At 48.5% G+C, this 70,682-nt stretch overlaps 9 protein-coding genes across 9 annotated transcripts; 7 read left to right on the top strand and 2 right to left on the bottom strand.

Moving 5' to 3' along the window:
* Nucleotides 1-3,883: 3,883 nt before the first annotated feature.
* On the top strand, nucleotides 3,884-4,742 carry PtA15_4A367 (uncharacterized protein; the record flags this gene model as incomplete). Its single annotated transcript, XM_053168243.1, has 4 exons — nucleotides 3,884-4,076; nucleotides 4,150-4,340; nucleotides 4,417-4,525; nucleotides 4,594-4,742. 4 exons carry the CDS (start codon nucleotides 3,884-3,886, stop codon nucleotides 4,740-4,742), a joined length of 642 nt encoding a protein of 213 aa, XP_053019472.1.
* A 7,620-nt stretch (nucleotides 4,743-12,362) lies between these two features.
* On the top strand, nucleotides 12,363-13,071 carry PtA15_4A366 (uncharacterized protein; the record flags this gene model as incomplete). The annotated part of the gene is made up of 3 exons (XM_053168242.1): nucleotides 12,363-12,509; nucleotides 12,576-12,891; nucleotides 12,950-13,071. 3 exons carry the CDS (start codon nucleotides 12,363-12,365, stop codon nucleotides 13,069-13,071), a joined length of 585 nt encoding a protein of 194 aa, XP_053019471.1.
* Nucleotides 13,072-13,242: 171 nt separating this feature from the next.
* Nucleotides 13,243-15,278, top strand: PtA15_4A365 (uncharacterized protein; the record flags this gene model as incomplete). Its single annotated transcript, XM_053168241.1, has 6 exons — nucleotides 13,243-13,479; nucleotides 13,564-13,823; nucleotides 13,980-14,363; nucleotides 14,460-14,469; nucleotides 14,543-14,808; nucleotides 14,885-15,278. 6 exons carry the CDS (start codon nucleotides 13,243-13,245, stop codon nucleotides 15,276-15,278), a joined length of 1,551 nt encoding a protein of 516 aa, XP_053019470.1.
* A 2,058-nt stretch (nucleotides 15,279-17,336) lies between these two features.
* PtA15_4A364 (uncharacterized protein) lies at nucleotides 17,337-17,809 on the bottom strand (the record flags this gene model as incomplete). The annotated part of the gene is made up of 3 exons (XM_053168240.1): nucleotides 17,337-17,552; nucleotides 17,618-17,711; nucleotides 17,775-17,809. The coding sequence occupies 3 exons, from the start codon at nucleotides 17,807-17,809 to the stop codon at nucleotides 17,337-17,339; spliced, it is 345 nt and encodes a 114-aa protein (XP_053019469.1).
* Nucleotides 17,810-33,644: 15,835 nt separating this feature from the next.
* Nucleotides 33,645-35,984, top strand: PtA15_4A363 (uncharacterized protein; the record flags this gene model as incomplete). Its single annotated transcript, XM_053168239.1, has 6 exons — nucleotides 33,645-34,127; nucleotides 34,190-34,283; nucleotides 34,980-35,123; nucleotides 35,215-35,262; nucleotides 35,329-35,729; nucleotides 35,790-35,984. 6 exons carry the CDS (start codon nucleotides 33,645-33,647, stop codon nucleotides 35,982-35,984), a joined length of 1,365 nt encoding a protein of 454 aa, XP_053019468.1.
* An 8,706-nt stretch (nucleotides 35,985-44,690) lies between these two features.
* On the top strand, nucleotides 44,691-46,036 carry PtA15_4A362 (uncharacterized protein; the record flags this gene model as incomplete). Its single annotated transcript, XM_053168238.1, has 3 exons — nucleotides 44,691-45,049; nucleotides 45,090-45,201; nucleotides 45,266-46,036. The coding sequence occupies 3 exons, from the start codon at nucleotides 44,691-44,693 to the stop codon at nucleotides 46,034-46,036; spliced, it is 1,242 nt and encodes a 413-aa protein (XP_053019467.1).
* A 7,174-nt stretch (nucleotides 46,037-53,210) lies between these two features.
* On the top strand, nucleotides 53,211-54,051 carry PtA15_4A361 (uncharacterized protein; the record flags this gene model as incomplete). Its single annotated transcript, XM_053168237.1, has 2 exons — nucleotides 53,211-53,286; nucleotides 53,363-54,051. 2 exons carry the CDS (start codon nucleotides 53,211-53,213, stop codon nucleotides 54,049-54,051), a joined length of 765 nt encoding a protein of 254 aa, XP_053019466.1.
* Nucleotides 54,052-58,773: 4,722 nt separating this feature from the next.
* On the top strand, nucleotides 58,774-61,088 carry PtA15_4A360 (uncharacterized protein; the record flags this gene model as incomplete). Its single annotated transcript, XM_053168236.1, has 8 exons — nucleotides 58,774-59,012; nucleotides 59,127-59,574; nucleotides 59,687-59,951; nucleotides 60,049-60,163; nucleotides 60,282-60,657; nucleotides 60,782-60,860; nucleotides 60,941-60,978; nucleotides 61,044-61,088. The coding sequence occupies 8 exons, from the start codon at nucleotides 58,774-58,776 to the stop codon at nucleotides 61,086-61,088; spliced, it is 1,605 nt and encodes a 534-aa protein (XP_053019465.1).
* A 2,005-nt stretch (nucleotides 61,089-63,093) lies between these two features.
* Nucleotides 63,094-65,146, bottom strand: PtA15_4A359 (uncharacterized protein; the record flags this gene model as incomplete). The annotated part of the gene is made up of 10 exons (XM_053168234.1): nucleotides 63,094-63,320; nucleotides 63,397-63,565; nucleotides 63,655-63,730; nucleotides 63,814-63,899; nucleotides 63,960-64,123; nucleotides 64,253-64,400; nucleotides 64,469-64,510; nucleotides 64,591-64,677; nucleotides 64,761-64,837; nucleotides 64,903-65,146. The coding sequence occupies 10 exons, from the start codon at nucleotides 65,144-65,146 to the stop codon at nucleotides 63,094-63,096; spliced, it is 1,320 nt and encodes a 439-aa protein (XP_053019464.1).
* Between the last annotated feature and the right edge of the window lie 5,536 nt (nucleotides 65,147-70,682).

The raw sequence follows: 70,682 nt of genomic DNA, 5'->3' as shown, positions 1-70,682 counted from the left end.
AAAGCATATCCGACTGGCTTTCAGACGCCCGGCGGGTACGACCAACAAAGTACCCGGGCCCAAAGCCCGATCAGTCAACCATCAAAAGCGGGTCGAGTCCCCGATCACTACTCGTACACCAAGGCGCGCAGCTTCAATAGCGCGCACCCTAAGGCGCTAGAGCAACAGCTGCGGCCGCCATTGCAGCACAAGCAGCACCACTGCGCAACTGCGGACTGCGCGCAGCACTTTGACTCCCAGAACTGACAAAAAGTTATTGTCAAGAAAAACTCCCAAAATGACAAAAATCAATTTTTTGGCCAATTTTCACCCTGTGCAGCCTCTCAAGCCATGTGGCCCAGAAGATGTTGAAATGGCCAATTCTCCAAGGATCCTGCAAATCACCACGTGAATTCACCATGTCACAGGTTCAAAAGTTGACAGAAATCACTTTCACGTCAAAATTGTCTGGGGACAGACAATAAGTTGGGGGAGGATGTGGTAGACGGAAAAGTGGAAAAATAAAACGTTTTTTCTATGCCACATAATTGCTCATACTAGGCCTCAAGATACCATTGAATGGACCCCAGAAATGGATTCTACGACCAATTTCACCCCTAGTCACCAGTGGAAGCACCCCTGGACCCCCTCTAGTGTGGAAGTTACATCTCATGGACACCTATCACACGGCCAGCCCCAGTAACCCAGCTGTCACCTGCCCCAACCCAAGTTGCACATTAGTATACATATACACATCACAGGATACAAACATACATCTCCCCATGAGGCTACACTCATTGCATATTAACTACATACACTCCTTTATATACATAGTATGACATCATTTACACTGTTTCTGCAGCCTCAGACTTTGTGTATACACTAATTCCCCCTGTGCAACAGCTCATGCAGTCTACCGTCACCTCATGCATGCGTTAGAATGTTCTTTTGTATATTCTGAAATCATGTATGCACCCCTGGCATGTTTAGAATGTTCTGTTGTATATTCTGACACCATTCATGCGCCCCTGAGGGGTTATGACATCATTTGTATCTACTCCCACCAGCTAAAATCCCTCACCCTGCTGTCTAGATTAGCTGAAACCCTAACCCACAAGCCCCTTTGGGGCTCCACTTTTGTCTATAAAAGGAGCTCTTTCCACCCCCAGTGGTCTGCTCCCCGGTTCCTGACCCAGAACTCACAAGTCACCCAACACTCATCCACACTCAAATCCTAAAACCCTTATAACAATAAATAAACCCTTATAACAACAATTCAACCCTTAGAACAAAGTAATTAAAACACTTACACGTTGCCAGTCAAACAGATTTCATCTGGAACAGACCAGACCTATCACTTAATAAAACTTGCCAAGCTGAGCTTGGTGGGTCTGGTTGACTGATAACAGAAGGGCAGAGCTTGCAACTCCATCATACTGTGAGCCTGAGTCTCTATAGTGACAACAGGACACAAGAAATGGGGGGGCAATAGTTGGATTTCTTGGGATAAAGAAACTACAACTATAAGAGAAAAAGAGAAAGAGAGAGAGAAACCAAGCAGGATAAGGAAAAAGAGAAGTACTAGGTTATTCTAGTGGGAATGCACGTCCACTGGCAATGCTACTCTTCTGAAAGTGCTGCTAATCTGTGCTAGAAGTGCTACAGCTTCCTCTCAGGAGGGTATCTGGATTAGATAAGTTTAATCCAGCCACAATTTTTTAGCTTCCTTCTGGATAGTCAAGGTTCTTAAAGGGAAACCTGAGGGACAGCCCTGTAACCTAGATTTGAGGCAAAGGCCAAGTGATAATAAGGGACAGCCCTGTGATCAAGATAGAGGCAAAGGCCTGTAGATTTGGAGGGACAGCCCTGTGATCAAGAAGGAGGCAAAACCAGAAGAAAGAGCAGATCAAGCAAGACACAGAGTTGTACCTTTGAGATAAACAAGGTTCAGTGAAAGAGGTTACTTACTGTCAATATCCTAGGCGCCTGTGACGGTAGGTATACTGGGAGTATAGTAGGCTCTTTGGTGGTGATCCTGGAGTTATCTGGGTGGTGGTTCTGGTGTGCTCAAGTCTGTAGATCCGCCTCAGGCAAGGGGGATCCTGACTACAAAAATTTTCACAGTTTGCTTATGTAATTTTTATATGTACATGTGGTTTGGCGCGCCTGGTAGCGCTGACACGTCACAACTGCGCAAGCGCGCCACAACTCAATAACTCAGGGAAGGAGTATAGTTACAATGAATTAATAAGTTGTAACTAGGGTTAAAATTGCATGAGGAAACAGAATATGAAGTCAAAACAAGGTTATCTCTTAAGATGAAAAAGATATAAAGTAATTTATATGTAACAAAGGTAGAACAGGCAGCTTTTAGGTCAGCTGTGATGACTCTAAGGCTGACACATACCCTTCACCATTCAGCAAAAGGGTTTCATTACCACTTTTGAGTCTTACACCGCATGCATGTGAGGCTTACTCCCAGGATTAGCAAGGAGTAAAGTTACTCCTCCTTAGTCCAAATCGTACTCCAAGGAGGAGTTTAGTCCGACTAAATCGGACCCAATGTGGTTGCCAAGGAGGATTAGCTACGCTAATCCCTCCTTAATCCGCGACCAATGTGGATGCTCTAATAGGTTGGTTCGACCCAAGACCCAAGCCAACCCAACCCAAAAAAGTATGACATTGGGTTGGGTTTGGGCAGCATATTTTAAAATCTACCCTGACCCAACCCAACCCGCGCTACACGTTGGGTTGGGTTTGGGCGCTATTTTTCAACCCAAACCCAACCCTTTTACACCCTGACCTGTAACAGAGTGTGCTATGGCACCCTCCTATATCAGAGTGTGCTTTGGCACACTCCTATAACAGAGTGTCAACAGTGGGCCGCTACGCTACGCCAAAAAATGAGCTAACAGCGGATTACGCGGCCCTTTCCGCAGCATTGAACCACTTAAACTGGTGAGAATATTCCAGGAGCCTCCCTGATCAAAATGGTCCAGCAGGACCATTGCATCAGGGAGTCAGGACATCCTGATTACCAGATGCAGAGCCAAAATTCCATTTTGAGGACAGTTCAGCTAACATGGCCTGTTTTGCAGCATTCAACTGCTTGCCTTGCGTGGATTGAACTATAAGCCTCCCTGAGTGATCAGTCAATTAGGGCTGCACAATTCAGGGAGTTTGGAAAATCCTGTTGCCACTGCGCCGCTGTAATTGGCAGTTAGCTGATTTCTAGCACAGCGTAGCGGCCCACTGCTGAGAGTGTGCTTTGGCACACTCCTATAATGGAGTGTGCTTTGGTACACAGAGACCCTGCAGGGCTGCCTCACTGGGAGGCTTTGTTAAGCTTGCAAGCAGTCAAGCTTCCGCTTTGGTTGATGACAAAGTAACAAAAACATCATACTAATTCAATATTAACAATGTGTTTTCCATAAGGACCTATCACCCATGAGGACCACACCCACAGTATGGACCCATCTGGCCAAACCATTCCCTGACTATACCGTCTCCCTCAACCAGAAATTTGTGGTGATTGAACCTAACTCATTCCTTGAATCTGCTTGCAAACAAGTTGGAACTGATTGACGTAATAGAAACATATTTTCAGGCCAATTTTGCATCAAGTTTTTGTTTTCTTGCCCCTCAACTTCCAAGGGAGGAATTTCTTGCAATTGGCTTTGCGCCCGATGTCGTACTAGAGTGAAACAGAAAACTTCTTCTAAAGAGGAACACCAGAGAATGCAGATGTGGTTTAACTTTCAGGGAAAAACACTGCTTGGCTGGCCTCTTTCAATGGAAGGGGTGTTGGGAGTACAATCCCTCCTGGCCTGTCACAGACCTGTCACTGTCCATGTCCGTGATTTCACTCGGAAACTTTCGCAGCTCGGTGCTCCCCGACCCCCGTATGCCGTCCAGCCGATCCCTGCCAATCAGCCGAGAAGACATCATCAACTCGTTCAGATCACTCAATATGCTCCTTCCATCCGTAACCCGTCAATCGGCCACGATTGCCAAAAGAAAACTCGTCCCTGTGTCCTTCAGAAGTAACACGAGATTCCTCAGTGTGTCTCGTGTCGCACGGGGCGATGACCATCATGGTAAGTCATTAACCTCCACGCTTCATTGAGATTTAGATACCAATTCCACTCACCCGATTCCCGTCGCTTCCAGTTACTCGTCCGCCAATAATCCAAGGACCGGGTGCTAAGGCCGGAACTGTCCCAACCGACCTGGAGCAATCTACTGGGATCGAACGATACGAAATCCTTTCCCGCATGGAAGGTCATGATCCTTTCGATCGCAAACCTCTTGCCGTCAATCACATGGGTACCCTCGACAACCCAGTCAAGGTTTTTTCACTCGTACGTCCCCAACAATCATATCTCTTCAAGTTTGATTTGTTGAAATGATCGATCCAATCACCCGGCTGAATCCTAGCAACGAAGTCGTATCGTCGGCTGTACTGGTTTCCCAGTGGACTCGCATGACACCTTGTACATGAAGGTGTCATCTTCCCGACCCCGAAGATGTTCAGAGTGCGGCTGCGGTGAGTTGTTTTCCGTATACATGCTCCCAATGCGAGTCACGCTTAATGATTAATTTCGGTCCCTTTAGCCTACATTGTCGACTTCCAAGGCGACCCGCATGAACACGGCAATGAAGAACCCAAATTATCGGTTCTTCATGAACATCCTGGAGAAAAGCCCCGACTGAAGTGGGGCTGGGGTGACATGACCACCCATGCCGGTGGAAATCAACGCTGAGAAGTTGCGCCACTTGAATGTATTTTGTACCTAATGGCCAAAAGCCCCCTATAAGAAAGTTGTCGCGCCCGCATGTTTTCCAGCATTTGCCTTGCATCTCCCAGGCCTCCTTGATGATGCTATAATTCAGCGCTAGTTATTGTAAGCCAACTGTCGAGCTTAACTAAGGCCCTGTTTGGCAGCGGTATATGACGCGCGTAATAATCTATGCAAAGTGTATGCAAATGCTCAATTATTACACTGCGAAAATTATTGCACCTTCATTACGCTGGTGTTTGTCTACCAGCGTAATGATCTAACCCACCATTCACAAGCAACACTCTACAATGGACGACGACAATGAGCACGACATTATTGAAGACTCAGAAGAAGCAATCCTCATCACAATCCTCGTGATTATCCTGGCCAAGATGAATCGATTACGTCGAAAGGCCTTACTGTATAACGATCTTCCGTTTTCCAGCGCCAATTATACAGCTGCAATTTTGGGAGGGAATCCATGTCGATGTGTCTCAGTCTTTCGAATCCCTGCGTCGACTTTCCTATTCATAAGCAAACGGTTATTGGAGCTTGAGGTCAAGCCAATCTCAAACCGGTTGATGATTGAGGAGCAACTAGCCATATTTTTATACATCGTTGGGCATAATAATACCAATTGGCAAGCACAGGACCGCTTTCAACACTCTGGTGAAACAATTTCTAGGTAAGTGACATTTCCCCTGAGTTGCTTATTTTCATAATCATTGGTTGAGCTTCTTTGGATGGTAGGGTTTTTAGGCATATCTTGGAGTTGTTTGTGATGCTTTCCAAAAATTTTGTTACCAGTCCTCCGGTGAACCGGACTCACGGTCACATCAAATCAAATCCAAAGTTCTCGCCTTTTTTTGATCAATGCTTGGGCGCTCTAGATGGAGTGCACATTCCAGCTTCCGTACCAGCATTGCAAGCTGCTGCTCATTGAAACCAAAAGGGATTTCTTTCCCAGAATGTACTAGGAGTATGCGACTTCAGCATGAAGATCACATATTTGCGAGTGGGATGGGAAGGAACCGCTCATGACTCACGTGTACTGGACGATGCTCAATCAAACGACTTCACAATACCATCTGGTAGTTTCTACCTTGCCGATGCGGGGTATGGCCTGGATTGGGGAGTTTTGGTACCATACCGAGGGACACGATACCATCTACGAGAGCAAGGAATGGCAAATCAAAGGTATGTATGCCAATATGTCCTCCTTTATATGTGCCTTGACACATAGCTGATGATTGTGTGTGTAGGCCGGCAAACCGTGAAGAGCTGTTTAATCTACGCCATTCAAGCCTTCAAAACATCATTGAGCGATGTTTTGGGGTCTTGAAGCAGCGATTCAAGATCCTCACCACCGCCAGCGAGTATTGACTGGAGCAGCAATACGACATCGTGATGGCATGTGCTTGCATACATAACATCAACATCCTCCAAAATGGCGAGCTGGATGAGGTCTTCGAGGTATCAGATTTGGCAATGAGGAATCAACAATCTGAAACTCTGATTCCTGACGAGGAACTTAGTGCAATCCGAGACCGAGAAGAATGTGAAAATTGGAGGGATTCCATAGCTCAAGCGCTCTGGGAACAATATGTAGCTACACTTGAGACACGATTTGGCTGATGGGGGCCACCATTCCTTTTTCCCTGTTTGATAACAAGCAAATTGTATCCACTGTTTTCTTATTGCTCCCCTTGCTACTTTCCTTGAGCCTTCCAACTGCTGGTTTGCCCGATTGGCCTATACTCAATTGTGATTGATTTGCCACAGTACCAGAGGCAAATCTTTCCGGTTGAACTATGGTGTCATGAAGGCTTCTAAGCATTTCAGGGCTCAATGGAAACAACTGGGGTGGCAGATAAAAGAGAAAGCTGAAAGGTAACACGATAAAGCTAGCAAATAAAAATAATAAAGTTTCAGAGTGCTTCAATCATGTTGTCGAGCCATTTCGAGCGGAGCTCCTTTGATTGAATACTGATGAAAATCTGGGCGCTTTGTTTGTCCCGAAATATTTTGAATGCTTGTAACAACTCTTCCTGGCTGGCCTCCTGTTCATGCTCCTCCTGATACAGATCGATTGCCCGTTGAAGATTGGTCTTGGTCGGTGCCTGGTGTGCTTGAGAGTTAGAGGCTCTTCGCTCTTCAAGACGATCGGCTTGTTGTTGGGATGATTCCATATAGGAAACAAGACCCTCAATTGCCACAGCTACTGGGTCTTTCTTTCTATGAGAGCAAGTAAGGTATGCCGACGGACTTGCTAAGTGTTGATTGGTGGGTTCGCCAAGATTTGGTTGATTGGTGGGTTCGCCGAGATTTGGTGAGGGATTAGGCGAGTCATCGGTGGTCAGGGTTGTATTGGCGGTCAGAGATGGATCGGGGGAAGGAAGGATGCCTGCTGCTCGGGCCTGCAGTTGAGCAACACAATCACCGATTGAGCAAGAAGCGTCTCCCGTCGCCGCCAAAGAGCCGAAGATGATTTCCAGCTTGCGATATTCAGGAAAGGGGGTGCCTTGAAACTTCCGTGCGTGTGGGTGCGACTTTTAAAAATGGTCAACCTCATTTCTTGGTCATTGGGACCAGCAAAAAAAAAAAATACAGACACACCTCCAAAAACCTCTCCCAGACATCATCTGAGGCTATCACTTCACAGTTTGTTTCATCCCAACCGAAGCCGCTTGCATCTTTACACGCCAAGAATGTGTCATAGTCCTTTTTGAAGGACTGGCTGAGCTTGGATTTTACCTTTTTGTAATCCAGCAAGTTTCCAATCTCGGGGAAATTCTTCCTCAGCTCTTGTGCAACAAACCGATGAGATGTACTTTGAAAACCGGAGTCCAATTGCTTCCCTTTGTGGACCTCCTCGACATAAAGATCGAGAATCATGAGCTCCATTGGACCCGTCCAGAGGAGCTTCTTGCGGGTCACACCAGCAGAAGTCGTGGTCGCATATGTATTGCTGTCTAGATCCACGGATTCGGTTGCACGTGATCAGATGGGTCCGGTTGATCGTTGTCCTCGACCTCTTCCTTGGGACTTTGCTCGCCCACGGGTATTGGTTCCTGGCTGACTGGACGTCCTTGAAGTTTGGGGTAGTGTTTGTTGAGTGAGAAGATTTGGGCCGAGAAAGGATTCTTCCTCCATCGTTGAAGTGCAGCGTGTTGAGGGCAGCGTATAGTGAGGGCAGCGTGTATTGAGGGCAGCGTAATGATTGGCTGGGTGATTCACATATATATCGATATATTACGATTGTGCCAAACACCAAGCGTTGTAATGGCATATGTCGCAATTATTTATTGCGTAATAATTACGCTGCCAAACAGGGCCTAAGCCACTCGTGGTGAGCGGGTCTGGGTGGCAGCCCAGTCTCACCAGATGGGCGGCAGCCCAGTCTCACCAGAGAGGCTTATACACTAAAACACAAAGCTCGCGTGAGCCGAGTGTGATATTGAGGTCACTTTTGATACTTCCTTTCCTCCCTTCCATGTTACTCATCATAATTTTTTTTTCTCTTGTTTTTTTCAATGTTTACCATGCTTGTGATTTTTCAGTATTTTTTTTATTGTTGTTTTCCCCCTCCTTGATTTTTGAAAACGGAAAACAAGAAATTCAAGTAAATCCTTCCATTTAATTAAGCGGAAGGATTGTAATTAACAACATCACATGATAATGATGACTAAGAATAATTAACAAAACACTTCTTGGTAGTTTCATTACCAAGGTCCCTAAATATCTTTGTAGGGTGATTGCGCTCAATCCTTGTCATATGGGCCTCGAGTACCAAAGTTGAAAATCTTGAATTTCAATAAAAAAATTTCCATGGATGCAAACAAGATTTTGCAGTAAAAAAAATATAGAAAAATCAAGGTTATGTAGATCTATTAGGTGCTAGAACCTAGAAAGAAACTTGGAGGTATTGAAGGTGTGGCAATGGAAACAAGGCCGCTCCCAGCCAAACCGTGGAATTTTCTCACGCAAGAAAGGGGTTTTAATAGGGGGTTTCAAAGTAGACCCGCGCGTGCATGCAGGTCACTTTGCATAACCCAGTTTTGCGGGGAGACTGCAAGCCGACATTCAACATTTGAGTTGAACGCTGGCTTGCCTTGCCTTGCAAGTGGCATGCGCGGGTCTACTTTGAATCCCGCTAATATATAAGTCCCTCCCTCCGGTCGGGGTCGCTTCGCGGCCAGCCAAACGCTGCACGGCCCGCAACGGAGTAGGGACTTAGTTAAGTTTGGCCAACTGTATTGTGGCTGATCTCTAAAAACCAGCATTGGATGAGCTTTGTCAAAGAATAGCATCACAGTTTTTGTATTTTGTAAAGTGCGCGCCAGGGAGTGTGCCTGGCTTTCCAGATAAGTTAACAAACAAAGACTTTGCTTGTGAAGACTGCTTAGTGAGAAAGAGTAAGCGCAACCAAAGCTCACAACTCTCTGAAGATTCAAAACTGCAACCAATGGACATCATTGTTTTGGACGTGCTGGGACCATTTATTGAGGGCTTCAATGGAGTGAAGTATCTGGTTGTCTTCCGCAATCTTGCCAGCACCTACTCCAAAGGTTTTTTGCTGAAGGCTAAAAGTGAAGTGTGCTTAAATTTTAAAAGGTACATTGAACTGATGAAGCAACTTACTGGGAAGAAAATCAAACAATTTTGAACGGACGGGGGCGGTGAATTCACGTCAAAAGCTTTTCTAGCATGGCTGCAAGAAAAATGAATTGAACACCAACATTCAATGCCTTACAAACCCCAACAGAACAGGGCGGCTGAGAGGCTCCACCAGACGGTTGGTGAGATGGCTGGCACGGCACTGGTGGCCTCGGGGTTGCCCACCAAATTTTGGGGATTTGCTTACCTGTGGGGTTACTTTACTCACAATTGGTTAATCAACTCACTAACTGGCAATAAAACACCCATTGAGATTATGTTTGACAAGAAAACACTCTTGGATTGACTCCGGGCTTTTGGCAAGGTGGCTTTTGTGCACAAACCGGAAGTTTACCAAGCGGGGAAGACCAATCAATGTGCCTGGCGCTGCAATCTTGTGGGCTATGTTCAAGGGGGCAAAGGGTGGATTTTCTGGGTGCCAACTAACAACACCTTCTTTGAGTCATCCATTGCAACTTTTCCTTATTCCAATCAGCTCCAGAACCAATCAAACCTAAACTGACACTATCATCCTCTCTAAATAAGATTCTCAACAATGGCAGTGATAACACTCAAGTTCCCCAGCGCAACAAAAAATTGGCATCAATCCCTGAATTTGCACCTTTTTGGCGCCCATTAGACAAACTCCTCAACACTGAAGATGTTGCTCCCATGATCTTCAATTCAGCTTTGGTCCTTGGTTTGGATGTCGCTGAGAATACTCTAGCCAGCCAATCACCGGAAAACACGGGACTGTCTGCGGTGACAAGGAGCCAGCTCCTCCCCAGGACTTACTCGCGAGCAATAGCTACAAGGAAGGATGGTGATAGATGGGCAGCGGCGGTCAAGACCGAACTTGCTAACATCTGGGATATGTCCGTGTGGCACTTTAAACATGTGCCAGCGGGCCAAAAAGAAACCAAAACAAGATGGCTCTTTGACATAAAGCGGAACCAGGATGGATCTGTCAAGAGGTAAAAGGCTTGTCACATAGTCCAAGGCTTCAGACAGATTTTTGGCCAGGAATACCATGATACTTGGGCACCAACAGCAACTTTTGCGTCCCTACGCATGCTGCTTGTCTTGGCAACCTCTAACAATTGGGCAATTGAGTTCTTTGACATCACAGCGGCCTATCTCCATGGCAAAATTGATGAAGATGTGTGGGTCAAAGTCCTGGATGGGATGGTGGTACCTGAGGAACATAAAGGCAAGTCCCTTAAACTTGATAAAGGACTCTACGGCACTAAGCAAGGGGTTTGCTGTTGGTGGAAGCATTTTGTGCAGGTCATTGAAGGCATTGGCTTTCATGTCAGCTTCTATGATATCTCCTTTTATCACATGCAACGCGGCGGCAAGACCTTACTGGGATGGATCCATGTGGATGACGGTGTTGTCACGGCCTCCTCCTCTGCAATCATGCAAGAATTCCAGTTGGCACTCGAGTCCAAGCTCAGAACAACATGGGAAGGTTCCTTACACACTGTCGTGGGGGTCAAGGTTGAGCATCCCATCCCATCAAGAATCATACATTCTCAACCATTTCTCACGCGCAAAATCTTGGAAACATTCACCACTGACACAACACTCTCCCAAACGGTCCCACTAAAAGACAATAACTCCATCACTTCCACCCAATCTGGCAAAGATGTCATCAACCCCAACAGCTATCTTTCCATTGTTGGATTGCTAAAATACCTAGCAGTAGCAACACGTCCAGACTTGGCGTTTGCTGTAGGTTTTCTGGCACGGTTTGCAAAATTGCCCACCAAGCGGCACTGGGTGGCGGTTCAACACTCTCTTGGCTACATAAAAGCGTCTGGGTGTCAAAATCTGGCAATTGAGCCGGGCGCCACTGACAAGGACATGCTCACGTGGGTTGATGCCAACTGGGGTGGCGAGTTTGTGCGATTGACAGATGGATCAGTCACTACACTCTTTGGGGTACCCATACTCTGGGCAAGCAAGCGCCAACCATCAGTAGCAACATCAACATGCCATGCGGAGTTCATCTGGGCTTTTCAACATTTGGTTTGGCTCAAAGAGCTTTTCTTTGACATGACCAACAAGATCATCACCCCAAAGCTCATGTGCGACAACGTTGCAGTGGTCAAGATCTCGAAGGACAACACCGCAAACAAGCGTACCAGGCACTTGGAACGCAAGGTCTTCTATGTCAATGAACAGCTCCATTGCAAGAGACTTGTCATTGAATGGGTCCTGACTGATGCTCAGTTGGCCAATATCATGACAAAGGCGCTGGGCCCAATGCCCTTAGCCAGCTTCAAAATGTCATCTCCTGGATGAGTGACATACATGATGGCAAGTACCAGGGGGGACAGCATGCGCTCGCTGCGAGACACATGCACCCCCTGCGATTGTCCATCCTACCCATATCATCATTTCTTCTTGATTAAGATAACAACACTTGTTTCCTTTTTTCTTTGCACTCAACAGCAACGGTTAAATTTTGGCAACAATCTGGACCTTCTTATCCTGCTATGTTTTGGTTTTCTCAACCATTTTATCTCTATTTGTCTAGGGTTTTTTTTTTCACATTCTTTATTTCTTGCTCAAGTTTTTGGCCATTTGTCGGAGTCTTCTTGAGGGGGTGGCTGTTATGGTATCATACTTGATTATTAGAGTATGTTTATATACTGTTCTTATAAGTTTCTCTCGAAGACTCATCCCCTGGGTGCCGGTGAACCCAGTTTTCCTCACTCTTTCTTGTTTTCCCTTCACATAACATCAGCAGGACCCGCGGCCCGAAATTTCACTTTGATGCTGTCCATCTCCCAAAAAGTGTCAGTTATCGCGAGCGAGATCGGCGGATGGTGCTCATGGGGCAGGAATCACAGGATTCGCGGCCCGTGGCTGTCACAGGGAGAGTATACACACCCCGGGGGGCAGTCCCCCCCCCCCCACCCCAGACTCCAGAGTCAGACGATGAGCCTCGCCAAGTTCCGCCCGACGGTCCTCGCCGTCAAGACCGCCTCCGCCGCCGCACTCTCCGCCCCCGCCATCCTCGCCATCCTCGCCCACTTCCAGCACAAGCTCCCCCGGGAGCACATCGTCTATGCCTCCTTCCCCAGGGTGGGCCCACACACACTCTCTCTCTTCTGAAGCTCGACGGTGCTGACTGAGCGGGGCTTGATGCAGGACGCCCAGACGGACTGGTTCAAGGGCTTCGGATTCCTGCACTTCCAGCCGGGCGCGATGAGCGATGCCGCCCGCCAGGCCGCCTTCGACTACCCCAGGAAGCTCCAGCCCCCGCCAGCCCCCGGGGGTGCCCGGAGCCGGCTGGAGGCCGATGCGCTCGGCCGGTTCGGCGCACTCCGACACTGCCCCCTCCAGGAGATCCCCACCCCAGACACCCCTCAACTCACGCTCGCCAGCTTCCTCGGCCGGATCCCCCACCAGCCGCCGCCCAGCTCGATCAGATGCGTCGTCGAGCTCGCGCAATCCAACCATCTCAGTTGAGTGCCTCGGCTCGTCGCATCCGGCCGCCCGGGCTGACGCTGGTCTTTCCGCAGACGCGAGCGGCATCCAGGCCCGCGCGATGAGGGGCCCGGGACACCACCGGCCCACGCTGAGCCCTGAACAGTTTGAGACATTCCGGAAGGCCTTCCAAGCCTTTGGGGGCTTCATGAGATAGACTATGTACAGATGAGAAATTGCAACCATCCGTTTAGAGAGCGAACTGTGTGTGTCTGAGAGGTCTGTGTGTGTGTGTGGCGGATAGCTGGGCCGGATCGCAGTGTCATGTGTATGTATGAGAGCCACTCCGCCCTCCTGCCCACTGCCCACTGCACCCACACCACCAGCCATGAACCCTCACCCCCCCCAGCCACCACACTCCCTGCCCCAACTCCTGCCAACGACCACCACGACCACCACCACAACCCACCGAACAACCTACTACCAGCCACACTCAAACAGCTCATCAGCAGAACAGCTCAGCCACCAGCCAGAACAACACCCACTCCCACAGCGACAGCCCCCAGAACAACACCAGCACAAACTGCCAGCTGCACAGCCACTCGAACTGCGCTCCTACTCAGGCGTACTCGAAATACGCATACCAGCAGAACAGCAGCAACAGCAGCAGCAGCAGCAACAACAGCAACAGCCAAACCAAAACAGCCAGAAACAGCCACTCCCAACAACCCAGGAAGCCAACCCACTCGTCATCCAACAGCACCAACAACGACGGCCCAAGAAAAAACAGCCCAGGGTCTACCAGGCCCACCCCGGAAACCTTGTCTTCTGCTGTCGCGGCAGACTAGTCAGCTCGCGCCCGGCCCACTCCATCCCCCTCAGCCGCCGCCGCACGGCCAGTCGCCCAGCCGAGCCCCAGGAAGATACAGAAGGCGACGAGCGGAGCGATGGCCGCCCGGGGCCTCGGCTGTACCTGCCCCTCCAGACCCTCGCCTCGCTGGCCCTCCTCCTCGGCCTGCCCGTCCTCTTCCTCGTCTCCACCGTCCCCGCCCTCATCCGCCACTCGCCCGCCCCCGGGACCGCGCTCGTCGCCCTGTTCGCCTACCTCTGGATGCTCGCGCTCAGCGCGATGGCCAGGACAGTCGCCTCCGACCCCGGCATCCTGCCCCGCGGCCTCGACCCGAACCCGGAGATGGTCTGGAAACCGGCCTCCATCCCCCCCGCCGAGCCTCCCCCCCCGCCTCCTATCGACGACCAGCGGAGGGAGAAGCCGTTCGAGTACGACCAGGTCGGCCAGTGGGAGCTCCTCCCCCGCTGGATCAAGCTCGAAAACACCCCCCGCGCCTCCCGCCTCTCCAACACCACCTCCCAGCAGCCCGTCCCGCTCGACTTCGTCTCCGACGAGGACGTCGGTTGGATCCAGTCCAAGTGGTGCACCACCTGCGAATCCTATCGGCCCCCTAGGTCGTCCCATTGTCGGATGTGCGACTGCTGCATCGACGGTGTTCAGTCCCCCCTCTTTCTCTTTCTCTCTCTTTTATCTTTTAACTGACCCTTTCTCTCTCTCTCTCTCTCTCTCTACATCCAGATCGACCACCATTGCAGCTACCTCAACGTAAGCCCCTTTTGCTGCAAAGGAGAGAACGCGGGAAGAAAGCTGAGCAGATTGTGTGTGTGTGGGGACATAGAATTGCATCGGCTCGCGCAACTACCGCTCCTTCTTCACCTTTCTGATGGCGAGCGTGCTGAGTCTGATGCTGATGATCGGCTGTGCGATATGGCGGCTGTTCTTCATCCGGGACCCGCCGCAGCAGCCGGTGGCGAGTGAGGCAGGCGAGGGTGCGAGCGACGGGGCCACCAGCCAGGCCGTGCTCGCCACCCTGGGCCAGAACCCCCTGGCCATCGTTGTCCTCGTGCTCTCCTTCATCCTGCTCCTCCCGATCGCCTCTCTCCTGTACGTCTCTCCATTTCCTCCCACCTAACCGAACCCACCACTAATGCCGTGTGTGTGGGTATGTGTGTGTGTAAAGGGGGTACCACATGTTCCTGACCTTCCACGGCTTGACGACGGTGGAATACATCAAGAGCCAGACGACCAAGCGGGTATTGAAGGAGAACAAGAAGCTAGTCAGCCAGCTGTACCGGCCGGGCGAAGCGCACGGCGGCCGGCGGGCCGGAGGGGGATGCAAGCGGGCCTGGACGACGGCCATGCGCAGCCTGTTCCTCATCACCCCCGACCCACACGCCCTGCCCGGCTCCACCACACACGCCTCCATCCTCCCCGGCCCCGCCGCCTCCAACCGCGCCTCGAACGCCCCTAATCATTCCCCCCCGCCCCAGATCAGACGCCCGAATAACTTCATCATCGCCCGCCTCTGTCGCCCCGACACCGACACCTATGTCCAGTGGTCCGACCCGCTCTGATCTCCCCCCTGCCCCGCTTCTGCACTCCCGGCCGACTGGCCCGAGGCCCGCTGTCTCTCTCTCTCTCTCTCGCTCAGTCTGTCGCACACACCCGCCCCGCCTCCGCCTCCGCTCTGTCCTCCCCTCCGTCGCCGCGCCTCCTCCCTCCCCCCCGCCCCGCCCCGCACCCGCCATCGCCTCTGTTTCTATAGCCCCGCCCCCGGATACACTCTGTCTCGCCTCCGCCACCACCGATGTCTCTCGCTTATTGGGGGTCGCGTCTCGCTGCTCACGCGCCGCTTTCTCGCCCGCTGCCCGTCCTCAAGTTCCCCAAGCATCTGGTCTACGTCCGTGTACTTACTCCTCTCTCTCTTACACATAACCGTCTCTCTACTATCCTTTTTACATTATACATATATATATTGACATTGATTCGTATACATAGAGCCTTCTTCCGTTTGTTTATCCGTCGTAGTCTTCGTCCGCCCTGATATCTCTGTGCCCCTTGTGTACCGCCGCCCCTCCTGCCCTAATCCCCGCACATAATACCCCCTCGTCGCCTCCCATCTGCTTCCCCCCTTGTTGTCGGTGTACTGGTTCTAGAAGTAGTCGTAGTCCGTAGCAGCAGGCGTGCCCGCTCACCGCCTATTTAATATCCTTCCTTTTTTTTCTTTACACACACACACACAAAACTGATGTATACATTAATTAACCTGTAATTGCCTTTTTTTATTATGGAATTTGGTGGGGTTTGGACACCCGGAGGACACAGTTAGATGTGCGACCTGGCGATCTGTGCTTTGAGTGCATACATAGGCGTGGCCGTAAGGTGTCCTCTCTGCTTGGTGACACTGGCAGGCGCGCAGCGCGAGGAAAGAGGACAGACTCTCTCTCTGGGCCGTCTCCTGGGGTTTCCAGACGGTCCCTCCTGGACGGTTTCCCCCCTCTGACCAGATCGACTTGGTCAAGTGAGTCAAACAGGGGCCCGGTGGAAATCCTCCAGCGCGCACCGGCTGGCTATCCCACTGTATAGGGTCGTGTCCTTGCCCTGTCGCCCTGTCCAGGCAGAAGACGTGTTTTGGGCCCTAGTGGTCTGGCAGGGCGTGCAGCTAGAAGCGTTGGCACTCGGGGTGTCACAACTGCTCGCATTGATCGGCCAGAGATCGTTCTCTCATCCTCAGAGTCGTCCGTCTAGACTCAGAAGAGACAGGATTCAAGTCGGGCCACGCTGTGAACAGTCGGCGAGAGCGGCAACACCTCAGGCAGGCCTGATGTGGCAGCTTAGCAGCCTTTGGCCTATGGATTGACTTGGATAGGACACTCGAGTGGGGCTCCTCAGCGCATCGTGCCTCTCCTGGCCCGCGTCATGGCTGATGAGGTGGATCCCAATTCAGTCTTGTAGAGCAATCACAGACAGTCATTCAGGCTGCAATTGAAAATATCTTGATCAGAGAATCACAACCAAACGAGCATAAAATCCGATGTCGCTTGAGTCAGAATACAATTTCACCTGCCATCATCCATCTTCCTCACAAATGATAAACGCTTTCATGCACTCCCATACCCGCAAAAATGTTGTTAACCAGGTTACAGACTTTTGCAGCCATGGCTCTCTGCTGCAAAGTTGGCTACAGTCCCCTGCCGCATTACAGTCCTCTGCCGCACTACAGTCCCCTGCCTCATTAAAATACCATCACAGTCAACACTTCTTACCAGCTGGTGTTTGCCGAACCCCAGTCTCCACAAATCACTCTGGGTGACTACTGGGAATTCTCTGATGTCAGAATCTGGGGCTTATATGCATCTGGCTGAAATGGTTTAGAAGATGATACGAAGAAGCTGATTAATTGTGTGTGTTACTATGCGAGGTGTCAGTTCAAGAAAAACACGGATGAATCGACAGAATTAGGACAGATTTTATGGAGAGAAAGACTTGTTGAGCAAGCATGAGGAGAATAATCAGGTTGGGGGTTCAATTGTTTGCGGATGGTTCTGAGAAAGGTCAAGTTGGCGTTGTCAGATAGTCGGAAACACACCAGCAATCTTAATGGGAAAGAGAAGGTGGTTGGTGATACCTTGTTATGAGATCTTCTCAGCGCCCATCACAGCAATATCCGTTACGGCAACAATTGCATGGGCGTTCAGTGGGAGTTCCGCCGCCAGGTGGCGATGGGGCTCCTTCGCCAGGAACACCACACCTGATTCTTCTTGGTGCTGGTTCTTCTTGACCTGCGGGAATAGGTGCTGGGGAGCCGAGGGTGACTTGCAAGAGGATTGATAGTCCAGCAAGGATCGCTAGAACGCGTGGCATTCTTGAGAATCTGACTGCGTAGGGAGTAGGTCAGGGCGAGCGTTCGCACCGCGGCAATGGTTGGTAGTAACGACGAACCTAGAGAACAACGAGGGACCGATGGATGCAATGATTGTGGAGTTGGTGCCTTGTGAAGTTGCGAGCTTGTTGCACTCAAGGTCAGCATCAAAGAGCTTCAGGCAGTAAAGCGAGCACCATGCGTGTACCGCCCGCCTCCGCGCGGATTCCGGAAGCCGTCCATGGAGCGCAGAACATTCCATTCATGGCGGAATCTGTAAGATAACTCTGAGCCTCGGATGTATGGACGGGATAAAGTGGCTCCGTCATGAGTTCCATAGAAAATGCCGTGATTGTACAGCCGATACCGACTCGGAGTCCCGGGGCGTGGCTGGCGTGGCCGATACGTGAGGATTACCGACCCGGTCTCGCTCCCAAAACCCTTTCCCCCTCAAGTCGCCGAAGCTTTCACGGTCTTGGCGTCCAAGAGAGACACAGCCCCACATTACATACACCAGGTCTGAGCAACTGCTTCTATCTCGGGGTGGTTGCGCGCGCCCTCCGGCCGGCTTCTCGCTCCGCCACCCGGCTCGCCTTGAGCTTCGAGCCCTCTTCGTCAAAGGTTGAGCGCTCTCACAACTCCTCCCTAAAAATGGATAATATCTGGGTGTTTTCTTCCTCAAGACTAAAAAGTAGCATACTTTATGGAACAGGCAGATAGTGGTCGGGACAGAGTATGAGTTAGGTTATAAGAGTGTCTAATTACTTTTTCTTTTGATTCTTCTTGCCTTGATTGGACGTGGATACTATTCAGACCAATCTCATTTTTATTAGGCTCCGTTTGGCCGGCCACAAAAATGTGGGAGCGTAATAAAAAACTTTGCAGATTATCTTCGGGGGGACAGGGGATATTACGCTATCCCCTGTCCCTGTTTGGCAGCCCACCGGGCGTCATAAACTTGACCGCCTGGAATTGACGCTGCATTATTCCCCCCGCCAAAAAGGAAATTTTGGCCTGACCCTAAGGCCCCGTTTGGCAGGGCCCAGCGTCATATGTGGTACACCACGGCTGCAACCGAACGTTTCAAAGCGGTTGCGAAGTGGTATTTGAAACGTTCACAATACAATTGGAAGGATACGTCGGGGCGAAGCCCCCACGGAAACCAGTTTGAGAAGTTCGGCCGAACGTTCAAAATAATGTTGGCATTCCGCTGTGGGAACGGAATGAAAACTAAATAGGTTGTGAGGTGGTTCTCAAAACTTATTCCGTTAACAGAAATGTTTTTGAGAACCACCAAAACGTTTGCAAAAACCGCCATACGTTATGGAAAACGTTTGCGAATACCGCTGAGGAGCAGTGCCAACCGACTCTCCAGCGGCCGTCGGAGCAGCAAAAGATGTACTCAGGCACGGATCGAACTGACGATCAACTCGATCCCACTGCCCTCCGGTGGCTGCTTACAGCACAAGCCACCAGCCAATATCTGAGGAGAGCTGTTGATGCTATATATCCTCTGTACCATTGGATTTTGGAGCTTTTTTTTTCCCAAAGTCAATTTTGACTTTTTTTTTTTTTTTTTTTTGGAGGATTGGGTTTTCTCAACCTTTCAGGTGGAAAAACAACCCTCCAGATTGGTTTTGCAAACTGACTCTGGCTTGCAAAAAGTTATGATAAATGTTTTGAAAAACGTTATCAGGACGTGAAAACGTTCACGGTTGTTGATTTCTTCCTTGAAACCTTCTTGGTTGTCATTTTCGTTTTTCAAACCGCTTGAAGTGGTAATTCAAACTATCTCGGTTGCACATAACGTTTGCCTGAACTAATTTGATTGAAAAAAAACCACATCTTAACTTTCACCCCAAGATAACGTTGTAACAAACAAAAAGTAACTCATAACGTTTGCAAAAACCATCCTCAAACCTTGAACGTTTGCGCAAACCAATTCAAAACCACAAACGTTATTGGGAACTGAATCTAAACCTGAAACGTTTCTGGGAACCGGTTGCCAACCAGAAACGTTTCACAAGACCGTACTCTAACCTGAAACGTTTATGGAAGCCATATCTTAACCGGAAACGTTCCCAGGAACCGTTTTCAAACCTGAAACGTTTGGGAACGGTAGCAAGAAACTTTTCTTGCAGCCGTGGTGTAATAAACCTCAGCGTAATAATCCAAATAAGCTTTATTAAACCTTATTTGTATTATTACTGGGCTTATATACGATTAGGACTGGAAATTGGAAGCAAGGCCCGACTGCCTAGTGCAGGAGCGCGGCTAATTCTGCTGACGGATAGCCAAGCGGCTATTGAAAGATTAAACTCTCCTAGGACCCCCAAGCCGGGCCAGTACTTATTGTCTCAAATCCAGGAAGTGGCTGACACCATCCCCTGTTCCACACAGATTTTGATCCGGTGGTGCCGGGGACATGTGGGAATTGCGGGTAACAAACTGGCAGACAAAAAAGCAGCAGAGGCGTGATGCCCACTTCTGCTGGACAGATCAATCAAAGGCAGCATCGTGACGGAGAAGGCAAGGCTAATCAGGAAGGAGAGGGTCTGGAAAGGATCGCCAAGGGCGCCCTTCCCTGTCCAGGCCGCCTTTCATCAATTGAGATCAGGTCACGTCCCCTTGAACTCTTTCCAATTCAAGTGCAGAAGGGCGCCATACCCTATCTGCTTATCTTGCGGAGTCCCCAAGACAGTTGATCATTATCTTGTGGCTTGCTCTAGGTACTGCAAGGCCAGGATGACGGCCAGGCGAATGCTTCTTGAGGAGAGGATCACTGAAATTACGGTCAGATCCCTTCTCCACAACGCCAGGGCCTCCAGGGCTACGGAAGCTTTCATCAAAACATCGGCAAGGCTCCCCTCTTTCCGGCGGGCCGACGACACCAAAGGTTCCCTCCAATAACCACCTACTTCTCCCGTATTTGACCTCTTTTCCGGATCCAATTCCCTCCCTCTCCCCTTCTCTCTCTTCTCCCTTTCTCTCCTTTTCCCACCCCCTAGCTCCCTTTTTCTCAGTACTGAATCCTCGCCAGAATTACTGTTATTCCTCCTCCCCTCTATTTACAATTGTATTGCTTTGCACGGAACCTTTTGTCTGGTAGATGAATATGCATAGTGCGCAATGTCAAATCAATACTGCACTAAAAAAAATAATAATAATAATAATACTGGGCTTATGCAATTATAGAGGGCCGTTTGGGATGGCCACCGTCATATAGCGACAGCAGTCCTGTCTGTTTGGTGCGCCACTCAAAAACAAGTCTGGCCTGCGCTTCTCTCCTCCTCAAATCCGATGCCACAATGCCCCCACCGGGCTCCGCAACCCTCAACAACAACCGCCTCTTGCCTCGCTTACAAGACAAACACCAGCAGAAAGTCATCAAGCTGATCATCTTGATGGTGATTGTAGCCTTGCTTTGTTTGGGGCAGGAAGCGGAGGCGGGATTGAAGCCTCGGTCAATTGGGGGGGAGGGTTCAAGGATGGAGGTCTCTTGCGTCGGGGTGCCATTGAGTCGCACGGATTCAAGGCCAAAGGGAGCCATTATGACCACAAATTTTGGGGTCAGGGTGAAATATCCCAAATGGCGGGGGGAATAATTGAGCGTGAACTCCTGTCGTCAACTTTATGACGCTTGGTGGGCTGCCAAACAGGGACAGGGGATAGCGTAATATCCCCTGTCCCCCCAAAAATAATCTGCAAAGTTTTTTATTACGCTCCCACATTTTTGTGGACAGCCAAACGGAGCCTAAAATTTTGCCACAATAATTACCTCCCTTGCCTTTGAACGTCGACTCCATGGCACCCAGACGCAAACAACCTCCCTCTTCAATACCTCCTCCACAGTCAAGCTACCTCTCTGTCAGCCACTGAGACAATTGTCCATGTGTCTACAATGATAATTACAAGTCATGTAACCCAATGGCTAAAGGCTACCTTAAGATTGACCTTGATCTTGTGTAAGATCCTGTGTTCAAGTCCTCCTGTTGTCTTATAATATTACTTTTGTTGCAATCATCACTTTATATGCACTAAACTGTATGATTTCACACTTATTGTGTATTTACCTTGATTGAGAATAATAATGTACTAATGGAGTATATCTCTCTATGGATTTAACATACATAGAGAGATTACATAATTATTCATGTAATTCCTCCTCTGAATTACGTGGACCTCTTCCCCCTCCTTGGAGTTAAGGATCCCTCTGGGGCCTTGACTCGAAGGAGGGTCAGGTCCCTGGGTCCCTGTAACATAAAAGGGGGGGATCTTTCCTCTGGAGAGATCTTCCCCCCAAGATTATTACCATACAAACCCGTGCACCTTACTAGAATTATAGTGAGTGGGGTTTTCCAATAGTATACTAACCTTTTCCTTTACAGCTTCAATCTCCTTCGTGTATTTTCCTAGGTACAGGTGGGTGTCATAACACCTGTATCCTAGAAGAACAAGAAGCTCATTCCTTGTTTTGAGCAACGGCACTTGGCTTGATTTATCGCCACGTCCCCTTACTTAAGTAAGGGTGCTAGTCCCTCCGCCTTCGGCGTTGAGTTGGACTTTTTTCCACTGGCCATCAGGCTATAGTGTGACCCTTAAGACCTCTGGCCGCTATTTAGCTGCTACAGATAGTCAAAAACCCTATCAGCCCCGTGTCACACAAGAGACCGGCGCTGACACTCTCAATCCCTCCTCCCCTTCCAGACCCAAATGACCTGAAACCACAGTACCAACAAGTGCCAGCTGCTCCCCCGGACTCAACTCCAACCACCTTCCAGCATCAAGAAACTTCACGTATTTGCGTCCAGTCAGTGGTGAGTTGTTGTACAAACTTTTGATTGATCATGACCATTTGTAGAGCAACACTGTGAGTACCATGAGAAGGACCAGCTGGATCAGTTTCTGCTGGTTTTTGTCTTGGATGTGAGAGGCGAGTAAGATTTGGTTGAGGGTGGCTGAAGGCATTGGTTGGGGCATGGTTTCATTGAGCTGAGGTGCGGGTGTGGTGTGGTAGACGGAAAAGTGAAAAATCAAAAGTTTTTTCTTGTCTAAAGGTTTACTGATACTAGGCCTCAAGATACCACCAAACGGAAATCAAGAATGGATTGTAAGGCCAATTCTACCCCTAGTCCCTACTGGAAGCATCACTGGAACCCCTCTGGATTGGAAGTTACACCCTCATGGACACCTATCACACGGCCAGCCCCAGTTATCAACCTGTCACAGCCCTTAAGACCCCTGTTCCTAATATAAATTTACCCAGTCCCATCCAAACACATACTCTCTTTCAACCCACTTATCTCCACTGCATATGCAGGGGTTGCACCCCATTTCCCCTGTATTTGACATGGCCCCCCTTCATTTATGTACCTCTTGCAGCTGCATGCAGTCTTCTGACCCCATTTCTGCACTCTTGCATTAGTCTGACATCCTTCATGCACCCCTGTATTTGAAATTTTGGTACTGTGTTTATGCACTCCTTGCATTAGTATGACATCATCTTTCATTTCTCACCCCACTTTTTGCCTGTATTTAGTATCCTCTGACACCACTTGTACACAGCCTACCAGCTAAAATCCCTCATCCAAGGTCCCCCTTGTAGCTAAAATCCCTCACATTTGTCTATATAAGGAGCTCTCTCCCCCAGTTGTTTTCCCCTCAGATCAGTACTCACCAGTTATTTACACACCACCTTCACACTTACCATCACATCCATACATCACCACAACCCTCATATTTGCAAATAACCACTGAAATCACTCTCAACTCTCACATACCTGTCATCAAACAACTTCATCTGGAACTAGACCAGACCTATCACTTGATTAAAACTTGCCAAGCTTAGCTTGGTGGGTCTTGTTATCTGATAGTATAGAAGGGCAGAGTTTGTGTTGAGTTTTTGTCCTCAGTCCTTTAAATTCTTGCCTTCTGCCTCATTCCACTTTCTCACTCCCAGTCATCTCCTTGGTTTCTCTTTCACAGTTAGTCGGTGGAAATGTCCGCTGACCGCCTCCTTCAAGAATATTAGTGTCCGGGTTGTGTGATTGTTGGCAACTTGGCTCCGCACTGCTACTTTCCACTAGCCTTCAGTGCTCCTCTACTGAGCCTGATCTATAGCGTAATAATCCGCAAGTGAATGAAGCTCCGCACTTTGTAAGCACAAAATCCGCAAGTAACTCTCAAAGTAAAGATAAGATCCCAAATAGCTCTAGTATGTCCGTAGTTGTAAGTACAATGATGATGGTAATCTGTAAGAATGGATATTAGGATAAGGTACTGAAGAGAAAGAAAATCTGTCCCCCGTCCTTCCCTCCACGCACATTGCCGTTCCCACCCAATCCCGCACTAGTCCTCCAGCTCTGCCCGCTATCCTGCTCGTCACTTTCCCAGACTCCGCTCCTCTCCAACGCTTGTCCTCCCACCGTCAGTCATTCTCTTGCCACCGCCTCCACCCTGGTTCCACCCGCTGGTGAAACCCGCTTTGGCTGTCGTGGTTCACCCGCTGAAGCGCCGCTGCTACCAGTCCACGTGTGTAGTCCCGCCGCAGTCCAGCCCTGTCTTTTCCGCTCCAATCCAAACATCCAATCCAAAATCCACAATCTGCAATCTGTGCATTCCAGTCCGCGCGTGACTTTCCGTAAGCTTTCTTAGCGTGCTTTCCTGACCTCATCCTCAGTGCTTATGTCACCGGAATGCACTCTGCCTGAGCAGCTTTGTGCATTCCCGCCCGCGCTATCCCCGCGTGGACATTCTACCGTGCTCGCCTATATAAATCACCACAACGCGTATGCTCTGACTGTGACCGTTGAAACCCTTGTGATATCCTGGTTGAGATTCCTTTTTTATTCAATATTCTTTTATAGTCATTATGGTCACAACCACAACTTGATTTCTTGTAACTAGTCTATATTAGTTTAACCTGATACAAGCAATCTAGCCATTGTTTCTTCTCCTTCTTTTTCCGTGACACCCTGAGCCGCATCCGGTGAGCAATCAAACCTCACTGCCCCTTTTCTCAAGCCACCTGTGCTCACTCTCTACTGTCCCCTGTTATGTCTCGGAAATTGTTTAATTCTAACAGTTTGCACCTCCATCATCCCCTTCTCCATTCAGCAAAAGGTTCTCCGGAACACTTTTGATTCTTACAGCAGGCTTGATGTGGTGGGGCTGACCAAACAGACAAGGCCGTGCACACAATATGACAGTGGACGTCCCAAACAACCAAGGAAGATAGCCAAAGCCCAGTGATATTCCCAATAAGATTCTATGAACCTTATTTGAATTATTACACAGCGGTTGATTACTAGTAATTACATATCACGCTGGGCCCTGCCAAACAGGGCCTTAGTATCTGCTTAAAAAAATGTACATAGAGCATCATTTTAAACAAGGCACCTCCTCCAACCAAGGAAGCACCCTCAACAAGCCTCAACTTCACCAAGGACACTGACAGGAGGAACATGAGTAGCAGAACTCACAAACACTCCTGTCAGAAACTGATCATTCCCCCGGCCGAGAGGCCAAGAGAGAGCTACCAAGAGCTGCAACCCACCGGTTGCAGTGCAAGTATACAAAGGAAGGCCTTTGGGCAAGTAAAGGCCTCCCTAGAATCGTCAACCTGTATCCCTTTTGCCCAACTGTCCACCGCTATTGCCATAACCAATTGCTCCGCCTAGTTTCAGCTCAGAAGCGGTAACTGTAACCGGTCTTGGTTGTCCTATTAGTCTCCCAAACTTGTGTCTGATGGAGTTAAGTTTCTTTTAAATATTCTATCTGAGGTCTTCTTAGGCCTCTTCCTGGGTTTGAAATACCCCTGCTCCGCAGGCCTCAGACGTACAGGCACCTATAAACCCCTGTTTCCAGGCCCTGTATAATCTCTCAAAATCACTAATTCCAAGTCAGAAGGCAAAGCAGAGGGTTAGTTACCTTTTTCTTTCTACTTAAATTACAAAATGAAATCTAGGACTTCCTGTTGATCTGGAAAGTCAGATCTGAGCCACCAGATATCAGATTTTGCATGGAAATCTAGGTCCCTGAAGATCCCCAAATTGATCCAGAGTTCCAGATTCCAGATTTATTCAAAGTTCACGGGAAGTCCTCCAATACTGAAAAAAAATGTCTACACATTCTTCTAGACCAGAACTCAAAGGGCCTTTGCCCACCCAAAAAAGGCCAAGCCGCAAAGGGTCCACTTTCCAAAGCTCTGTTGTCAGAGGATCCATTGGAAATAGTGGTGAACTCAAATCCACAAGAGCCTGGGGCTTGGAGCACTGCAAGAAAAACTCTAGAAAATGCTTGCAGTTGAGATGCAGCAAGCTTCAATCAAGTTTCAGCTCAAGCTGAAGTCAAGCACCCAAATTCTGTGCTGATGCACCTTGAGTGTGTACCTTGTTCAGCATCTCAATGTTGAACATGCTGTAGTGCTCATGCAGGATGAGGCAAATGAGCATCCCCCTGAGCACCCTTTCACTTTATTTTATTAAACACTCCATGCACCATTGAATCCAGCCAGAATAAAAATAAAAATGGTTTGTACACATGAAAGGGCTATGTACAGATGAAAGAAATATGTATGCATGAAAGGGGAATGTGAGGAGGTGTATTAACACATAAAAGGGATATGTACACATGATGAAAGGGGTATGTAAGCCCGGGGAGTCCATCCACGGGGAAATCACGCGGATTCCACAAGGACTCCACGTGGTGGCCGCGCGCAAGGTTGGACCAGCGGCTGTTGGTCCACACGTTCACGCGGTCTCCACCAAGTGGATCACAGGGGCACCTTGTGATGGCCCCGAGGATCCCACAGATACTTACACATGTGTACCCGTGGAATCCACGTGGCCACGTAGGCGGGCCTTAAAAAGTCAGCGGGAGCAGCTTGTTAAAAACTGTTGCCGGTGGGAGTCAAACTCAGAATCAAGGCAGGGAACATGGATGAGAGGGAGTGCCACACAACACAACCATTTCACATTTTTCAACCCCGCTTCTTTACACGCTATCAATCCCCCAAACAATGGTTTGCAATTGGGCTTGCAATAGGTTTTTTTGTTAAGTTTTTTTTTCAATTTTTTTTTTCCTGTCTTCAAAATCAAGTTTTGTTGGTCTTTCAAAACCTCAGGACCAGCCTGAGGTGGTCTTGGCTGGAAGGAAAAAAAAAAGAAAATGCCGTGGAACCGACGTGAGCAACGAGCTGACGTGGTCTCCACGCGTGCCAGGAAGGCACATTGTGGAACCGACGGGGAAAAGTGTGAAGCCCATTGGTTCCACGTGGAAAAAACCTGTTTTGTGGAACCAACAAGCTTACCAAGGGGTTACCGAGCCAATCCTTGTTGGTTCCAAGGATTACCCTCCTCTCGTCGGTTCCACGGATTACCCTCCTCTTGTCGGTTCCACGGATTACCCTCCTCTTGTCGGTTCCACGGATTACCCTCCTCTCGTCGGTTCCACGGATTACCCTCCTCTCATCGGTTCCACGGATTACCCTCCTCTCGTCGGTTCCACAAACGGGCGGGGCAGGAAGTACCCCCGCTGTGTATGCATGAAAGGGGTATTTATGCATGAAAGGGGTATGTGCAGTAAGGGGTATTTGCACATGAAAGGGATAGGTAAACATCAAAGGGGTATGTAAACCTGAATGATAAAAGGGGTATTAAAAGGGATTTAAAAAACTCAAAGGGGACATGTAAACATGAAAGGGTCATGAACACATGCTGAAAGGGGTATGTACACATTTTGAAAGGGATACATTCACATGAAAGGGATATACACACATGAAAGGGATATACACACATGAAAGGGATATACACACATGAAAGGGATATACACACATGAAAGGGATATACACACATGAAAGGGATATACACACATGAAAGGGATATACACACATGAAAGGGATATACACACATGAAAGGGGTATGTGCACATAAAGGGCTATGTACACATTATGAAAGGGGTGAATGCATACAAAAGGGATATATGCACATGAAAGGGGTATGTGCCCATGAAAGGGGAATTTGCACAGGTATCAACTCCTGTACTTAGTTTTTTGTACCTTAGACTCACTCTTGCATAAATTAGACCATGTTCATGGAATCAACCAGTGCTTGATTCTTGTATGAGTTGCAGCTTGCCTTGAGCTCTTGCATCTCAACTGCAAGCAGTTTCTAGAGTTTTTCTTGCAGTGGAGAGTTATACACTTCCCCCAATTCTCCCTGTGATTGTGGACTAGGTCCTTGATCTTCTGGAAAAACTCCTCTTCTTTGGTCAAGAGAGGAGTTTCCTCAGGAGCTGTGGAGCTTGAAGCGCTTGGATTGGGAGCCGGATTGCGATTTCCACTATTTACAATGTATTCTCCAATGACGGAGCTTCAGATGGTGTGGTAGACAGAAAAGTGAAAAATCAAAAGTTTTTTTTATGTCATATATTTACTCACCCTAGGTCTCAAGATAACATCAAACGAATGGATTCTACAGCCAATTTTACCCCTAGTCACCACTGGAAGTGTAAACAGAACCCCACTGGATTGGAAGTTACACCCTCTTGGACCCCTCATGGACACGACCAGCCCCAGTCATCAACCTGTCACGCCCCTCAAGTCTCCTTTCCCAGGTATACCCATACTCAGCCCCAGCCAAACACATACTTTTTGTTGTATGTAGAAAACCCTTGATTTCATGTAATCCTCCCCAACCTCCTCTTGACTTCCTGATACTCCAAATGTGGAGTTTTTCCACCCCACACTCCAACACTCTTTTCTATCCCTCTTATCTCCACTGCCTATGAAGGGGACCAACCCCATTTCCCCGCTTCATTTATGCACCCCTTGCAGCTATATGCAGTCTTCTGACCCCATTTCTGCACTCTTGCATTAGTCTGACATCCTTCATGCACCCCTTCCATGAGGTACCCCTGTATTTGACATTTCCCCGCTTTGTTTATGCGCTCTTTGCATTAGTATGACATCATCTTTCATTTCTCACCCCATATTTTGCCTGTATTTAGTATCTTCTGACACCCCTTGTACGCAGCCCGCCAGCTATAATCCCTCATCCAGGGTCCCCCTTTTAGCCAAAATCCCTCACATTTGTCTATATAAGGAGCTCTCTCCCCCCCAGTTGTCTTTCCCTCAGTTCAGTACCCACCAGTTATACAGATACCAACCCTTATCCATTATTACAACCCTTGTACTTTATAACATACCATATCATCCCTCAGACCTGCAATAACAACTTAACTCACTCTCATATCTCTTGGTTGACATATCACGTGCCTGTCACAAGTTCCCTGGTTCCTGGTTCTCCCAACTGAGACATATACACTTCCCAGCCTAGGCACTCTTCTCAACTTTATATATCACCCCCTTGAGAACCTGTGTTCAACCCCCACCAGAATCATCAAGTCAACTTTCACCCTTTTCACTCATCATAAACTCTCAATTCTATAAAATACCTGTCATCAAACAACTTCATCTGGAACTAGGTCAGACCTATCACTTGATTAAAACTTGCCAAGCTTATCTTGGTGGTTCTTGTTATCTGATAGCAGAAGGGCAGAGTTTGCACCTCCATCATACCCTTCACCATTCAGCAAAAGGGTTTCACAACCACTTTTGAGTCTCACAACGGCAGACCCTTTAATGTGGCTTGGCCTTTTTGGGGTGGGCAGAGGCCCTTTGAGTTCTGGTCTAGAAGAATGTGTAGAAATGCTTTTCAGTATTTTATTTCTATTTTATTTCATAATTTAAGTAGAAAAAAAAGGTAACTAGCCCTCTGCTTTGCCTTCTGACTTGGAATCAGTGATTTTGAGAGTGGTCAAATTTTTGACAGGGGAGGGTTCTGTTTCCACTGCAAAGTACTATTTTGGAGAAGGATGAGCCAGTAAACAAAAATGTCTAGGAGATTTAGGATGAAGAGAATAAATAGATTTACTTACACCTATCTCTTGGTTGGCACACAATTCCTGTGAAATAAGGCGCCTCAGAAGCAGGCACTGGATAAAGGAAGCGGGGTGTTAGAGCACGTGAAGTTAAGGATACAAGAGTTATTGGGGACTTACTTGTTGGCTTCTTAAGTGGAGTGTCTATTGCCGTGGTTGAATTTGGAGTGCTTTGTTTCTTTTAGCCACTAAAATAAAGAAGGCAAGTTAGTCTTTTGCTCAAGGAGACACTTAAACAAATGAATTACTGCTTACTTTCACAGTTTTTCTTGTCACAATGTGCTTGCGCTTTTCAAGTGTAATGTTCTTGGAGGAATAACTGGAGGCAAATTTGAGCTTCAAGGCTTTCCTTTTGTTCTTGTTGGAACCGGTTGGTGGCAATTTGGAGCTGCTCTTCTTAAGAGAGCTTTTCCCAGGTGTTAGGCTGGTAATTACTTTCTTTTTTGTCTTTTATAGCTTTAAGATAACAGAGATAGTATTGAATTAGCTCACTGTTTTTTGGTAAATCCACTGGTGAGCAAAAAACCAAAAAAAAAATAGAATTTTTTCTTCTTTGTTTTTCTGAGATGAATGAGGTGCTTTCAGAAGGATTAAGGGCTTCTGAATAATAGGGGATAAGTTGCACACGGAGGAGCGCAGGTTTTGCATGCTATTAAACTTAATAAAAAAGGCCCCGTTTGGATGCCCCAATTTTGGTTATAAATTGCACGACTTATAACCGGAGGTGCTTGGGGTATAACACCTCATTTATATGTGTTTGGGCCGGCCAGTTATATCGTAAAATTCATTACTTGGTATAACGGGAAATATATTCCCCCAGCCATTCCGGAAATAGAGGTCCTGACCTCTATTTCCGGGTGATAAATGGCTGGCCCATGGCTACATACATATGTACTGGCCAATCTAGGGAGTACTACACAACCTCCCAATGACCGGTCAACCGGTCATCAAAGAGCACGCATCAACTTCTGGATGGCCGGTTTGACAGGCCATCCAGAGGACACCCTCTCGATGACCGGTTGAACCCGTTCAACCGGTCATTGAGGAGGACTTCACCTCTTGATGACCCAACCAGTCATCAAGAGGGACTCTACACCCTCTTGATGACCGGACAAGTCATTGAGAGGTGTAGTCGGGCAGGCTACAAGGCTATGGAAATGGGCCTGCGGCGGAGCAAAGCTACACGCCGCCAAATGACTAATGAAAGGGGTGTCTGGATTTCCAACGACAGAGGATGGATGGGGAAAACAGACATACAAAGGGAGGCCCTTTTATGAGGGCCAACAATGAAAAAGGAAACCAAACAACAAGAAGCACCGATGAATAGGAATTCAACGGTACAGACAACACGTGCGTGTACAGGTCACGCCTGGTATGAGAAAAGAAGGAAGAAACGGAAACCACAACCCCTTGCGTGCAGTACGCAGGGGCTTTGGCACCTCTGACTCCTGGCTCGTGCGGAGCCGGAAAAACCTAACACGCGTACAGCGCGCCCCTAGTATGGGCGCCTGTCGCGTAGCCAATTGTAGCACGGCTACAACCACCCCCCCCTAGACAGGGGCTGCCCCAGCACCTTCCGGGAGCAGCTGGCCGTCAAAACGGACACGTATCTTCCGCGCCGGCTGAGCCGGGGTAGCAGGAGAATCATTAGCCAACGGGGCCGGAGTCTTCCCGGCGCCTTTAACGTTCTTAGCCTTTACAGGTTTAGATAACTTTGCCACCGAAGTGGTCTTTTTAAGCAGGGCCTTTGCTACGCGGGCCTCAGCCTGCCGCTCCCGCTGAGCAATTGCGGGGGGCGTCGCCCACATCCCATTGACCACCAAAGATCGCAGAGACACCGGCTTCAAACTGTTGCCGTTTACGGGCCTCGAGTATTCGTTGCCATTCTGGTTGTTAAGAATAAAAGCATTATTTGGCAAAATTTCCTTGATCTCAAAGGGGCCAAACCAATGTGGGCTACCCTTTGTGTGCTCCTTGTTGCGAAGTTTAACAGATTGGCCCACAACAAGGGCGTCTACATCGCGAGCAAACCTAGTTTTATTATTGAAAGCGGCCTTGTTGGCCTCGGCGCAAATGGCAGTATTGCCTGCGGCCGCCAACCTGAGCTTATTAAGCTCCTCAATCCTGGTAGCTAACTCATGCTCGCCAGGACAGGCCTCATCCGCGGCGACCATGCGTCGCTTATCACCCAACAGCCGTGGTTTCACACCATAAACAAGCTCGAAAGGCGAGAACTTACTACTATCACTTGCGTGAATCCTAGTAGAGGACAGAGCAGCGGGGAGAAAATCTTCCCACCGCTTGGGGTCCCCAGATGTATTCAGGCAAAAAAGCGCCTTCTCCAGGATACCGTTAAACCTCTCACATTTCCCGTTGGTACGGGGGTGATAACCAGAAGTATTAAGCTTCTTAACTCCTGCCTTGGCCAAAAAGCTGGCAAACCCGGCAGACAAAAAATTGGACCCGCGGTCCGTGAGGAACTTGCAATGTAACCCAAAGGGGGTGATCACATGATCAAACACGGCTTCTGCGATAGCGTCCGCCGTAGAGTTTTCAGAGGAATGGCTATCGGCCAGGATGTACAATGGTCGACAATAGTCAAAATCCAATTGTATCCCGCCTTATAACTCTCCGGCATCTTAATGAAGTTGGAGGACCATTGCTCAAACGGCATCACTGCCGGCAGAGGGACCTGAAGTCCTGTCTCCTGCGACGCGTGCGCACGCTCATGCACTTGGCACGGCGCACAAGTAGCAATATAACTTTTAACATCCTTGTAGCGCCTGGGCCACCAACCTCGACCACACAGCACCTGTAAAGTGCAGTCGCGGCCACGGTGGCCTAAATCATCATGAACCGCTCGAAGTAGATCGAACTGGTGTGCTAGTGGGATAAACAGTGAGCGTTCGAGCAGCCCGGGACGTCCCAGATAGATCAGGGTCTCGTTGTCTGAGTCGTATTCGAAGAACTTCAAATTCTGCTTGGCTCTCATCACAAGCCCCTCAGGGACCCAAGCCGGAATCTCCTTTTTATCGATCAAGTAAGGGATTAGTAGAGGCCAATCGGTCTCATCAAGGACGTCGCCAATATCGTCCACGAGTGATAGATCACTCCGTCGAGACAGCGCGTCAGGAACAATGTTATCAGCGCCTTTTTTATAACGGATCTCAATGTCCATTTCGGCGAACTCCTCCAGCCAGCGGCAGAGCCACTTGGACGGGAGCTTCTGGCATTTCAAATAAACCAGGGACACATGATTGGTATACACGATGGTAGTGACAACAGCGCCGTCTAAATAGACATGCCATTTCCGCCAAGCGTGGATAATGGCCAACAACTCCCGTTCCTGGGCCGGGTAGTTAATCTGGGCTTTGTTGAGCTTGCAGCTCTCAAAAGCAACTGGGTGCAGACAATAATCATCGCCATATTGCAACAGTACCGCCCCGACGGCAAAGTCTGACGCGTCGGTCTCCATAATGAAAGCCTTAGCTGTATCCGGGGTGAGGAGGATTGGTGTAGACACCAGAGCCTCTTTAAGGAAAACAAACGCCGCGTCATGGACGGGCAACCATAAAATCTTCTCGCGTTTCTTCACACCTCCAGCCGTCAAGCCATGAAGAGGGGTAGTGATTTTCGCGAAGTTTTTAACATAACGGCGGTAAAACCCGCACAAACCTACACGCCGGGGGTACTTCCTGGCGAGCGAGATTGTGGATACGACGCGTGACACCGGTTCCGTGAAAACCGCGTGGAATTCACTGCGCACCACGTCGCCATCACCACCCCGTCGAAAATGGGTGGTGACGATGTGATATCCAGTCGGCTCCACCCTCCTGGGATCTCCTTGTGATAGAATCACGGTGGAGCCGACAACTGCACCCTCCTGGGATCTCCTCGTGATAGAACCACGGTGGAGCCGACAACTGTGTAAAACAGCGCATCGTTGTGGTTCCCACAGATGGGGAATCCACGGCCGTTGCTTGGATGCCCCGGTGGAGCCGATGGGAACAATTCCATGGCGTTCGTGGGTTCCACGTCGAACCTTTCGAGCCGTGAGAGGCAAGACTTGTGTGTTTGTTCTCAAGTCCCTCTTAAGTCCCACAAGTTCAACAACCAGCAGCCCTCCCACTCAACGATCATGTGTCATCCTGCAGACCCAGCCACCATCACCACCCCCGCTTCGACCAGATCGACCGATGGAAAGATATCGATCGGTATCGAATACGAACTGTTCGTCAGGGTCCAGAAAAACGGCCAATCCGAGTCGAAGATGAAGCGGATGTCGTCAAAGGGTCGGGTCGTCCCCATGGAGCTAAACCTCGACAAGCTGGACTTTTCCCTGCTCAAAACCCTGGTAATCCAGCACCTAGAAAACATCAACGTGCGGATTTATCCAATTGAGATCATTGCCGCGCAAGCAGACCGGGCATCTGCCCTCGAGTGGTCGTACATCATACTGGAGCCGGGCGAGTTTGACCGGGACACATCAACATTGGCCGAGGATAATGGCTCGTTTAAATCGTTTGTCAATGCCGCGCACAAGTCCTCTAAAGATGCGGAGATCTACTTGATCCTCAACATGGAAAAGGACAATCTTGCCATTGTCACTGTGGTAGTTAGTGTATGTCAGATCCTGTTGAATGCTGCAAATTTTTGTCTCTGCTCATCGTGTGCTTCACACAGGATTTGCCCCGCGAGCCTGCCGGCGGCGCCGCGGTCTCCTTCAACTTGAACGCCATATCAAACAAACGTGCGAGCGCCAACCATTCTGCCAATCGTCCTCCACCTCCGAAGAGGCAAAATCCTGGGCTCCGGCCCCTTGGACTCACAGCTAGCCTTTTCACTCCTCCTTTCTCCATGTCTCAATTTCTGTCGTTGTGTCACATCCCCAATGATTACAAACCAGTCCAAGCCATGATATCAGATCACGATATATTTCACTGGACAGCTTTTGAAGGGACATCCCACAGGGAGCTGCGCAAGCTTGGATTGAAGTGGGGTCCAGCGCAAGCAATCTTGAAAGGTGTCATGATAGCCTGGGCCATTTGTGATGCTCAACAAACTCAAAGCTAGCTATCTCTGTCTGTTTGTATGGGATTTTATTTGGATAAAATAAATATGCAGTAATAGAGATAAATCAGAGGTGTTAAATCTTACTGACTTATTAGAAAGTTAGATTTTGTTTGCTTTTAACTCTATGGACTGTGAAATAAATGTTTAGGGGGATGTTTTTGGACTTCAGTTGAAATTTCCTCGGCAGTTTTGCATGGCATGTAGCTTATAAAGACGATGGATCTGAATTGAACTAAGTCAGAGATAACACGGCTCAAATTGTGATGCTTTAAATCTAAAAAGATGTTCTGCAGTCAGGTGCGATAAGAAGATCAGAGCCCGGTGAGGAAAGAATGGGGTGAGTGAGAGAGTGATCCGTCGAAATCACGGGAGTTGATATCATGTCGAGATCACCAAGTAGAATTTCAAATGTCTCATGTGATCATGGATCGCTCGCTCCGACCAGCGGGATCGCTCCAACCATCTCAGCCAAACTCATCCCACCAAGCAACCCCACCTCTGACAAGACTCGCCGCTCACAATAAAACGAACGAATCTGTGGCAGGTAAGCTCGATCTCCCCACCCAGTTACAGTCCGTCAATACAGACCTGACACTTCATTTGTGATATCATGTCCAACTCGTCATCACGTACAGGCCGTTTTACTCCTCGATTCCGTGCACGCACAATACCGGCAGGTACAGGTCAGTCTGCATTCATTGAACACATGTTTATTATGTATAAACATGACTGATTGAACAAACCAGCAGGAGTCACCAGCCCCATGCGAGCTACTATCAGCCCGGCCCGACTGGCTGTGGCTCCTTACACAGTCAGGAGCCCAACTCAAGGGGCATCGGCTGCAATCCATCCTGACCTGGATGGTGCGGCTCGAGACAAAGAGCTGACCCCTATCATCCCTATGCTGCGTAGCAAGAATGAAGATAGCAACCCCGGGCCCAATAACGCCGGTGACGTTCCAGACGGACCTGAAGATAGCAACCCCGGGCCCGATAACGCCAGTGATGTTCCAGACGGACCTGAAAATCACCGCAGTGAGCCGACGCCAGATGAAACTCCCCTCCAACAGGAAGCCATGTCAGTTGAACGGCTGGCAGATGAACTGGGCCTAGATGTTGGTCAGATCGAGCGGGTCCGACAAGTCGCAGCCGTAAGTATCTCCTCATCCTCTGTTCATCTCGCTTGATCTGACACATCTCCCCCGGCCCAGCTGTCAGAGGCTGATCGTGTGCTGGCTACGCTCATGTACCTCGAATCAATCCGAGCTCGAGTCAAACCATCTGGTACCCAGCGTGGGCCCGAACATGTCCCAGCCCCCGTCCATATCCCCCCTGTTGATGTCAATCCCAGTAGGGGGTTTATTTACCATCGCGATGTCCGAGTACGTCAACCCACCCAAGATTAGGATATAGAGGACTAACCCATATGTATGAATTACTTAACTAGGCCTTAATTCGCGCAAAAACTCGCCAAAAGCTCCTCATGCCAGCCCTGCAGTCATATGGTCGAAATCATACCGTGGATACCTGCGCCCTCATTCCTCAAACCCCCCTGGTATTAGTGAAGGTGAGTTGAATTAAATCCACATCCTTTCCACCTGTCAGCTGGCTGACTGGATAGCTGGGACTGCAGGGCGAGGTGGATGCAATGGACCACGAGTGGAAGACTACCTACCTCCCGGCGGGTTATATTGATCATGAAGACCAAGCTGTCAGTAGTGTCTCCCTCCTCATCCGAGATTTACTTAAATACGAGAAGAGTGCGCTTGCAAAGATGGTCAGTCACCATTCCACATGGTCTGCATCTCTTAAACTGACTTGCTGATCACAATGACCTTTCTTAGATTATGGCCGGTGCGAGGCCAGGGGCCCGGGCAAATGCTGTGCCTATCCCACAAATCACTGATGTGGTTGTCACAGTAAGTCTCATCTTATCACTCTAATCTAAAGCCAAAAGACCGAGGCTGATGGAATCTTTGTTGCGGAGAAATCAGGTTTTGCAAGAGTTTTCCCCTCAACATGCACTCATGACGCTAGCCGATGTGGTAAGCCAATCCTGATCTACCCAGAAAACCAGCAACCATCAATCACAATGCTGTCACACCTCAAGGCTAAATCCCATACCTCTGGCCCCCTTGTCAGCAAAGCCCAAGGTCCTCAACATCCCCACTCAATGGTCATACCCTGGATAATAGTATTCCCTCTTCCCACACTCCCCCTCTCTTGGATAAACCCTCTCCCTAGTCTCAAACATCTACCCAGATCACATGTTACCCCCTTCTTCTAGTGTTTCCTTAGAACCATGTGCTCAAAGATGTATAAGCAACCTTGAAACCCTTCACCCTCCAAACCCAACATGATACACATTATGCTAGACATAGCCCCAAACCCCACCTAGATTATTACTTCCTGAAACACTTCATGAAACACCTGACTCCTCCTATCTTAGATCCTTAGATTACTTCTTCCTGAAACACTTCCTGAAACTCATAACTCCTCCTATCTTAGATCATAGAATATTCTACCCCTTTTATGTCTCACATATCCCCTCCTCCAACTAGGAAGATTGCACCATAGCCCCCAGAAGATGGCATCATCCCCACCCACTATTACACCATCATGTGACTCCTTGAACCACTACTCTGACCACATGGCTGTTTCATCCTATAGAAGTAGAATGTTCTATGCTTCCCTGCAGGTTATCCTTGTTTCCTCATGGCTCCTCTTTCTTGTGTATATAAACTGGGTTGTTTTCCTCTTCATTTATTCCCCATCAGATCCTGTCAAAGTAATTCAGATCACTGGTCACCATTCACTAGCCTAGCTTATGCCATTAAATCAGAGTGGACAAGCTTGATAAGTCTATGCCAAATATATCAGGTTGGACAGACTTTACATTACCTTTAACTTGCTATTAGATTAGTAGAAAGTAAACCCTTAGACAAACCTCAAGAATCCTCTATAGCCACACCTTTCCATAAGAGTCCACACTCTTATATTCTTTTTTCTTGTTCCCAGAGAGGCAGCCCATTAAAGCACCATTCCCTCTCCAGCTCTATTCATCCCAAGAGTAGTTCCACACCGATGTGGCCCGATCAATCCACATCAGCTTGGTGGTACGCATGGCGTACCTGCGGTTGCATATGTACATGCAGCGTCAACAGGATCGAACGACTACCTTGGTTCAATCCCCTTGGGAGCTGATCAATTGACACCTGGAGACCATGCAACACAAGTCGCAAGACTACAAAGTGGCGTAAGTTAATCTTTATTCCTCAGTATTTTTATTGGACGAACATGTTCTGATGTGTGATTACCTATCAGGTACGGCCGTCTCATCTTGGACTGCGACCGACACATCTTTGATGGCGCAAAGATGGCGCGGGAGATTGCCAGCATCTCGGTTGCCCTCCCCTCTGACGAAGAAGTGCAGGCAATGCTGCGTGACAGAGCCCAGGAGGCCCCGGGTGATGAAGATGACAATGGTGCCGCAGACGGCTTCTAATTATCATGTTTTCATGTTTTCATGTTTTCATGTTTTCTTTTTTTCCTTTTTTTCCTTTTTTTCCTTTTTTTCCTTTTTTTCCTTTTTTTCCTTTTTTTCCTTTTTTTCCTTTTTTTTCCTTTTTTTCCTTTTTTTCCTTTTTTTCCTTTTTTTCCTTTTTTTTCCTTTTTTTCCTTTTTCTCCTTTTGATGTTGTTTGTTTTCTTATCAACACCGTCCCAGTTCTCCTCCATGTCCCCCATGCAATGCAGTGTGTCGTACCCAGGCGGTACCACATTCTGCTGCAGACATAACCCGCGGATTTGATCCGCTCCGCGCAAGGCTAACCGAGCCACCGCACCCCCCAAAGGTGAATGCGACGGACCGGTGAGCCACGTGGAGACCACCTCTCGAGGTGTCGCTGCCTTGTGGGCTCGACCAACCCGTCGTGATCACGGGTTTTCCTCGGTGGAATCGCCGTCGGTGGTGTGGTGGGGCCGGCGTGGACCCGACCATCCCGTCGGTGCCACGAGGAATCCACGGGGAATCCACGGAGAGCCAAAAGCCCACGTGGATTCCTTGCCGTGCCCAGTTGGTGGAGTCCCTGTGAACGTGTGGACCAACAGCCGCTGGTCCGACCTCGCGTGCGGCCACCACGTGGAGTCCTCGTGGAAACCGCGTGATTTCCCCGTGGACGGACTCCCCGGGTGTAAGAAAGCCCGGACGTCATAGACAGTCGTGGGGCGCGGCCAAGATTGAATACATTCGATCTTTTCTTTCATCGGCCGGATTGTGTTATATCCAACAACGTGGCCTACATACTGCATCTCACGCAAGCCAAAGGAGCATTTAGCTCCGGAACATTTCAGCTCCTCGTCTCGAAGGACTTGGAGAACCCTGCGCACATGCTCGAGGTGCTCAACCTCGGACCTAGAGTACACCAGGATGTCGTCCAAGTATACTTGGACGAAAACATCGATGAATTCCCTCAAGATGTGGGTCATCATACGCTGGAAGGTACTGGGCGTGTTAACCAAACCAAAGGGCATTACAAGCCACTCAAAGTGACTGTATTTAGTCCCGAACGCAGTCTTGGGTACATCATTGGGGGCTATCCTCATCTGATGGAATCCTTGCTGCAAATCAATCTTTGAAAAGAACCTGGCGCCGCGAAGCGCATCAAAACACTCCTGAATTACCGGCAGCGGATGTCTGTCCTTCTTAGTGATAGCATTCACTTTTTGGTAATCAACACACAACCTTACCTTCCCGGAGGAAGGATTTTTAACAAAGACAATCGGTGAAGACCACGCCGACGTAGATGGCCGGATAAATCCAGCATCTTGAAGGCCAGTGAGTCTCTCTTCCAGAGTACCCAGCAGAGCTGGCGACAGTTGTCGGACCGGCTGATAAATAGGCGCGGCCGTACCAGTATCAACAAGGTGCTCAATCACGCGTTTGCGTGTCGAGGCTTTAACAATGGGGGAAAAGAGGTCCGAGAACTCGGCTATCAGCGCACGAAGCCCTTCACCTAACTTCTCCTTCCCAAACACAGTGGGTAGGTTGGCCGGGCGTTCTTCACGCGGGCCTTCCACGCCCTCCGATTCCGTGAGCGCAAGCAGCTTTTCTGCTGCACCTTCCCAGATGCCACGACGCCTAAAAAATTTGGGCAACAAAACTTCATCCTCGTCCGTCAGCGGCGCAAGGACTGTCTCCTGAATCAAGGAGATAGCGGGAAAGGAAGGCTGAAAAACGACGACATTACCGCCTGGCCCCTTAAGACGCCACGAGTTGTTCTCCCAATCCGTCGACGAAACGTGTGTCGCGATCCAATCGCGACCAAGTATCACGTCTTAATTAGCTAACGGCGCGATCCTGCAAACACAAACAAACTCCACCTCAGAAAAAGAGAAATGGACTTTAGCAAGCCGGTTATCCTGAATTCTATCACCAAAAGCGCCGGCGACGCAGAACGAAGAGGGTGAATAAAAGATGGAAAGAGAATGAGAAGATACAAATGAAGAAGACACATAGGACAATCCTGCGCCCGTGTCGAGAAGAAACCTGGCCAAGCATCCTTCAACCTTGTGTAGGAAGTCTACACGAATCGTGTTCGACTCAGCAGCCGTGGATGCGGCAGCTAGTAGAACAGAACTTAAACTATCATATACGACATCAGCGGCGTCCTCAGACGGCTCTACTGAAGCGGCTTTCCCCACGCCTGGGGCATCAGCTGAACTCAGGGGCGGGTATTCCACCCTGAGGCTCAGTAGAAACTGTGACAAGAGGTTTATTGCGAGATATAAGAGAAGGGGGGGAGGGGATCACAGTAGCTACAACAGAGGTCGACGGGAGAGACGGTTCCACGTTGACTAAGCTTTTTTCTTCCCCTTATTGGTAGGGGGGTGGGCAGCCTCGTACGCCGCTTGACGCTCCGTCCTGGGCTCTTTGCAGTCCGCAAGAAGGTGATCCTTCGACCAACAGTTGTAGCAATACAGCTTCTTCTTGCCAGCCTTGTCGCCGCCACCTTTGGTTTGACGCTTGCCGGAACCGGAACCTGAACTTGCCGTCGAAGTCAAAGCTAAGGCGGCGTCGCCACGGTACGCACTATTGTACTCCATGGCCGTAACAACAACTTGATCCAAGTCCAATGGTGTGCGTTGAACCTGGCACCGGGTGATCTCTTTGAAAACCCGTTTCGCGAGCCCCTTCGTCAGACAATTGACAAAGCTGGTGATTGCATCAAAAGGATACCCGTGCAATTTCGCGCGGGACATCCAAGCACGATACCTAGCGTAGAACGCTTGGAGGGTCTCGTTGGGGCCCTGCTTCAACGCGCCGAGCTCCCTAGCTAGTGCCGCTGGACTGGTACCTAGCGGGCTTAAACAAACCAACCAGTGCTTGAATTCGTCCCAATTCCTGGGGCAAGTCCCAGCGAGGGCGGCGTCGCAGTAATCATCTGAGGCCTTACCACCCAAACGGAGGCCGCCGACCTTGTGCCAGATGGCGGGGTGGGCGCTGCGATCATTGAGGTGTACCGCCAACCTGCTAAGCCAGGTCACGGCATCATTGCCCGGTTGCCCCTTGAACTTCGGGTGCTCCTCAGGCCAGTACTTGAGGACTTTCAACGGGTCCTCCTTGTACACGGTCTTCAACGGCTCCGCGTCAACGGGCGGGGCTGGACCAAAACGATTGGAATCCGCCGGCTCCTTCTTCACAGGTCCATCGAGATTCATCTGCCCAAAAGAATGGGTCAACATCTTAACAACGTCACTACTATTTGTGGTAGTGTGACTTACAGCATTGTTGTTGTATCCAATGAGATCCTCCTGGCATTGAGGGAGGTCTTGGTGGTTATCGTACCACAGACGCTCGGCTGGGTTCATCGCCTCAACCTTGCGTTTCGAGTATTGGACGCCATCCTGTGGGGGTTGAGGGACAACCTTGCCGCCAACGGTAGGAAGAGGTTGCTTCCCACTTGGGGGACTGTGACCAACGGGCATCTAATCACGGACAGAAACGAAAACAACAAAAAAAAAGAATTTCAACACGTCAGTGACCGTGAAGAAAAAACACCAGACATATGCGCGCGCAGCACGCCAAGCAGGACCCTGCCCCAGAGGACCAGTCAACAAGAGACTGGGGAACTCCAACTGAGACAAATGTTACCCAGGCTAAATCAAGGGAAATCTAATCTTACGTTTTTATTTGCCGAAGCGCAAAGAAAAGACTACATTTTAAAGAGTTGTATGATTGGTTTTATAGGAGAAAATGGTGCCAAAAGTGGAGTCGAAAACGTCAGAAACGTAAAAGGAACTCGCTACCACTTGTAGTCGGGCAGGCTACAAGGCTATGGAAATGGGCCTGCGGCGGAGCAAAGCTACACACCGCCAAATGACTAATGAAAGGGGTGTCTGGATTTCCAACAACAGAGGATGGATGGGGAAAACAGACATACAAAGGGAGGCCCTTTTATGAGGGCCGACAATGAAAAAGGAAACCAAACAACAAGAAGAACCAATGAATAGGAATTCAACGGTACAGACAACACGTGCGTGTACAGGTCACGCCTGGTATGAGAAAAGAAGGAAGAAACAGAAACCACAACCCCTTGCGTGCAGTACGCAGGGGCTTTGGCACCTCTGACTCCTGGCTAGGGATGAAACCGGGTTGGAAAACAGTGCCCGAACCCGACCCGCAAATAATTGCGGGTCGGGGCGGGTCGGGTCACATTTTGGTTAACACTGCCTGAACCCAACCCTGCTTTTGATCAATTCGGGTTTGGGTCGGGCCGGGTTGGGTCTTGGGTCAGATAACGGGTCAATCCATAATATGCATTTCTGTAATTTCTTATCTACTCAATAGCTTCTTGTATGTTTGTTTTATTGAAAATGAAGCACCTATTCATAAAGAAAGAAATTGAGGGGGCTTTCCGGTGCTTTTTGCAATTGGGCTTGCATCCTGGGCATGGTGAGTTGTCCGGTACTGGTAAGCCACTGCCTTTGCTGAGTGAATTCAGTGCTGATGCCCCTGTGGACTAGAGTGTTGGCCTCCAGCAGGGGTTAATCAAATTCGCAGCACCACAGTTTTTTTGTCCGATTACGCATAATTGGACAAAATCTGGACACCCGCGCCCAAAATTCACAGCACCGCAGTATTTTTTTCGCGCCCGCGGCCTGCACCCGCCGCTGGGCACCTGCCAAATCATAAATGTGACCTTTTAAGCCGCGCGGGTCTGTAATTGGGTCGGCGGGTCGACCCGACAGCCAAAAGGGCTGCCCAAACCCGACCCGAAAATCTAGCGGGTCTGTGGCGGGTCGGGTCAAAAACTGGTTTTTGAGGCAAAGGCCTACCCAAACCCGTGCCCAGACCCAACACAGGTCGGGTACCCGCCAGGTCGACCCGACCCACTTTCATCCCTACTCCTGGCTTGTGCGGAGCCGGAGCCGGAGCCGGAAAAACCTAACACGCGTACAGCGCGCCTGTCGCGTAGCCAATTGTAGCACGGCTACAGAGGGAATCTACACCCTCTCCATGACTGGTTGAAACCAGTCATCAAGAGGGACTCTACACCCTCTCAATGTCCGGTCAACCACTCATTGAGAGGGTGAGTCCCTCTGAATGATTCTACACCCTCTCAATGAGTGGTTGACCGGATATCAAGAGGGTGTAGAGTCCCTCTCAGTGACCGGTCAACCACTCATTGAGAGGGTGAGTCCCTCTTGATGACCGGATCGAGAGGGACTCTACACCCTCTTGATGTCCGGTCAACCACTCATCGAGACGGTAGTCCCTCTTGATGACTGGATCGAGAGGGATTCTACACCCTCTTGATGAGTGGCTGACCGGATATCGAGAGGGTGTAGAGTCCTTCTTGGTGACCGGTCAAGCAGTCACGCAGTCATTGAGTGGGATTCTACATCCTCTCAATGACCGGTCAAGCAGTCATCAAGAGGGTGTAGAATCCCTCTATGACTGCTTGATTGGTCCCTCTCAATGACTGCTTGACCGGTCACCGAGAGGGACTCTACACCCTCTCAATATCCGGTCAACCACTCATTGAGAGGGTGTAGAATCATCCGGTCATCAAGAGGGACTCACCCTCTCAATGAGTGGTTGACCGGACATCAACTCTACACCCTCTCAATATCCGGTCAACCACTCATTGAGAGGGTGTAGAATCATCCGGTCATTGAGAGGGACTCACCCTCTCAATGAGTTGTTGACCGGACATCAAGAGGGTGTAGAGTCCCTCTTGATGACTGGTTTCAACCAGTCATGGAGAGGGTGTAGAATCCCTCTTGATGACTTGTCCGGTCGTCGAGAGGGTGTAGAGTCCCTCTTGATGACTGGTCGGGTCATCGAGATTCATGACGTGTTAAGATGCTATTGTTGTACGGATGTTTGATTGTCTTCAACCACTGACGGAGGCCAATCAGGATGATGATGAAAAGTGCCATCCTCTTTTGTCGGAGCTGGTACTGTTGTTTTTTTTGAAGCATGCTGGGAGGCGAAATTGTGAGGGATGGTGATGAGTGTGTATGACACCGAGTGAATTTTGGTTTGCCAAACAGACTTGTAATAAATGAGTACACGGCGGGGGTGCTTCCTGGCCCGCGCGTTTGTGGAGACGACGGGATCACCGGCTCTGTGAAATCCACGTGGATTTCACTGCTCCCCCCGTCGTCTCCACCCTCCCGTGGAAAATGCGTGGAGACGACAAGCTTTCCCGTCGTCTCCACCCGCCTGTGATTTCCACGTCCAGAATCACGAGGATTCCACGGCCGCCTGCGCGATCGCGGTGGAGCCCACCAGCACAGGGGCAGCCGTGGATTCCCCGTTGTTCTGAACAACAAGGAAACCACAGCAACGGGGGCATTGCCGGTGGAAACGACAAGAGCCAACGACGGGATCTCCCCGTCGGCTGTTGGTGCATTCACACCCATCGTGGGAGGAAACCACGGCGACGGGGGCATCGCCGGTGGAAACGACAAGAGCCAACAACAGGATCTCCCCGTTGGCTGTTGGTGCATTCACACCCATTGTGGGCGTGGAATGGCAGCCCATTGAGACCTGTTGGGCATCAAAGTCCCCAGGTCTCCCCCCATCTCAGCATCTGCCATCCAAAAATGGCCAACAAACCGGCCCAGTCCGACGGCCTCAGTTTCCTCAGCATGCCTGCTGAAGAAAGATACCTGATCATCCACATTTTGTACCGCCTATGGGTCAAGAACGCAATATACTCAGATGGCCCGCCCTCGAGGGCACGCACTGGTGAGAGCAAATGGCATCATGAAGCCATTAGCTCTGACAATGAAGAAGCCGCCGCCATCCCGCCATGTGAGGTCCCGTTTATCTACACCTTGCTCCGTCAGTTCAAGCGCGGCATCTTGAAAGCCATTGCGGCCACTCGCCCCGATCTCCCGCTTTCCCAAGTCCTGGAAACTGCAGAATCTGGCGGCAATCTTCAATGGCGCGCATACTCCGAGTGGCCGGGAGGCCCCCCCCCCTTGGAACATGAACGTTAGCGAGGAATACAGGCGATTTGCGCGTTTGGTCTCCGACTCGGTCCCCCCGGAGAAGTGGTGGTTGAGGTTGTTCATGGCTCACCCCACGATCCACTTTGGTGATCCAGACGATGTTAGCAGATCTTTCATTTCACCGGGGGACCGCTTAACTAACTGGTTTTTTTATTGTCCTATAGTGGACCTGGAAAGCTCAAGCTGGGTCTCTTGCGACGTTCACAGAATTGATACCAAACGGGGAACCTCTCCCACCTCGTGACAAGTGCTTTGTCCTGGGTGAAGGTTCTAATGCGCCAAGCTCAACGCCCGATGAAGAGGATTATCATGATGAAGATGGACCATCATTCCACTCAAGCTCAGCGCAACCCTCTGAAGATGATGAGGCTTGCCCGTCAAGCCACTCAAGCCCCGCAAGACATTCGGAAAATTACGACTCAGATGAGTCAGCCATCAATACCCCAACCAACAAAGCCGCTGATGCTCCCATCCAGGCCACTACCAAGAAGGCTGTCGAACCTCCCATCCAAGCGCCAACAGATCTTATCAAGACAGGTTTGATCTTTGAGGCAATCTCAGTGAATGAACTCGCCTCCCGACCCGGTGATTCCACTAGCAATACAACTGAGGACGACAGATCCCCCCCACCAACCGCTCAAGGTATTGCAAGGCAACTCGTCTTGCCCAATGTGGTGACGTTGGATGGACCACCAAGTTCGTGGGATTCAAACTCAGCTCACCAGACTCCCTTGATCGCTCCCCCAATTGTGTTATTGGATGGTCCGCCGAGCTCACGGGAATCCCCCGTGCCCGCAGAACATCCTGTTTTCCCTGATGTTGTGTTGTTGGATGGTCCCCCAAGTTCCTGGGATTCAAACAGCACCCTCAGAAAGCGGGCCCAAACACCCAACTATCCTCCTCCACCAACACCAAGACCCCGCCTCTCAAAATAGAAAAGTGGAAGCTTTTATTTTCCACTTTTCTCCTTTCTATCTACTACTCCATGGAATGATAAACCAATGAATGAACACTTGTTTTTTCACTCTACACTGGCTCTTAGATTACTTGTGTCTCTGTTTCAACTACTCAGTAATATATATATTTATATATATTGAACTAAAACTGCTAGTGATTGTCCAATGGAGGTCAAATTTAAGCTGTGGTAGAGGCACTCTAAGCTGTGGCAAAGGCACTCTAAGCTGGGGAGGAGGCACTCTGAACTGATGTGGCAGATGGACTCCAATCATTGTTATTATAAGATTCACATCATATTTTCTCAAAACAATCATATACTTTTTCATAAAAACACCTGTCAACCAACGGTGGGCCAGCTACGCTAACCGTAGCGTAGCGGAATTCCGCTAAATTTTAGCGTAGCGTTAGCGGAATTGTGCCTTTCTGCGCTAACGCTACGCGCAAAGGGTGCGCAGCTAATTTAGCTGTTAGCGTAGCGTTAGCGCAGATGCGCGCAATTGCGCTATCGCTACACACGCAGGGCGCAAAAGAGCGCGCGCTACGGTGCGCCACAGTGCTTTTAGCTGAAAAAAAGGCCTTTTTTCCGCTAAAAGTGCTGTAGCGCAGCGTAGTGACTGTAGCGGCGCGCTAACACTAACAAAAAATTGGCGCGCTGTTAGCGCCGCTGAAACGTAGCGCAGCGTAGCGGCGCTAACAGCGCGCTAACGCTACTCAAAATGGGCGGGCGCTTTTTGCCACTACGCTAACGCTAAGTGGCCCTGTAGCGTAGTGTAGCGTAGCGGCCCACCGTTGTGTCAACTGTTTGGTTATCTTATTAGGCTACTCTGATCCTATTTGATAATTATAGATCAAACAATAAGACTAACTAAGAAATCAACTACGCAGTCTTGATTGCTTACTGTATCAGGCATTGCATTCATTTCTTTTTCTGCAATTTTTTCAAATATTCACGTTGTTCTACCACTCTACCATGTAAAAATTCATGTTTTGCCACCACTCTATCATATTCCTTCTTCACAGTGTTGATGGTCTTTTCAAAAGCTCCCCCATCTTTGCACACTAGGGTGTGCTTAGCCATGCAGTGTTGATATTTTTGCCGCCAGGCTAATTGTGCTTCTGAAATTGTCTCTCCCACATATCCAGCTGGTGTTGGGACTAGTAAATGATCCTTATCTACAAATGTGATAGCAACAAAATGTGCCTTTGATGGAATCAAAGCAAATGTAATTGGCTGATTGTCATTTGGTAGAACAAAGTCCGGGAAAAAAGATGTACTTTCATATGGCGAATAGAAAAAAACCGGGGTCTGATATGTATTTGAAATAATTTTTCCCATTCCTGGCATTGTCATCCAATATTCCACTCCACATGGTTCAGAAGACGGCGCATTCAAAATCTTTAAATGTTCTTCAACAGTGTAGAAAGGGTTGGCTTTTTGGTAGAAGACTCTCCTGTTCTTCAACTCTTCTGATAGCTCATGCCATATGTTCATATAGTCGTCTTCTCCTCTTCCCAAAAGGAATGCTACAGACCTGAATCCACAGTGCCCATCTCCTTTAACATTAAAAATTTGTTTCACCCACGGCTGGATTGGGGTTGGAATTTCCCATATGTAGTCATCTCTCATATCAGGTGGATGAGGTTTTGGTCCTAAATCAAAAGAGTCTGACAGTGTTCTATGACTTGAGAAATTCTTGGGTGTTGATGTTGAGGAATTGAATATTTTATTATTTCCTTGGTTTGTTTCCTCTCCTTTAACTAGCTGATTTGAGAAAGTTTTGGGTGTTAATACCTCTGATAGTCTGAGGTCAATGGACTTGGAGATTGGGCCACGTAATGGATTGTACAAAGAATTATGGTTGATGGATATTGGATTCAACACAGATACTGAATCAGAGATTCTTTTTCTTCTCTTAGCAGTTTCTGATTGGCTGTACTGTGTGGCTAAGTTTGAAGGGATACACTGCATATGCATAATTGATTGGGGGGAATATGATCCATTTAAACCGGGAGAATTTTCAATGCTTGTGCTCATTCTCTTTTGAGTGTGGAGTGGTGCATTTTGACAATGATGCATAATTGTTTGGGGAGAATATGATTCATTAAAACCAGGAGAATTTGGAATGCTTGCACCCATTCTTTTCTGAGTGTGGAGTGGTGCATTTTGAGAGTAGTTTCCTAGTAGGCTGTGCTGCATCTGACTACCTGGATAATGTGAATCATGCCCACTGTGAATGAGTGGCGCAGGGGGAGCTTGGAGCCCTTGAATACTGGCATTAATCTTTATCTGTGATTTACTAGGATTCTGAACAAATTGTTTGGTTTGAGGGGCTGCTACTGAATAAGATGTGTTCATCTGAGGTTGAAAATTCTGATGACTTATGAGAGATGTCGCATCTTTTTGGGAGGGTGTTTTTGAGGTTGTCTGAGGGACCGGTCCATTTAACACCTGTCCATTTAACAAGGGGTTCCCCTTTTTTTGGGCTGGGTTTTTGGTTTTTGTGTTTGGCTGATAAGGTTTATTGTTCCACGTTTCCATGCCTCTTCTGGTGGCATCTTCCCATTCAGCTGCTGTAACTCGGGGAAATGACAACCTGGATTCATTCCTGTGGTATATCATTGATCATCTTAATGAACATGCATTAAGTATATAACTATGATTTTGGCTGTGGTCATGCTTGACATTATACTTGGAGGTTTGGCCTTCTTGCCTACCTACTCTGTCTGTTTTCTCATGAACTACCTGGCACCCGGCGTCATTGCAGTTATGCTGGAAATTGAGACAACAAATTACATCCTTTCACACAAATTCTCGGTCAGATTTGTAGAATATATATGTGATTTGAAAGCCACACAAATTGGTTGACTCACAACAGCTCTGACATAGAGATATGTATTTGTGGCCTGGTATTCCCGCATTTGATAAAAAGCATGTACTCCAGATGATTTGTAAGTGTGGACTTCTACAAAAAAGGTACTTGATGAATGTTCTGCTTGCCAAATTGAAATCACAGATCCAACAATGGGATATTTCTTGGGCCTGCGTATCTACATGTGCCATTGGATTGATAAGTATATGTTGGTCATCTTCATACTACAAATTTCATACTTACCAATACAAAAATGCCTGTCTGGACTATATCATGCTCTCCAGTTTTGATACTTGTTACCCTTTTCCACTTTATTTCTGGGAAATTCTCATAAAGGAAACTTGGAATAGCCACTTCATTTTGAGGCACTGCTTCATTGTACAATATTGGATACCTTATGGGTTCTGAAAGGTCAATCCCCATGAGTTTTTGTACCTCTTTATTGAATTTGAATATATGAGTGATCTCCTTTGAAGGTCAGAAATAATACCTCTTGACATAATTATAGAGCAAAACACCGGACAGTATGAGCCTCATTGCTTGATAATTTGAGAAGGTGTTTGCTATGTCCCTCCCTGGGGCTTGACGGTTGGAATGAATTGAAGCATTCCTCATTATTCCATTGTATGATTCAAATTTCTCAGATGGAAACAAGCTAGGTGGACCAAACCGCCTGACCGATTTGGGAAGATGGAGGAGCATATGGAATTTAGCTTTATTGACCCACTGTGCATTCATTCTCAATATATGATACAGGAATATATCAATATGATGTTGCAGATCTTCAATGTATGTTTCCATGTTGTCAATTTTTGTTTGGTATACATATGTACACAGGTAACACAACAACATCCATATATCCCTTTGCTGCCTGTTCATAAATGGAAAGAAGACAAACGGGGCAGCTTGAACCACAATCTTCATATGCTTTCCAATGAAACTCTTGTAGTGGGTGACCATAAACACCCCCCTCAAAGAAGGAATATTTAGTGCGCCTTTGTTGAAAGACTCCCATTTTCCCTCCAATTTCCGTCTGCCTGCCTCCCCAAGGCCTTCCATGAAGTCACGCAGAAGGTATCAAATGATTCCAAGCTGTAATACATGCAAGATCTCTACAGGCGTATCTTTACATCCATCAAATCCTGTTCCAAATTTGGAGGCTATCAGTATCAAACAGATGTAAATTTTCATCAGAGAGGCTCACCCTTTAAAGTGTAGAAACAATTATACAGCCTGTCTGGGCACTCTTTCTCTATGGCTTCTATCTCTTCTTTTTGACCTGGCTTATTTCTCTGGTGGTACCTCTCAACAAATTCCACATTTATGTTGTCCTTAAGACCTTTTGCTTTGGTTTTGTCATTGTATGCGGTCTTTGCTTCATCTTTGGATTCTTGCCAACATTTCTTTATGGATGATATGGTTTCTTCCCACTTTTGTGGAGGGGGGGGGGCTTGAAGGTGATTGTCAGGTCACATCCATGCATACTAAAAATGAATTTACTGAACTACTTACCACATGTCCCCCTGTGGTCAATCGGAAAAAATCTTTCACATAAGCCACGAGTGACTTATCCTCCTTCCTTACCACCAAAAGTTGACACATACAGCAAGGACTATTGGCATTTGCAGGCATGGGTGTACTGGTCATTTCTGCATGCATTGGAGAGTCCCCAAGCGCTACTAGTACAAAACTCATAATTAGTACCCTCTGATTCAGTATGCTATCATAAGCAAAATGGCCATTGATGCTCATATCACTGGAAGGAATAATAAGTAATTCCACAAGTGTCAACATGATGCTGATCATGATTTTTAAATGGAAAAATAATGAACAACTTACTTAATTTCCTCAATAATTGGATCTGCCAACTCCATGCAACTTGCTACATTGGAGGTGGCCACAAATTGACAATTTTACTCCTGATTTGACCAGTGTGGATGTAGTCCTGACAAAGTGAAATAATATGATATATGTTTGTTCCATTGTTTGGAGCAATTACCAGATGTGTCGTCTGCATAGAGTGTAAGTGGTACGTGTCGGATGATGCAGTTTTGGGCCTTTTTCCACCAAGGGTTGGGGAGTTCAATTTGGATTCTTTTTCCACTGTTATCTTCTTCTATGAACACAATATTGATCAAATTACCAAATCACGCTTGTTGTATATAATGATTGATGCACTCACCATAAAGATTATCACCAATTTTTATTGTAATGTATGTGCCATCTCCCATGGGAATTTCTGAGATTTCTGAATAAACCTTGTCAAAATCATTGATATCAACAACCCGCTGGTGCTGGGTTTCAGTGAATTTAATATCCGTCAGTATAATGATATCAAATGCATCTCCAGTTTCATGTGGCATAAATTCTGGTGAATAGCATTTTGAATACAACTTCCCCTTGGCCTTGTAAGAAAGGTGGGAATCACCACTTCACCTGATTTCAGCTGTGTGGGTTCATATATGTAAAAATGCTTTGATTCAATGTGCACCATTTGCACCTGGATGTCACGTGGTAGATCTTCTCTCCATTTGAAGCTTTGACAAAGGCTGTCAATTGGATCGCCACATGGGTCATGGGGATAAAATTCAAGATGCCCATTCACATATGGATTCAGCAATTCCTATGAAAAGGAAGAAAATGAAATCAGCTCAATAATCATTGCTTCTACAGTCAAAGAATTAACTACATTAGACAAGATTCCTTTGACACTAATGTGGAATATCTTATTATCCCACACACTGATAGATTCCTTATTGACAAAGTTCAGGAGCTTTCTTATTCTTTCTCTTGAATTACGTACAGCATCCCAATATGGCAGAGCTAATTTCTTCATTTTTAGGATAATCTTAAGTTGGAGGTATGTTACACGTGACATAAGAGTGTGCAAATATACCATAATGAGGCATGCTATCAAATCCTGGAAAGTAAGATGCAGAAATATCATGAGTCAAATGATAGAAACACAATCTCAAGTAGTAGGTCTTACTTCCTCACTGTTGAATGGATCCCAATTGACCTTTGGTGCACCACCTGCTTGGAGTTTTTCTTGTGCTTTTGCAAGATTTATGGCCTCTTCACGTTGTTCAATTATTGATTCTCCAAACATATCCCAAGAGAGAAATTCATCAGAATACTCTTATGGGGCCTCATGCCCCCCAGATGAATCTGAGCCAAATCCTACATCATCATCATCTCTGATGACATACTCAGGCTGGATCACCTGGGGGAAGTGGAGTTCAGTATCAAAAGAATCTTGAGCTGGCCAGGTATGGTCCAAATCCATATCTGAGGACCCACGCTCTACCACAGGCGCAGAGTTGATTGGCTGACTTATTCGTAATTGACTCATCATCACATGCTGCCGGACGGCATTTTGGTGTTTTGCTGAGTTCAAGTGCTTGTCAACTAATTTCATTCTATGGCCATGACAGTAATTACATTGATATGTTATATCACCTTGAGCATCTATAATGGTTGAGAATCCTGCCATTCCCATTCCATATCGAGATAAATCAGAGGAGAAATCAGAGCCAATACAAGTAACCAAAATGCATGGGAAGCCATACCTGCTGTTTCAGACATTTGGATTGTCAATTTTTTACAATATCTAAATTTTCTATCCTTGATTTGTCAATTTTTTACTAGATCAGAATTTTCTTTTCTTGATGCTGCTCCAACTTTCTCCCAATTTAGATTTTATGGTATAAAGAAAAAATCACTTGGGGGGATGTTGTTTTGGTTCCAATTTAAATATATATAAGATAAGTAATGTTTTATATAAGATATGATATTCAATGTTTTATGTTCTTAAGAGAAATAGTTTTGGGGGGAGCATTCAATGGCTTATTTTATGGTATAAAGAAAAAATAACATGGGGGGATGTTGTTTTGGTGCAGTCAAGTCAATGGATTAAAGAGACTGTAGGTGGATTGGGTGATTGATCCCAGGTGAGCTTTGACTTCAAAAGGGAAGGAAGTGACGGGGCAAGCACAAATGGGATGGGGATCCGTGGGATTCATGTGATATAATCACGTGGTGATCACGGGTACCATTTCAAATGGTGTGAGATCCCACTCTCAAGATTCCGATCAAGGATTGGTCCGACCATCCCATCTGCGGCGAACTCCACCTCCCACCAAGCAAGTCCCACCAAGGCCGGCCCAACTCATCTCGCCCGTCACCATAAAAGAGGAGATAAACCTGTCAGAGTGAGTTATCCCCCACCCACTGCTCCGTCCGTCATCCCCGCATCCGAAGTGCTCAGAGTCTGATACACCATATGGTGTCCCGATCTTTGCCCAGAGGTCCATTTACAGTCCGATTCCACCCACGCCCAACGCCATCTGTAGGTACAGGTATGTTTGAAATTCACGGCCTGTTGTTTTCTCTGTATGTGTATATCAAACGCTGACCTTTATTTTCCCCATTCAGCAGGAGCCACTGGGGCCATGCGACCTGCGTCAGCAATCATCAGCCCCGCCCGACTGGCAGCCGCGCCTTACGTAGCCAGGAGTCCAATACAAAACCATTCCCCAGCGATCCATCCCAAGTTGGATGCCGAGGCCCGTCTTGCCGTGCTCGCCCTGATCAACCCTGATCTTGAGCCAGCCCCGATCATCCCTGATGCTGAGCCCGCCCCAATCATCCCTGATGCTGAGCCCGCCCCAATCATCCCTGATTCTGAGCCTGCCCCAATCATCCCTGATGCTGAGCCCGCCCCGATCATCCCTGATCTTTGCAGCAATGATGCAGCCAGCCACACCGACAACAATCACGCAGACCAAGATTCTGGTTCTGGTGCACCCAAAACCAAGCTGACCACCACTTCCCGAGAGTCAGATCATGCTGACACCATGACCCTTATGCGACTCGCTGAGGAACTAGCGCTCCCCGCAGATCAGATGGAGCGGTTCCGGGAAGTAGCCCAGCTCCCTGAGCCCAATCGCTTGATGGGTGTCTTCATGTACATGGTATGGATCCAACACCGACTTGAAACTCTCCCGTCCGATCATCCGCTTGATCCCACCCCAGCCCCTGTTGCTAATCCCCCCCCTGAGCAAGCCAGGGGTTTTGTTTACCATCGCGAAGCCCGAGTGAGCTCAGTCCTTATTTGTTGCTAACCCCCAACGCGAGCATTGCTGACGGCTGACGGCTGTTTCTGTTCAACATGAATCAGAACTTTATTCACACCAAAGCGCGGCAAAAACTCGTCTTGCCGCATCTTGAGGCTTATGGTTGAACGCATACCGTCGCAAGCCGCGCTCTCATTCCCAGAACCCCGCTAGTCTTAATCAAGGTAAGGAAGCCGCCTTCCTTCCTTTCCTTCCTCCTTGCCGCAGTCGACTGAGAACTTGGTCTGCTGCAGGAAGAAGTCGATGCAATGGACAACGACTGGAAGGCAACTTACTTGCCGGCAGAATATGCCGATCAAGAAGATACTGCTGTCAACTCCGTCTCACTCCTCATCCAAGAATTACTGAAATACGAGAAAAGCGGGCTCGCCAAACTGGTTTGTATCTATCATTCTCTTATCTCTTCGGGTTTACTTCGCGCACGGAGGGAAACTCGTTGCGCACGGGAATTTCCGTTGACTCGACGTCACGTGACGTCGGGCCCCCCTCCGTGCGCGCCACCAGCTCCCCTCAAAAAACTATCCGCACACGGGGGTGCCGTGCGGTGACAGGTGGCCGGGTTGAGACACTCCGGCCATCCGGAGGAAACAAAACCCTCGATGACCGACACAGACCGGTCATCGAGAGACTACATCCCTCTCGATGACCGGAATAGACCGGTCATCGGGAGGCTACAATCCTCTCGATGACCGGTACAGACCGGTCATCGAGAGGCTACATCCCTCTCGATGACCGGAATAGACCGGTCATCGGGAGGGTAGATCACATCTCTCTCGATGACCGGTACAGACCGGTCATCGGGAGGCTACATCCCTCTCGATGACCGGAATAGACCGGTCATCGGGAGGCTACATCCCTCTCGATGACCGGCATAGACCGGTCATCGGGAGGCTACATCCCTCTCGATGACCGGAATAGACCGGTCATCAGGAGGTTACATCCCTCCCGATGACCGGAGTAGACCGGTCACCGAGAGGATACATCTCTCGCAATGACTGGCATTCCGGTCATCGAGAGAACACATCTTTCTCAATGACCGGCATTCCGGTCATCGAGAGAACACATCTGTCTCAATGACCGGCATTCCGGTCATCGAGAGAACACATCCCTCTTGATGACTGGCATAGACCGGTCATCGAGAGGGATGTGACCTCTCACTAGACCGGTCATCGAGAGGGATGTGTCCCCTCGATGACCGGTCTACTCCGGTCATCCATCGGGAGGGATGTAACCTCCCGATGACCGGTCTATTCCGGTCATCGAGAGGGATGTAGCCTCTCGATGACCGGTCTATTCCGGTCATCGAGAGGGATGTAGCCTCTCGATGACCGGTCTATTCCGGTCATCGAGAAGGATGTAGCCTCCCGATGACCGGTCTATTCCGGTCATCGAGAGGATTGTAGCCTCCCGATGACCGGTTTGTACCGGTGGATGTGTCCTCTCGATGACCGGAATGCCGGTCATCGAGAGAGATGTGATATACCCTCTCAATGACCGGTCTGTGCCGGTCATCGAGGGCATTGTTTCCTCCGGATGGCCGGAGTGCTTCACCCCGGCCACCTGTCAGTGTCACCGCAAGGCACCCCCGTGTGCGGATAGTTTTTTGAGGGGAGCTGGTGGCGCGCACGGAGGGGGGCCCGACGTCACGTGACGTCGAGTCAACGGAAATTCCCGTGCGCAACGAGTTTCGCTCCGTGCGCGAAGTAAACCCGTATCTCTTTATCACAAAAACACATTACTGATACAAAAGCATACTAGATTATGGTTGGCGCAAGGCAAGGTGGACGGGGAACTGGAGTGGCAATCCCACCCATCACAGACATTGTTGTCAGTGTAAGTCCCTTCTGGCCTCTTTACTTGCGGACTGATCCATTCTCGGGCTGATGGCCACATTATATGTGATTGAGACAGGTCCTGCGAGAATATTCACCCAGACACGCACTCATGAGCCGCGCCAAAGTCGCCGCCTCCATCAATGTAAGGTTGGTTGTGCGGATGGCGTATCTTCGGCTACATATGTACATCCAACGTCAACAGGATTGTACGACAACCTTAGTTTGATCACCTTGGGAGCAAATCAATTGACACCTGGAGGCGATGTGACGCAAGTCTTGGGACTACAAATCAGCGTAAGCAAGCCAGTTTCTCAGTTTGTTTCTCGGTTACACGGTCTGATCAAAATGATCCTATCAGGTACGGGCATCTCGTCTTGGCATATGACAGGGAGCTTTTTGACGGTACAAAGACCGCAAAAGATCTCGCTGGCATTGTGGTATCCCTCCCCTCAGAGGAAGAGGTGGAGGAGATATTGGTGCGCCAAGCCCAGGAGGACCCCGAGGACGAAGACAAAGGTGTCTTCGCAGACACCTTCTGAATCTCCTACTTTTTTGTTTAATTTTATTATTATATTTCTATTTATGATATTCCTTCGATGGCCAATGGGATGCAATGCAGCATATAGTACCCTGGTGGTACCATATTATGCAATATTTTACCCACGGATTTGATCCGCTCCGCCCCCCCTCCTGGGTTACCTCCCTGGAGCACAGGACCACCGTTGGTGGTCCCCACGGGAAGCTGACGCACGTGGTGTACATGTCATCAGCTCAGGATGGCATCTCGTGGGCTCAACCGGCCCGTGGGTATCATGGCAAATCCACGGGGAGTCCACAGTTGAAGGACCCGTGGGCCCGACCTTCACATTGTGATCACAGGGAATCCACGGGGATTCCACGCGGTGCCGAAATCTGCCGTGGAATCCACGGGTGATTCTCCCGGTGGTGAACCCGTGATTCCCTGGTCCAACCTGGCGCGCGGCTACCATGTGGAGTCCTCGTGGATTCCGCGTTATTTCCCCGTGGATGGACTCCCCAGGTGTACCATGTGATTATTGAGTGGACGCGCCAAACAGACCTGTCGTAAATGTGCTGGTTGCATAATTGATTTTATGACAATTGGCTTCTCACTTTTGTGTTATGTATATTATTATGTGATTTATAATATCACACCAGGCGTCCAAACAGGGCCTAAGTTTAAGAGTGTGATATAGCTCGGAGTTTTTAGAAAAAGTCTAAAAGGTTATAGAAGCGGGATACACTTAGGATGTGATTTAGGTTTGGTTAGTCGTTGGATAGACAAAAAACTAAGGTTGGTATGGTTTTTGGGATGATTTCCCCGCCAGACCCCCAATTGTCAGGTGCGGGGATGCCAAGGGATATGATCTCTTCTAGCTACACCGGCGACGGCAATAGGTAGCGCGCCCAGGGAGTGTGGTATGTAAGTAAAAATAATATAACTATTAAAGGGTTTTTCAACGGAGGGGCCACAGGCGCGGGGGGTGTTTAAGTGCCCTCCGATGATACAGGGCCTGCAAGCACTGAGCAGGGGTTTTTGTGCCTGTGCGTCGGGAGTTCCCGTTTGGGAGCATTGAACAGTTTGACGAGCCGGATATCAGGGCGGGTCCACTGCAAAAAAAACTGTGTCAACTGTGAGCAGTTGACATGCGGCAACTCTGAGGAAGCTTGTGGTGTTACACCAGCCTTACTCAAGGTTTGACTTAACCAAAGCTTCAATGCACAGTCACTGTGCACCTTGCACAGTGACTGTGCCAACAAAGGCACTTCTGCATTCATGTGGAGTTACAATGGCAGCTTGGCTTGAGTATCCTGCATGTCAACTGCAAGCAGTTGACCAAGTTATTTTTGCAGTGGTCAAGCGGCTTGGCCGGGCCTTCAGAAGCAAAGGAGATGATCCGAGCGGAACTCTTCAGGAAACAGAGAGGAAAAGGGAAGTGGGCCTACATCCAACCTTCCGTCCTAAAGACCTAGCTACGTTAGCTCCGCGCCTGGCGGATCTCAGTATCATCTCCAGGGCGGGTAGATGAGCAAGGAGAACACGCGTTCCTCTCAAGATAAACCGAAAAGGGTAGCACGAAGGCCAGAGCAAAGTTAAGGAGGCGAGTAGGACTTTGGTCATACAAAAAACCAGCTAAACGAATGTGGAGAACCCTTGCTGGTCCAACAACGTCGGTGCGTCCGCCCCTCTCCGCCAGGATTCCGTTGTGGCAACCAAAACCACGCCAACCATTTCTTTCGTGGTAATTTCTGACAGCGTCAGAACGTTGTCCCCTGCGGAGGAAATCAACGCTCGGGGGACGCGGAGGCAGGTTGTCAACAGAACGTTGACCTGCGCCGGTGGTGTACATACTCCAACGTCTGTGCGGTCCGTCGCGTCCTGCATGCCCGACTCCACGCGTCCTTATCCTAGGACCTCGACGACACCCGACTGCCTTTCCTATTGCCAATACATGAGCGCTCGAGTGCATGGGCATTGCCAGCCCACCCGGAGTACCTGTTGATGGCATAGACTAGCGGGCCGGAGGCAGCCTTGGATTGAGAGAGCATCGAGTCAGCACATTCACAAGGTGGATCATATAAGATGTTAACTTCATGGTTCCTTTCTTGCCAATCAAAACTAATTCCGTTCTTATTTCGCGCGCATCTCTCCACTCTTTATTTATGCTATAAACTATAGCCCACTATCTTTCCATCAATAATCACATCCTAGGGTAACTTCAAAACACCTTTCGAGTTTGACGATCTGTTAATTGTTGGTTCTAGAAATCACCTTAATCTGTCCCGACAACGAAAAATTAAAAGCCACCTCAGTCCCCTATCACCAGCATATTCACATCCGCCATTAGCGCACAGAATGAAGGCACTTGTTTATTTTCTGCTGGCCTTGGACGCAGCGACTGCTCAGGTGGCCATACAACTACATCCTAAGCCTAGTGCTATTCCTGGGCTTGCACAAAAGCATCTACCCCGATCGCGAATCATCGAGAATGTAGTGGATTGGTCTCAACTGAGGAATACCGCAAGACGGGCTACCGAAAGATATGGCCGGACGGACCCACAAACGCCTTTCGTGAAGCCTGCAGAGTCTCGACGGTGGATAGCGACCACCAGCCTGCCTGATACTATGAGAAAGGTAGCTGACAGATCTGACCACGAGACTGAAAAAAATATGAACATTGGGGGCCTGCCTACCAACTTGGTCAGCAGCAAATTTCGAACAGCTAGCACGCACAATGGACAGCTTGCAACGATCGCTGCCGATGTCACTCAAGCTGGAGAGCTATCGAAAGGCGCCGCTTTCGCAAAGCTCGGTTTGCTTAGGGGGTCCAAATACATTCGTCTCCGTGTTGCTTCTTCGGACCAAAAACTCCTTTCACGAGCGCGTGTAACTCAAACCAAGAATTCGACGGAAGCTCAAGAGTCACCTGTGGCGTCACCGAAACATTCAAGACATTTCAGCTCACACCAGAAAATTTTCGCAAAAGCTCACACTCACTCACCTCAGCGTTCTACTTACCCATCACCCAATCTCAGCGGCACATTTCTTCGTGACAGCGTTTCGGGCTCTGGGGATATTGAATTTTACGGTCAGATTGATGTAGGAACACCCCCGCAGGCGTTCATGATCGACTTTGACACGGGCTCCTCAGATATGGTAAGTTTTACCCTTGAACCCTTGTTGCCGTATTTTTGAAGATACAATCCGACTAACTTTCTGTTTGACAATTCTTTTATTTTTATTTTTTGTCGGGCTATATTTCCACCAGTGGATTAAAGATAAGAGTTGTAAAAAGAATTGCGGTCGGGGCTCTTCACACCAGCATGCGTTTTATGACTCTAAACAATCATCTACATCTAAGGATTTATCCTCGCCATTCCGAATTTCTTATGGCGTAGGTGGAGTAAGTGGAGCTTTGTTTGAAGATACTGTGTCGGTTTCGGGATATGGTGTGGTTGGGCAAGCTTTCGGTGTTTGTGATGTGCTCTCGGAGGACTGGCCAAATGATCCAGCTGATGGGGTACTCGGTTTAGGTCAGTCCCAGGTGCCCCTTATTTAACCTTCGCAATTGTTGAAGTAACACAAGAAAAACCGGCTGATTATGTTTTTCTATTCAAAATCAATCGATAGCGTTCGAGTCTATCGCAACTAGCCATAAGAAGCCCTGGTTTTACAACGCTATGACACAAAACCAAAAGTTGAACAATACTGTTGACTCCGAAATGTTTTCATTTGCCATGGGAAGGTCAGTTATCGCATTAATTTTCTGGAAGTACAAATCATACTTGGATCTAGCTGAATCATTAATGTTTTTTTTTCTTCTTTTTTTCGTTTTCGCGGTTGACTATCTACACTTGCTCCAGATTTTCCACCAAATCTCACCACAAGTCCGAACTTTTCATGGGGGGTCAGAATCCCGAAAAATTCCACGGAGATTTCCAATGGATCCCGTTGACTTCGAGAACCTATTGGCAAGTTCAGCTATTGAATGTGTATTGCAACAACGGCAAGGAAGACAAATTCCGAGTGGATATACCTAGCACGGCCGCAATTGTAGATAGTGGGACGACTTACATTGCTGCTCCCGCCGAGCAGGCTAAAAGCTTCTGGGATAATATACCCAATTCGCAGATGAAATCAGGCGACGGATTCTATACATTCCCTTGTTCACAGAGCGTCAAAATGGTATTCGATTTTGGAAATGGGATTGAGCTTGGCGTAAACGAGCTGGATATGAACGTGAGTATTAATGAGTCTTGCTTTTTGCTAACCTCGCGAATGAAACGTCTTTGGCCCCTGGCGTTCTTTTCCTTGCCAAGAACCGATGAGCTGATGACTGATGATTTTTGTGAATCTGGCATAGCTTGGTAAAGTTTCCCCTGAAAGTGACCGCTGTGTTGGAGCCGTTTTTGGAAGCCAGACGGGTGGTAACTGGATCTTAGGTGGGTGGATCTAACAATGACGTCCTTGACAACTTCCATCTGGGCCACCCTAACATAAACTTCATCCAACTCCAATCCAGGCATTTCCTTCATGAAGAGCTATTACACGACCTTTGATGTGAGTCTTCTTTGAATACTTGTGGAAATTTGTGATTTAATAATTCTTGGATTTTTGCTTCGCAGTTTGGTTCATCTCGACTGGGGTTCGCGAAGCCTTCTTACCACTAATTGCCGGAGGACCGGTGGTCTCTTTTTTTACAAACCAGCTAATGCAGTGCCGTTTGGCTATGCAGGCTCTTTGGTCCTAACGCCTGATGATATTTCAATCATAATTTATGTTCCCGACTAATTTTCTATTAATATCATTTTACACATGAAGCCTTGGACATCCACTTATACCAAAAAACAACACGTCTTTTTGCTTGTACTTGAATATGTGTGATGTTGTAATTGTTAGTTTGCCGGCAAAAACCCTAATACTAATTTCGACTTTTTATCACGAGCACTAAAAGAAACAGCATCACTACCAACTTGATCAAATGTCTGCATTGCTCACGTAAAGTGGCGTAGCAAAGGCGCAGCAGGTTTGGGCCCACTTTGCTAGTTCTCGTAACAGCAGATGGCCTGTTGCACTTTTTGCTGACTGTTCTAAGAGAAAAAATTCTGAGAATTTAGCAAGCTTGTCAGCGGCATTTTGCTACACTGAGCGCTGGAAAAAAATCGGAGTTCAAGATACGTGGAGCAGCTTTTTCCTGCGCTGGCGCTGAAGATAGCGGTTGGCATCTGCCGCTATCATGACTGGTGCCAGGAAAAGCGGGCGCTAATTGGCCGCTTTTCATAGCGTAGCACAGCGGTTGCAGTGTCGACGCCACAACAATTCTTTGTCAGGCCCTTTGTTCAAAGAGGTCACACAACCTCTTCGGTGGAAGGAATCCCTTCAGGTCTACAAGGTTGTATAACCTCTTTGCGTAGAATGAAACCCTGCAGACCTCTTGAACCGGAGAAGATTCCTTCTTCTTGAAGAGCCTACAACGTCTTGTGGAAGGGTATCCTTCTGGTGAAAGAGGTTGTATGACTTCTTTAAATGGAAGGGCTTCCTCAAGTTCTTTGACATGAAGTTATGACCTCTTCAACTGGAAGTAATCCCTTCAGGGAAGCGGCTGCATTTTACAAAATGTAAAATACACTCGTCCTACAAGAGAACTCACACTCAAGGGCTTCCTAGCGCGCTGTCCAATCTGCCCGACGGACCATCACACTCAGACTTAAATCATGCTCGGAGAGAATTAGGCCGTGGACTAGTGGCCTTGCTTCTTGCCATCTCACATGTGAACCTCGGGGCTGCCAGAGCCTTATGTCAGGGGGGCATATCTTTTCGCCCGGGCAGCTCGGGGAGGTAGAGATAAGATGCCCTAAGACACAAGGCGCTGGCGGCGCCGAGAGTCAAACCCATGTCCCGCAGCAGGATCTCGTTGGCTCGCAAGAAAAAGGGCGAGTTCACAGCTCGATCCTCTCTTGCAGACGCGACATCGCGCTGGGAAGCCCTTGAATCCCCTCGTAGGGCTGCACCATTTCGGGTCTCAGTGCTCTTCGACTACTCTCACCCCGTGGACAGAATACTCCGTGGGTGGGCCGCCTCGAGCGACTGGGGCGTTTCGGCGAGGTCTGCCTGCTCGCGGACGAGCTGGCAAGTGAGGCCAAGCAGCACGGTCGGGTCTGCCGGCTCGATGAGGCGGGAGTGGGATTGACGGCTGGTGGGTGCTGGGTGGAAAGGGCCGGGCAGTCGGGTACATAGGCTCTGGCCAAAACGTGTGTATTGGCGAGACATAACCAGCAATACACACACAACTCTATCAGTTGTACACTCAGGGCTGACTACCTTTACGATGTCCAAGTTGTGCTCAAAGCACAGTTTTTTTTGGCAATTATTATAATTTCTAAAAACGTTTGACATGTGGAATTTTCAAACAAACGTCAAAGCTTTTTTTTCAAGATAATTTGTTTACAATTGGGCCTTTATGGAATGGGAAGGTGTTAAAAGGACTTGGTTATTTTAAGGGGATGGATGTATATACATACGCATATGATGTATGCCTACGAGGCCGGGGAAGCCACGTAAGGAGGATAGATGGATGGACGAATGTGGTAGATACAAAGAGGAAAGGTGTGTAATATTTGAGTATATTGAATCAGAAAGGTAAGCCGAAGAAGGCATCGCCACGGAACGAAGGAATCAAGTCCGATGACCGAGGGCTCGAGGAATGAACGACAACTCGTCGTCGTCGGAAGTCAAGCCGCTGGGCGTGGCTGGCATGCTGGTGCTCTTCATCCGCCGGACCAAGCCGACCAGGTCGTCCACGGCCTTCGGGCTCACTTGGATGTGCACGATCAGCCGGGCGCCGGTCAGCCGGATCTCGAGCTCTTCGAGTGCCCGGCGGCTGAGCTCGTCGATCTCGATGCCTAAACAGATCCACACGCACTCTACATCAGGATCATCATATGACAAGGTTTCGAGGAGGGTGCAATATACACGGACCGATCGGGGAAGGGTCGATGAAGACGTGGTTTGTCTCGACCGGGAACGCGATCCGGACGCCCAGCTTCGCCAGTTCGTCGGCGAGATGCCGGGCCAGACGGTGGGTCTCGGCGAGCCGGGGGAAGTTATAGGTGACACAGAAGTCGGCGGCGGCGACGATCGAGCCGCACTAGGAACAAGGGAAGCAGATGGTTGGATGAGGCCAGCATCGGTCTCTCGATGACCAGAGAGAGAGAGAGAGAAGGGAGCGCTGCTCACCTGGCGGATCCCGCCCCCAAACATCTTGCGGAACCAGCGGACTTTCTTGATGAAGTCATGTGGCCCGACGAGCACGCTGTTTTCCCGGGCGGAGAGGAGAGCACAGGGCGGGTGAGCAAGGAGGAACGGCTGCGGGGCGGAGAGGGAGAGAAGACTCGCCTGCCGATGGGCGCGCCAAGGCCCTTGCTCAAGCACAGACTGACCGAGTCGAACGGCGCACACAGCTCGGCGATCGAGTGTCCCGTCTGCGAGTAAGCCGAAACGTGTCAACAATACGCAGGATCGGTCGAGGTGGAGGGACTTGCCTTGGCGGAGGCTTCCCAGATCCGCGCCCCATCGCAGTGCGTGATCACTCCGTTCGCGTGGCAGAAATCCCGGATCTTGCGCATCTCTTCCAGCGGATGGACGAGCCCTCGGATCGTGTTCTCCAGACAGACGAGCTTCGTCGGCGCGTAATGGATGTCATCGCCTGCCGATTCCCATCCATCGATGTTTTGTTTAAAACAATCCAGAGCGAGGGTCAGTGTTTCGGGAGGCTGAGGAGTGCGTCGGATGCTTTTATTCGGAATCTCGAGGGGGAGGATGGAGGGCGACTTACCTAGAATGATCGATTCTTGGACGTCCTCCAGCGTCAGCGTGTGGTCGTTGCTGGGCTTGACGGGGATAGTAGTAGCTTGGGAATGGAAGGCGATACCGCCGGCCTCGTAGTTATGGATGTGAGCGCGGGAGTCGCAGAGGACTGAATGCTGTATTTTGACCAAGTACACTGGGTTAGTAACGGAGAGTATTTGCGTAGAGGAATGTTGGAACTGACAGGTGGTTGGGTGAGCCAGGTGCGGATGGCTAGTTGGTTGGTCTGCCCCCGAATCCAAACACATCTCAGAATCTGATTTGGCTTCGGAACACTTTTTGATATGGTGAGAGATCCACGCTTACCATGGTGCCACTGACGCAAAACGCAGCAGCTTCCTTGCCCGTCAGTTGCGCGATTTTCTCCTGGAATTTATTCGTCATGGCGTCTTCCTATGTATACAAAAAAAATACAGTTGTGTTGGTGAGGATGGTGCTTGCAGAGACTGTCTGATGACGAAGCAGAGGAGCTCAACGCCGTAGACGTCGTCACCGATCGACGCGTTTTTCATGAACTCGAACATTTCTTCTGTCGGTGCGGTCATCGTATCACCTGAAGCGAGATTGTAGAGAGGTGTCAGTGTGTGGGTGAAAGACTTGGTGGGATGATTGACTGACTTCTGAAGTCGCGCGAGATCAGCTGGCGTTTTTCCTCGTTGGATTTGGGCTCCCGGAAGCCGCCGGTGGGCAGGTTGAGCTGGACATAGGAGTTGGAGGCCTTGAACGGGGCCTTCTTCCCGTCGGCTGGGCCGTTCGTCGATGTGCCGTTTGCGCCGTGGGGGCCGCGGATGCTCAGATGGGCAGCCAGATCTTTGGCGATCTCCGAGCCCGGCTGGGTGCCTGCTTCGCACTCGATCGCCATCTCTCGCTCGAATTCTTGGCTGTGTTGGCTGGTTTCTTTGTTTCCCGGCTGGTTTGGTGGCTTCCTGGGGGATTGGCTCGCGGTGTCCTCGCAGCCACGTCACAGACTCAGGAAGCGATCCGAGAAGCGAGCCAGGAGGTTAGGGACGATCCCAGGATGATAGATCGCTAGACTCGTGTCTGAGAGTTCCCTGCAGCGCCGGCATGACACTTGGCGTCGTGAGATCTCAGCGGCAGAGTCGAGCCCCAGACACGAGCGACAGCTCCTGAGGGAACAAAGCCAAACGGCCATGGAGCACCTTCGGCTTGCCTTTTCGCTGCGCCTCGTTTCCCTCAGGAGACATGATCGCCCAAGGAGCGAAAGGGGGTTTGCCCCACTCCCTGGAATTTAGCCAGGGAGGTGTCTCAACACTGCCGGCGACGGAAACCTCACCACATCGGCAGCCAGAGACATCCCCCCCTTCGACCCACACGCGGCTGGGCAAACAGTGTGCCACCAGCTCCCCGCCATGAGGCATTCTTTGCGTTTGAACTTGTAGGGTCAGACTCACTAGAGCAACTCCACCGCGGGTACCAAACCGGGTTGCTATCCCAGGTGCCCCGATCGCCGAAATGAGCTTCCACCGGGGGAGCCATTCATGATTTGGACTTCACAATGCACACTCCTGTAACCTTCCCAACAGTCAAAAAATAAAAATTTCTTGGCTCACATCAAGCTCTTTTGGAAATCTTTCCTCACTCCCAGTCCTCATCCTAATCATCAGTCAAACAGCGCACCATCCTCCAAACCCAAAAAACTCAAACATAAAGTCTCAAGATTAGAGATACCCCCATATTCATAAATGAATCAATCCAAAGCCTCTCAAAATGACTTTATCAGTGGGTACATCTTGTTTTTGTCTCTCTGTTTTGCTTGTAAAATGTAGTCATATGTATTGCTTTCTGTGTTTATGTACAAAACTAAACATCTTATAGTCTTCATGTTCCCAACCACATACATCTTTGACATACACACTCTTTTATCAGATCTGTAAAACCACATCCATGTATGTATACAAAGTGTAACCACTATAACCATTAGCTTTTTTATCTGGAAAACTTACTAAACCTATTACTACCCGATGTATCAATTAACACATCCTTTCTTGCTCTTCTGGGAGATATTCTGCGGTAGGTTCTCTTATTTTTACAGGTCAGTAAAGCAATATGGAATGAAATTGCCCTTCAATGATCAAGGGACACAGGTTTAAATTACAAGTTGTGATGTATATACAACAGCCATCAAGTTCTTGTTTATTCTTGTCTCTATCACCCGGCCATGATTACTATGCCAGACATCACATTGATGTTCTACAAGCGGACACAGAGGTTATTATTGATGTTCTACAAGCGGACCCAGAGGTTATTGTTGGGCAGAAGAAAAAAATACCAAAGTTTGATTATTGATTATTTGCATTGAAGGCAAGGATAGTTTTTTAATATATTAGGGCAGGCATAGAGACAACAAAACTTGCAAGCAAACATGAAAAATATAATCACCTTCAAAAGTATCACACCAGGTCTTCACTGGAAGGCTTGCGGTTGACCTCTAGTGTCTTTCCTTTCTGAATCAATTCTGTTCGAGGTACCTGCGGATACCTGGCTGTTCTTCTGGGTGAGAGGGGGGGAGGGCAGTTTGGATGTCCAAACCAATGGCGGCAACGGTTGAACACGGTTGTCAGGGGTTCAAATTATATTTCAAGGAAACCAGCTGGTTCCCATCTCAGTTGGAAGTCACAATAACCACATTGATGTTTTGTTTCTTGTTTTGATTCAACCAGGGTGGAGTCCCAGTCAGTGTTGGGCCATGTGAGTTATGCCGGCCCCGGGTGGCGGGTATACTTGCCGTCCCATCGGTTATAACGGCAGGCCTTTGGGTATACTTGTGGAACGTTGAGTCACCTGGGTATTCACCAAATATCCGCGGATAGGGTCCGAGCATCATGATTCTGGTACCCGGCATTCAATTATAACCGTTGGGCAGGGCCCGGGATGGGGCAAAATGCCCGTGCCCCGCGAGTTCCAGGGCTACTCACAAGTCGTTGATTTACCAGATGAAGAAAAAAAATAAAGAGCATGGGAAAGCAGGTTTTCTTGAGTTTGTTACCGTTTGGCTGTATTCGCCGCTTCTGTGAAGTTTTTGATAGAAAAAGAAAAAGAAAAAAACATGAAGGTCAGAGAAAATTGTTAAGATTTCAGCTCTACAAGTGGAGGCGACGAAAAGGGGGGGACTATCTTGAGGTGAACAGATAGGACCAAGGAGCAGGGTTGAGGTTGTTAAGGCTCAGACTCGATGATTTTTATTTCATGTCTGAGGAGCGGACTTTAACCAAACAACTAGAGAGCCCCCCAGCAAGATCCAAAGGGGGGCCTAACAACAGTAACAGGGGACAGGACAGGTTACATGAACTGGTGACAGGAACTGGTGACAGGGAACAGGAGAAAAGTCATGGCCACTCGGTCAAACAAATCAGAACAGGTGACAGGAACAGGTGACAGGAACAGGGGACAGGAACAGGGGACAGGAACAGGGGACAGGAACAGGGGACAGGAACAGGAGGACCACTTGGTCAAACAGGAGACAGGGGCCACTTGGCCAGACAGGATGATGGAGGCCACTTGGCCACACATGACAGGACAAAAATTAGCCACTTGGCTAGACAGGAAGTAGAAAGAGAAAACTGTGAGCGGATGAGTCCAGAATTCTGACAAAAATGTAGAGCTTGATTGGAAGTGTTTTATTGTTTTTAAGACAGAGATTAAATGAAGTAGCGGTCAATGCACACTCTGTTACAGGAGTGTGCCAATGCATTTCCATCTGCCCATCCAGCAGACCTATCCCAGGGCTTTTCAGGATCCATGTACGCAATCAGGACCACACAGAGAATTTCAAGGAAGGGGAGTGCTATGCTACTGCAGTCCCAATAACGTGTAAAGCGCTCTTGTCTTTTTTCTCAGGGAACTTGAAAGTCACCCACCAAAAAAGAAAACTCTTCTTAGAATGGTGAACATAGTGAATTTATGCAGCCTTGCTGATTGAGTCCAAGTATGGCTTTACAGTTGAGTTCTTAACAAATGCGGCATGGAAATTCCAAACAAAATATGGAGGTTACAAGCACAACCCTTACACCAATAAGTAGGCTTGATTACCTTGTAAAAGATTTGTTTACTCAAACAGAGTTTTGACTAGATGATAAATATATTGATCAACATTTACAAGCACACTTCCCATGGACATAAACACTGATTGCCTCTTCAAATTACCCATATGTGACTGTGGCTTGCCAGGTAGGATACAAAGCATTTTTTAAGCTTGATCAGCTTGGGCTGTGGTGTATCTCCAAAACTGACCTCTTAAATTCAACATAGGTTTTGACTAGGAGGAAAAAAGGGGTTTGAACCGTCAAGGCCTACTTGAAAGCGGGTGTTCCCATTCATCCTTCTGGCCCACAATATAGCACTTGATGTTTCCTCCAATCACCTCTTTTTAAATTTGTTACACTATAAATTGAGGCCCCACAATTGTTGCATCGTAAAAAAACATTGTATGATTTGTGATTTGAAAAAAATGTTTACAGCAAAAATTGATGTTTCACCAACATTTTACTTGAGTTTACCATATTTATTCCACTCAATTATGATGCCAACAAACGGGGTCTGCTATATTATCTTGTCGGACTTACTTCGCGCACTGCGGGAAACTCTTTGCGCACTGTGGGGGTCGTTGTCCCGACGTCCAGTCCCCAGTGCGCGCTTCTGCCACGGCTCTTTGCTCACTTCACAAGAAGACCTCAATTATCTGCGTTTTTTTTTTCTATAAATCGTTGGAGGGGGTATTCATCACCTCTTTGAAATTTTCTTGAGGTACTGGGAGCTCTCCTTCAAACAGAATAAAGTTATGAAATGATTAATGAAAAAAATAATACTCGGGTCCCCTTAGGGGGATTTAAGAGCAGAAACCTGGGAAGGAGAATGCACCCCGGGGGTCTCACACTCAGATGCGATACCGGTACATCATACTTGTCACTTTTCACTCTGCCGACAAACCACGATGGATCCTCTTGCCACTGAGGAAGGCAGGTCAACCACCCAAGAAGAAATCCCCAACTGGGGAGCCCGGAATCGTTGACACTGTACAAAAGCGCGGGCGAGGACGACCTCAAAAGGTGCCCAATCAAACTGTTGGAACTAAACGGCAAAGTACCGCGGCGGAAAAGGTCCATTGCATCTCCACTGCTTCATCAAATTCTTATGTGCTTTTGTTCGCTACTAACATTCCTGGCTTACTTGAATTTGACCAGAAAAAATTGAAACGACTCAAAAGGTCGATCTCGGAAAGCTCATCAAGCGAGTCCGATGACGATGAGCTTCCAGCCAATCCATTAGAAATAGTAACCGTAAGCCTTGTAATCAGTCTTGATTGAGATGTTTACTTATTCAAATCTATATGCAACAGAGGTCGGGGAGGGTCGTGCAAAAAACTAGTCAACAAATGAAGTCGGCTGTAGCTTTGAAAGAGGATGAAAGCCCCAATGAAAAGGATTAAATGGAGAAGCGAGGATGTCAACAATTGGGAAAATTTTCTCCAGTTAAATTGTGATGAATGGGATAGAAGATTTCCTCGAGATCCCACTGTTGTTCCAGTTCTTTTGGATTTAGAATAAGTTAGATAACCAATGCTTCACCACTCATTAAATGTTTTTCTTATCATTTATTTGTGTTGCTTTAAAATCTCCCTGAGAAATACACACTCTTTTGGATAAAAACTATTTTTCCCCAAAAAACACTTGAATTTTCAATGATCTACCTCTTTAAGGGGGCCCAGTTTTAATCCATACAGCCAAATAGCGCTTCCACAGCTTTAATCAAGCTAAAAAAGATTCACAACCATCACTCAGGAGACCAGGGAGTTGATCACTGCCCCAAAATGCTTAAATTGCCGCAATACCTATTTGAGCTGCAGGAAAGCTGGTGTAAATTCTGAAAATTATCAGGCTGTGAAATTGCACATGCACTATATAGTGTGAAGTTTTTGTGGATACTGGGTCACAGGAAGTGGCATTTTTAATGCTTGCCGTGTTAAAATATGATTTTTTCATGTCAATTTTATGTAGGCTCAAGGAGACCCCTAAATGACTTGATTGTTTTTGGGGGGGATCATAAAAAGTCATTCTATTGATTCATAAAAAAATATCTCAAGAAAGGCAAGCCGTTTTTTTTGGGGAAAACACAGTGTGCAAAGAGCCGTGGCAGAAGCGCGCACTGGGGACTGGACATCAGGACGACAACCCCCACAGTGCGCAAAGAGTTTCCCGCAGTGCGCAAAGTAAGTCCGTATCTTGTTGAATTATGGGACCTTTTTTGCTTTTTTTTTTCCTGGGGCCATTATACTTCGGGTGCTCAAGTACATTTCAGATGACAGACACTGAATTTTTGCCAATAAAAGCTGAAGCCCAGTGTTGAGTCCAGAAATTCAACACAAAGGTCTAAATAGCGGG

The sequence above is a fragment of the Puccinia triticina genome, chromosome 4A (genome assembly GCF_026914185.1).
Source record: "Puccinia triticina chromosome 4A, complete sequence".
Taxonomy (NCBI): domain Eukaryota; kingdom Fungi; phylum Basidiomycota; class Pucciniomycetes; order Pucciniales; family Pucciniaceae; genus Puccinia; species Puccinia triticina.
This window is presented reverse-complemented; position numbering and strand designations above follow the sequence as displayed.